The 72,089-nt window shown below is 36.8% G+C and overlaps 1 protein-coding gene and 1 pseudogene across 4 annotated transcripts; one reads left to right on the forward strand and one right to left on the reverse strand.

Moving 5' to 3' along the window:
- The first annotated feature begins 692 nt into the window (after window positions 1-692).
- On the forward strand, window positions 693-39,317 carry ITPRID2 (ITPR interacting domain containing 2). Of its 4 annotated transcripts, none has more exons than XM_009182555.3 (18): window positions 693-1,261; window positions 1,600-1,645; window positions 4,989-5,038; window positions 5,860-5,916; window positions 7,834-7,873; window positions 7,960-8,058; window positions 9,623-9,831; window positions 10,694-11,394; window positions 18,871-18,943; window positions 22,840-22,928; window positions 24,206-25,417; window positions 27,890-27,967; window positions 28,047-28,174; window positions 28,600-28,750; window positions 29,889-29,954; window positions 31,234-31,698; window positions 37,146-37,263; window positions 38,141-39,317. In XM_009182555.3, exons 1-17 carry the CDS (start codon window positions 1,051-1,053, stop codon window positions 37,248-37,250), a joined length of 3,780 nt encoding a protein of 1,259 aa, XP_009180819.2. In that variant the 5' UTR covers window positions 693-1,050; the 3' UTR covers window positions 37,251-37,263; window positions 38,141-39,317. The 4 variants fall into 4 exon arrangements, with proteins under 4 accessions (XP_009180819.2, XP_009180820.2, XP_009180823.2 ...); XM_009182556.4 differs by having other exon boundaries at window positions 29,889-29,942; window positions 38,141-38,540; XM_009182559.3 differs by lacking the exon at window positions 37,146-37,263.
- Window positions 39,318-69,622: 30,305 nt separating this feature from the next.
- The window catches only part of LOC110740819, an 18,277-nt pseudogene continuing 15,810 nt past the window's right edge, over window positions 69,623-72,089 (reverse strand).

Here is a 72,089-nt window from a genome sequence, read left to right on the forward strand (position 1 = left end):
TTTAGGGGAACAATGTTGCTTGATAGGTCTGTCACATTGTGTCTGGTTTTGGATAGAATTTGAGTCTTTTTGCTAATGAGAATTTAAACATAACAAAAGGGAATGCTGAAGCTGGCTTTAGAAACAGTGTTGAACCCTGACATCATTTGTTTCTTGTAGCATGCTGTCTCACCAAAATCCAAGCAACTATCTCCACATTGTCCCAATTATTGTTTGCTCTATTCTCCCTCCCCTAAGTCCAACTTCAATATGAAATTTCCAGATTAAATATCCTTTCACAATTCATTATCATTCATAACCACGATAAATAACTTTAAGTATGAAAGTAGCACTCCAGGAAGCTTGGTCTTTTGCAGTTTTAACATTTTTGGCTACACTAATCAAGCACCTCTCTTTCGGTCCTTACCCCAATTCCTTGGACACTAAATAGTCTACATTCAGGCGACTCTTTGAAGTGTACGTTTCAGGGTGCCTAAGCAGACACTCGTTTTCTCGCGGGGGCAATTTGTGAGACTTGGCTTCCCCACTTTCTTTCTATTTTTGGGAGAGGGAGGAGGAGGAGAAGAGAAGGAAAGATTATTAACAAGCAAACTAATCTCGCCCATTCCGCGGGCAGCAGAGGAGGGCTGGCCTGCTCCGCACCACGCCCCGCGCGCCCCCGGCCGGAAGGGGGCGTGGGCCGCCGCCGAGGGAAGGCGCGCAGACGCGCAGCGGCCGGCCTGCCCGGGGCGCGTCAGGCTGGGGGTGGGGAGCAGGGGCCGGGCGGGCGCTCGGCTCCCAGCCGCGCTCCCTCGGGCCACTAGCGCTCCCGCGCCGCGCCCGGCCGGCTTCATGTGAAGCGCCGGCCCTCCGCCCCTTCCCTCCCCTTCCTTCCCTCCCTCCCTCCCTCCCTCCCTGTCCCCTCCTCCTCCTCCTCCTCCTCCTGCGGCGCCCGCTTCAGCTCCCCGGGGCCCCCTGCCCGGCCGGGCGCTGACAGCAAGGGCGGGGGTCCCCGCCGCCGCCGTGTCTCGCACAGGGTCCGGCTGGGGTAACGGAGCCCCCAGTGCGGCCATGGACCGACCCTTGGCGTCGTCGGCGGAGGCGGAGGAGGAACTGGAGTGGCAAGTGGCGAGTCGCAGGAGGAAGGCCTGGGCCAAGTGCCGCAGCTCCTGGCAAGCTTCAGAGACGGAGGATCTGTCCACAGAAGCGACGACGCAGGACGAGGAGGAGGACGAGGAGGAGGACCTCCCCGGCGCGCAGCTGCCGGCAGCGGGGGGAAGAGGTCGGTGCGCCCGGCTGGGCTGCGGGGGGAGGCTGGCGGGCTGGGGAGAGTCTCGTGCGCCCTGGGCGCCTGCCACGAGTTCTGGTAGAGTCTTGGGAACCGTAGGCCGAAGGGAGAGGGGACACTTCCGACCTTCAAACGCGCGCGCTGGACGAGGCGTCCCCAGCGTCAACACAGACTACTGGGTGCCATCCGATTTCCCTGCCAAGGGACACTGAGACGTGTCGCTGAGGCTGCATTTGCCGTGGTGGATTTTCCTGCTTGGGAGGGTCCTGGGTGACCCTGCTGTCGGAGTGCTTCTGTGTGGTAACGCGCTGTCCCCTTGCTCTACCCCCCAGGAAACGTGCCCAACGAGAAGATCGCGATATGGCTCAAGGACTGCCGGTGAGTGCTCCCTGGGCCGCCCGCGTCCTGGAGGAGATCCATGCGGACGGGACGCTGGAGCAGAGCCACTCGGGCCGCGTCCCTGTGGGTCCCGCGACCGTTGTAAGCTACAAACCGGAAAGTGAGCCGGCGGATAGCTTCCTCCTCTAAGCGATTAGAAATGGAAGTGCTGTGACCGCTGATTATTTGGTGACCGTGTTGACTTTACAGTTAGGACTTCAGCTGCTCGCGCGTGGTGTTAGCATCAGAGATCAGAAATCCAAAACAGATGATCGTGCCGTATTATGTTTGTTCTGTTTTTATTTGAAAGAATTCTCACATTTCATAGGATATTTTATTTTGCTTTAGTTTTGGCATCTGTACAACTGGCACGGAATCATTTTCCTTTCCAATGTGTTTTAAGATGAGTTTAATTTACCTAACTACACTAAATGGGCTTTAATTTTATTTCTGTTTGGGGAGCTATTAAAACTAGCTAACTTTGTACTTATAGTTTACTTCTTGAACATGGAATTGTCAGATGACACTGGAATTCTCAGGGAATAGAACTTTTAAAAGCATTCAGACTGCATAAATCTGTTTAATTATATGCTTTGGCAAGTGTTACAAAAATGTTTGATAAAATACAGAGGAGATGAATCATACTGCAAGTAAATCTGACTACAGCGAAATGTGCTTGTTTCCTATTTTTTCCACTTTAATTGCTAGTTGTAAAATCAAGAATGTAGCATTTAAACTTTTGTTGGTGTTTGCTTTTGAGCATATTTTTGCCTTCTCAATTTAGGCTTTCTTAATATTTCGTTCAAATATTAGAGATGGGGTAGTTTGTTTTGTTTTGTTGTGGCAAGTGATTCATATGCCAGTTTGCCTCCTCTAAAGACAGAATATTGGCTACCATGATATTAATGCCCTGTTTTGATGAATCGACTAGAACCTTATTGAGCACTCTTTATGACAGAACTCGTATCCTTTATTGGAAGTGTCATAGACCCTTCTGAAATATGATGAAATATATGGAATAACTTCTCTTTAAAGTTGCACAGAGGCAACTACACTGCTTGAAGTCCTTGGACCCCAGATTTACAATCTAGCTGTAAATCAATCTCCTGGTTTTCAGATAAGCCTTAGATATTAGATACTTCACTCAAAGTATGGATCAAGAAATTGTATTACTGTGCTACTGGTTCATTTAATTGTTAAATACCAAAACAGTCTATAATTTAAAAGCTTGAAATTTTGAATATACATGTTCAGGCCTTTTGGGTGAGATCTGATGAAACTAGTATCTTTCGTTTCCTCTTAGAAATGTATCTGAGCAGTTGTTTTGTTACTTTTACTTAGGTCTTTTAAAGCCTCCAATCTGACTATTTACCTACAGTCCTCAGTACAGTAGTGGCTTACTTTAGGTTTCTTAAAATAGGCTTAGCATTACAAATACGTTTATAATGTTTTATTGTTTAAGTTCAAGTGCATATTAAAAAGAATTTAAAAAATTAAGAACAAGAGAAGAATCACACTATGTTTTAATGACCTATAGGATTTAAGATTGTATGAGAGATCATATCAATTAGATAGTAATAAGTGCATCTTTTTTGAGACAAGTGCAGTAGGCACATTCACCAGGACACAGTCAATCCCTGACAATTTCAGAAGTTTTGTTGCCAATACTGATTTATGTGGGAAGATTCTGTAGTTTGCTGCTCCTTCCCTCATGGATTTCCTTTTTGTTCCTACAGTTGGCACCTATTCTACGCAAGAATGGCATTCATTTGTATCCAGGAAAGCTAGAACAAGTAGTCTTTTAATCTTGGCTATATTATCACAGGTTCGACTTAGGATATGTTGCATCTGTATTTTTGTTTTAAATAACAACTCAAGTTCCTTCCCAGAGTTGGACATTCTGTATGTTGTTTATTATGTACAAATGACCTTAAGACAGCATTTTACCCACTTGATAAGTTCTCAAATAGTCTGTTTTTTAGTGCCGTCCATATCCTGAATAAATATACCGTGTTTTCTTTCCTTAAAGGGAGTCTTTATTTTGATAACCATTTGTGGGGGGACTAAGTAAAAACTGCTTGAATTAACATTGAAGAAGTGATAGAGATTTTGATAGAATTTGGAAGGGAGCAACTATAAAAGGAAGATATTTGTTTTCGAAGGAGGATTCCTGTTATTCTGCTTATCTACCATTTTCTGTTAGTGCGTAGACCAGTAGAGACATCTGTGGACAGAGTAATGCAGTGTTTACATCCAAGGAAGTAGCCATCAGGAAAGGATGGCTTTTTAAAGACATACATTAGAATTTTATTAAAATATATGCAAAAAATGGATTAAAGCTTTTATGAGTATATTTATAGTAATTGCTTGTGATTCTTTTACATTTCAAAAGTACTAGTTTTTTAAAGAGCTGCCATTGTTAGTATACTTGTAGAAAGTTTTAACCTTTAATTGGCATTTCCTTGAAACTGGTATTTTCATAATTGATCCCATGTCTCATGTGAATTTTTAACAGGTATAAATTGTTACTGAAGAAAGGTTTGTATCACAAAACAGACTCTCCAATATAAAACAATGTGTTTCTTACTATAACTTGATTTGAGAGAATTAAAAGTGTTTGTTTCTGTATTTGAAAAATAATATTTCTCTCATCTGTATTTGAACTACAAGAATGAAAAAATTTTAGCAATGGCTAATCTTAATGGTGATTCTCAAGTCAACTTTTTAGTAATTTTCCAAGTTAAATGAAAAATGTATGTATTTTTTAGCTAAAAACAGAAAGCAAATCTCAAGCTTCTACATTTAAATAAAGAAAAAGTTGGGGCAAGGGGGAGGCACTATGTGATGCTTTGAAATGCTAATGATAGATTAACAGATGAGGTTTAAGGAAACTGTTGGGCCTCATTTCCAACTACTCTTCACTTTTTAATTTTATTAAGGTTAAGTTACCTATGACTGAAGATTTGTTTTCTTCTAATTTTCTTTTTTGATGGAAGGGGTTGAGAGGAACAGACATTTTCTTAATGCTTATTGTCAGTCATTCTCTCTTTTTTGCAAAGAAAAATGCCAATTCATATGATTTGTCATTGCCATTTTTGCCCCTAATTGTTGGCACATCAGATGTGATTAAATCATTCCTGCTGAACTGACTTGATGATAGGTATTTACTTAGTTACTGAATATTACTTATGTAATCTACTTGCATTCCTTGTGTGTTTTTGGAGGAGAGTTTAACTGTGATTAGAAGCTTATTGAGCTATAACTCTTTAAGTAAGGCCATGTAATGACAACTTTCCAAACAGCCTTTCACAAGACTAAGGCTAATATGTTTATATGGTTTCAGTACACCTTTGGGAGCCTCACTGGATGAACAAAGCAGTAGTACACTCAAGGGTAAGAGAAGGTTGCCTTTCTAAATCTGTTCTTTATGACAGCTCTACTTCTTTGTCCTCTGGGTAAACGTATATATGTGACTGATAAAAGTGATATTCATGTTTATAATGCTGTTCTGAGCTAGAAGCAAAATGGAAAAACTTTGTTGTAAACTGTAAAACACTAGGGAGTTTAAGCAAATTGCCTAGCCTTTTCACAGCGTGAAACTTACATCTTTATTGTCCAGTTAGATATTATAAAGACTAATTAAATATAAATATATGCAAATATAAGGAAAATACTTGAGTGAACAAAAGTTGAGTCAACTTTAGTGCAGCATTTCTTTGCTTACATTAACTGAAATTGCCACACCTAAAATTTTACCACCTGTTCAAGACAGAATTCTAAAGTTCAAAGTACAACAAGCATGTGCAGGTAGTTGCAAGGCATATAAAAATATATTTACAGTGTCAGGAAAATCCAGCTCCTGACTTAATATGAGATGGATAAGAAGAATATTTGCTCCAGAATCTGGTTTTCCATGAAACTATTGGTATGTAATCTAATTGAACATCTTCAAAAATATAAGTTTAAAACAGCCTGTAGGTTGGCTTCTGATAACTTTATGTTGCTGGAAAAGTGGTTTCTTTACGTTAAAGTAAAAGCGTATACCTGCTTCTTGAAGTTACATAATCAAAATAATGTCTGAGTACGTTCAAGTCTGAAACATTTTACTGTATAAGATATTTTGCTGGGTGAATTTGTTTTAACTAAAATAGTGATTTTATATGAGGGTAGGGAGGAACAAAACACCAGGATGAGTTTTCAGATGTTTTTTTCAGGTGTGCTTGTGAGAAATGGAGGAAGTTTTGAAGATGATTTGTCATTGGGAGCTGAAGGTATGTTTGTTTGGAAGAACTGTATTTTTGTTTAGTTTTCAAATTTAAAAATGAGAAAGCTCAGGTTTATGATCCTCAACCTAAATTTAAGGGTCTTGAAAATGTCTCAGGTACATTTCACATTACCTTTCTATGTTAATAATCTAGTCATAGTCTGTAGGATATATGTAGGCATGACTCTGAAGAACCATTTGAAGTGTCCATCTGTCTTTCTTGTACTAAATGCTTAAAGGAACAGTTTGTAACAAACCGTGGTAATATAACTGAGGGAAGAAATGTCCTGAAAAAGGAAGGACGCTTAAATATTTATACATGGGAAAATGAAATTGAAGCTTATTTTTAGCGCAAAATAGACTTATGTCATACTTACAGCTGCAGCTTGTCTTTCTCTTTGTATTTAAGTGTCTCCTGTCTTTTCCCCGTTTTCCTGATTTTTAGAAGATTAAAGGGGAAAGACAAAATAGCAGAGCTAATAGAATTTTATTAGAAATCATGCTGGTGTTTATTCCAGAAAGCATTAGATTTTAAAAAATGTGTTGTGCTATTTAAAAATTTTTACAGGTTATGTAATGTTTTCCAGTAGATTTATAATAAAGGTTTCTCACACAAAAAATTAAGAATTTTAAATTATTTTACTGGTATTTTAAAAGCTATTTTATAGCTCATTGATCATATTGAACAGATTATTCATAGCTGTATAGCTCAGTTATTAATATATACTTTTTTAAAAAAACAAGAATTAAAAAAATCTTTAAAGCTTACAATTGATGAATAGTGAATTTATATACTTAATTTAATATCCTTGATTTTTTGCTGTTTTAAATGCATCTGTAAGGTAAATTACTATTTAGAACCTTCTAACATTTAAAACTCTGGAATATGTGAATATATTCATTCTTATTATATCTGTTCATATGTTTTCAGGCTCTATAAAAAGCTTAAACTTACTGCTTCCCAGTCAGTACAATTGAACATGTTGTGAATCCCTTATTAAAATGCACTTTGCACTTTTGATATTTGCCTTGGTAGTTTGATAATATTGAATGATTTTATTGGAAACCAAAACCTAAAAAGGAATCTCATGAAAGAGTAAAGCTATTACGTTGTTTTACTGAAAATTACTTCAAGGCTATTTCCAGTCATTAAGTAAATAATTACTGAGTGCTGTGAGTTAGGCACCTTTCTGGTGGATGTACAAAGAAACGCAAAATTGTCATGACTTTGCAGATCAGAAATGAAAAGCAATTCATGTGTGCTGAAATAGATATGTTTATAATTAATTTTATTCTTTATATTTGTCTATAAAAGTTAAATGAACTAAAGTTAACTCTAAACATTGACAACACGTATCTGTTTAGAACTTTAAGCTAAAGTTGTATTATAAAGTTGAAAGGCAATTTTTAAAAGAAAATTTATGTTGAAATAAGTAGAAGTTTTCAAGTTATATGTGTGAAAAGTCAGTTATAACCTTAAAAAAATCTACATTAGAAATTGACGTATACTATTGCCACACTTCATGTTAAATCATATTTTCCTCTTAAGATATTATTCATTAATAGCTTTTAAATTTAATAATTAGTACCACATATATGGTACATATCTTCCTCATTACTTATTTCTAACTTGCTAAAGAAATTTAATTGGTTCCCTATACTTTTTTTTATTTTAAGCACTCAAATGACAGTAGTTAGTTTTATGTTGCCAGAACACAAAAACACCCTTTAAAAGCTCCTGGCCCTGTTCTTATCTATCTGTATATTACTTTTAATGATGCAGATTTAATGGACCAAGATAAGTGTTTAATATATTAGGCATTTAATTCTAATATTGTAGGTAATTTGATTTCTTGATAATTGTATCATAGTAGTTATAGTCCTACTAACAATTGTGCTCTACATTTATTGTTTTTACCTATAGCCAACCACCTCCATGAAAGTGATGCTCAAATTGAAAACTGGTATGTAGCTGTTTTGCTCTATTTCTTTTAAAAAATGAAGACCATTAATGAAAATAAAGTTTTATAGAATCTGATTTTGTTTATAGCAATAATATCTTGGCCAAAGAGAGACGATTACAGTTTCATCAGAAAGGGAGAAGTATGAATTCCACTGGATCTGGGAAAAGTAGTGGGACAGTCTCAAGGTAACATATTCTGAAATTGTGTTGGAATTACACTGTGTTGTAGATGACCTACTCTTATCATTTTTTCAATCTTGAATTTTACCTTGATAGTATGAAATCAGAAAGAACACAAAAAGAGTGTTTCCTGAACCAGCACAACTGATAGGAGCTTTTGTTTTGTTTTGCTTTATTTTGAGATTAAATAAAAAGCAACAAGTAGGTTTATAATGCTGCCGGAATCCATAAATGAGTATTTGGAGCCCCCTCAACAACCTGAAAGAGGAACTCCATAATGGAGTAACTTGTAATTGTGGAGAACCAAAATTCATTCTGTTAAGGACTTGAGTTAATTCTGACACAAAAATCAGAATAAATTTTTCTAAGTTACAGCTTGATATGTAAGCATAATTTTTTTTCAACATATTAAACCAAAGATCTTTCAAATATATAGTATAGTCAGGCACAGTGGCTCACACCTGTAATCCCAGTGCTTTGGAATGTCAAGGTGGGTGGATTACTTGAGCTCGGGAATTCAAGACCAGCCTGAGCAATATGGTGAAACGGCAAAACGCTGTTTTTACAAAAAATGCAAAAATTAGCTGGGTATGGTGGGGGCCACCTGTAGTCACAGCCACTTGGAAGGCTGAAATGGGACCCAGGAGGTTGAGGCTGCATGAGCTATAATTGTGCCACTCCATTTCAACTTGGGTGACAGAGTGAGATGCTCTCAAAAAACACAAAAAACAGCAACAACCCCCCCTCCACAGAGTATATTAAAATACATCAGTATATGTGCCTATGGAATCCAGTTTAAACTATTATCCAAATTATAATATTAGAATCTGAGCATTTTCTCTGAAACAAATTGAAATGTCTCTCTGTTGAAGTTCCATCTCTAACTTTCCTGTTTTCTTCAGTGACTCTTAGAAAGCTTAGATTATCACTGGTATGAGAGAGAAGGGATACTAAATATTTAATTCCCAATAGAATTAGAGTAGTTACCTTTGTGTAATCCACACTCTGTGAACCTTACTCCTCCTACTTCCTAAGTGGAAGTGGTTGGAGAGAAGTTGAAAGTAAGCTCCTCCCTCAATTCTCTGAAATCAGCTTGTTATCTTTATTGTCTCTCCGAGGACAGTTGCCACTCCTAGGACAAGGATAGCAGAAAAGCTCAAGTTTCACAAAATGTCCCTCAGTTCCCTCAGTTCCTTTTCATTTCCTCTTTAATCTGTTTATTCCTTATTCTTGGTCATCTGTCCTCTACTTGTTTTAGCTGCTTTACAGGGAATCTCTTAAAATGACAAAAAAAATAAGGTGAGGAATCACATAGGGAATCTCTGAATGTGTTCTTTGGGGTTAGCTCTTTTCTGCAACTCTAGCAACTTGAGACAATGAACCCTTTATAAGGGCATTTATTCCTTAGTACACATGTGTAAACATGGTAAAATAATGGTTTACAGAGCAGAAGCTGAGAAAAAAGATTTTATTACAGGAAATCAATAATATGTATTCATTTATAATGTGATATGGACTATCAGTTTATTTTATATTTTCATGTTTCCTTTTTTACCCCCTTTTTTTGTAGTGTTTCAGAATTGTTGGAACTTTATGAGGAAGATCCTGAAGAAATTCTTTATAATCTTGGATTTGGACGTGATGAACCAGATATTGCTTCTAAAATTCCTTCCAGATTTTTTAATTCATCATCCTTTGCCAAAGGGATAGATATTAAAGTATTTTTGAGTGCTCAGATGCAACGGATGGAAGTAGAAAACCCAAATTATGCTTTAACAAGTAAGGTTTTTAAGTGTTAGGCATACTATTTTCTTAAATTATAGCATCTACAGCAAGATGGTCTTATTTTAAAGCCTTAATAATTTTCAGGAATAGCACTGGAAAGTAAAGAGATTGATCAACACAAAAGCCATTTTTACATGTTAAAATTAAGCTATTTTATTACTCTTTATAGTGGTTAATTTGCCTATTTTTTCCCTCCTCCCCAATTCTTGACTCAAGTGTTACCATAACTTACTTGCAGAACCTTATTCTTATCTACAGATCGCTTTTGTTCAAGAAGAAAAGAAGTAGGGAAGGAGTCTTGTTAATCTTAAATGAAGTCAGTTAATTTCAGGAACTAGTCTGGCTGATTTGATCAGTTTCACTCATATCTTTGATTATTTTCTTTCTGTTAGCCAAAGATTCCAAAAATAGGATTCCCTGCATTGTTCATGGATCAGTTTTAAGAGATTAATAAATCCCCCCCCCTGCAAATTAGGTATAAAATATATATTTACATGCATTTGCTTAGAAGAATTTTGAAAGAGTCTTAATAGAGTTCAAGACTTAAGAATAGAATCACAGCTGTAGATCCAATAGCTAGTTCTTTCTGTTTTATTCAGTGTTGCCATTATGCTTTGTGTTTATTTCTGGTTTTTTAAAAATACAAATTCTAGTGCTTAGAGTAAAAATCTTGCTCCTTCTTCCCACCCAGTGAATGTAGAGAAGGTTTAAGTGTTAGATAAGGAAAAAAGAGAGTTTTATAATCTTTGTGATCTAAGGGTAGTTTTTGGAATTCTAAACAATAATATACATTTAATATATGTGTATGTGTATATATTAAATATAAACATATAATTAATATTTTTTCTTTTGGTAGGCCGTTTTCGTCAAATTGAAGTGCTTACTACTGTGGCGAATGCATTTTCTTCTTTATATTCCCAAGTCTCCGGGACTCCCCTGCAGAGAATTGGAAGTATGTCCTCAGTGACCTCTAACAAGGAGACAGACTCACCTCCACCTTTAACTCGAAGTAACACTGCAAATCGTTTAATGAAAACACTCTCAAAACTGAATTTATGCGTCGATAAAACAGAGAAAGGAGAATGTAGTAGTCCTTCTCCATCAGTTGAAAAAGGAAAGATTCTAAATGTTTCAGTGATGGAAGAAAGTGGCAATAAAAACGATCAAAAGTCTCAAAAAATTATAAAGAAGAAAGAGTCATCTTCTATGTTGGCTACAGTTAAAGAAGAAGTGTCTGGTAGTTCAGTAACTGTTACAGAGAAAACTGATAGTGATAGAATTTCTGATGAAGCAAATAGTAATTTTAACCAAGAAACTGAAAATGAACAAAGTAAAGAAACTCAAAGTCATGAGCGTCAACTGGGTGAGGAATCTGGTATTATAGAATCCAAATTAGATAGTGATTTCAACATATCCAGCCACAGTGAGCTAGAAAATAGCAGTGAGCTGAAAAGTGTCCATATATCCACACCTGAAAAAGAGCCATGTGCACCACTGACAATACCATCCATAAGAAATATAATGACACAGCAGAAAGACTCCTTCGAAATGGAAGAGGTAAGTAAAAAAATTACTGAGACTGGTTTCAAGTTGCAAACTCGGAAAAAAAGTACCAAAAATGTTTATAAAATAAGAGGTAGCTAATAGATTTATACTAGAAAAATTTATCCTAATTTTGACTTTCCAGGTTTATGTTTCACAAACCAAGAATTGGTCTCAGGATTATGTGATTTCGAGGTAATGGGACAGTTCAGTAGCTCCTCCAGATGTTCATCCACTTGTTGATATTCGAACCTTAAGCCTCTTTTCTCTCTCAAGGGTAAGATTTTGATGCTCAAGAAAGCCCTGAGAGAGTATATTTAAATTCAAAGCAATATTGCGTAATAGTTGGAAACACAGGCTTTGAAATCAAACAGGGGTTTGAGTTCTGTCTGCCACTGAATGGCTATGCCTTTGGCCAAGCTTTTCTTGACACATCTCAGCAGTAAGGATATGTGAAGAAGGCTTTGGGGATAGGTCTTGGTATATGACTAGAAAGAACATGAAGATGTTATGTACCTGCATGGGAAGGATAGGGACCCTCGAAGAAGAAGGTTTGAAAGGCCACTGAATAGGGGTTCTGCAAGCCTAGAAGACCAATGTTTGGTTACTTTTTATTTGTGTCCAGTAATATACCTGCTAGTTAACATAAATTTTTAGTTGGAAAAGTTAAAGATACTTATTTTGAATGAGATTTAGCTAAAACTGCTTCTGAATAGTAGGAGCTGAATACTTTTGTGTTGGAATTATATAGCTTGAGGCAGGAAAACTGATGTTTACCAAGCATCTACCCTGTGCTGGGCATTGTTCTTGGCTCCGTTCATTGCAGTCTATGAGGCACATAGTAGTGGTCTCATTTTATACATGAGGAAACTGAGGCATGTGTGTGCTGATGAAGAGTTGTGGCTATAAATTATATAATGCACAATTTGTCTTTTGTAATTTATTACATTAGATTCGTTTTAGTAATAGTTCACAGTGGTTTTAACATCACACATCATTATTTTAGGGAATTAGAAAATGAGATAGTTGATTCAGCTCATAAATGTCCTCTTAGGTGAGTCTCTCTTTCTCTCTCTCCCCCTCCCTTCTTCCCTCCTTCCCTCACTTTAGTGAAGATTTTTCATTTATTGTAAAATTTCAGTTGCTGATACAGATTTTTGCCTTTTTTGTGGTCTGTTAATACTTTAATTACAACTGAATAGTGAAATAAAAAGGGAGTAGGAGCAGCACCTTGGAATATTTTACATTTTCTTTTGAGCTGTTTTTCCTTTATTTCTTTGTATATATTTATATTTCTTCTATCTCTTTACCTCCTAGTATAATTTATTATCATAATGAGTGTGGAAAATGACTATGATGACACATTAAAATCTGTTTGTTCTATTTCACTCTGATTCCTTTTTGACTTTGTTTTGGTCTAAACTTAAACTTGTTCTAGCACTCATAATTAAAGTGTAAATTTTTGCCTACCATTAGAGCCCTTCTTCTATGACAATTAGATATGACAGTTAATTTCCTTGTTTAATACAATAGCAGAGCATAAAGATCTAAACAAATTATGTTAGGTAATTGCAAATCTGATGCTGGTGATTCCGAATGAACAACACTCATATTTTCAAGTAAGTCACTCTTCAAAGAAGTCAAGGAAGTTTATTTTTAATTTATAAAATTCCTGAATTCTAAGCTATAGTTTGTTTTTAAAATTTTTTATGATACCATACACAAAAGGTTTTTAAAACACTTAGAAAGTGCTAGATGTACTTTTGTGACAAGTTAACCTTTAATGATAGTCTGGGGTTTTTTGCCCCCTCTACTGGCAAAAAAGGTTAATGAAGAAAGTATTGTGGCATTGACTTGAACATTTTTTTGAAGTACAAGATTACATGCATTGGTGGAAGAATATGGAAGATTATTTTTTTTTTTTCAAAAAAAGTATTTATGGTCGACCACAGCTACATTGTAAATATGGGGAATTTTAAAGAAAATAATGTATCTTCAGATATATTTAAAATGTGGATAAAAACCTCCTGGAATTATGTTTTCATCCCTTAGGGGACATTAAAGAGAGCTGGTAGAACAATGGATAAAGAAAGGAAATAATGTGTTACTTTAATTTCCTCTTCTCCCAAGCATTTGAATCATATTGACAGATGAAGAGAACAATCTTAGTGAAGCTGACTTTCAGATCCCATTCAGTGTAGTTTGTTACTATTTTTCTTTTGGACCTCTTTCCATGAGGTTTGATTCTTGACGGAAATTTTATTCTTGTGAAAACAATGAGTAAATATAGGTTAGAGCTTTCTCTCTCTCTCAGTAAATCAGTTCTCAGAAAGATATCTGAGCATGAGCTGCTTTGGGAAGCTAGGAAGGAGAAAATGTTGCTGACATGTTGACTGCATGAAGCTGTCTAATCCATCTTGAGACAGGAGGTAAGATCCCACAGTCACCAGAAGCAAAGAGACAAAATACTTAAATGTAAAGAGAGCTAAATAGATGATGAGACTGATCCTGGCCTGGTACAATGAAAGTGTCTATTTCTTATGTTAGAAAAAGTAAAGGCCAGAGACTACTTTCTGACTACAAAAGTCACCTTGCCTTATAAGGGGTCTTGTAGACTATTTAAAGTAGTTGTGAATGTTTAGAATGATATTTCTTTTTTTTTTTTTAGATGGAGTCTCGCTCTGTCGCCCAGGCTGGAGTGCAGTGGCGCGATCTTGGCTCACTGCAACCTCTGCCTCCTGGGTTCACGCGATTCTCCTGCCTCAGCCTCCTGAGTAACTGGGATTACAGGCACATACCACCATACCCAGCTAATTTTTTGTGTTTTTAGTAGAGACGGAGTTTCACTATGTTGGCCAGGCTGGTCTCGAACTCCTGACCTCGTGATCTGAGCACCTTGGCCTCCCAAAGTGCTGGGATTACAGGTGTGAGCCACCGCACCCAGCCTGTAACTATTTATAAAAAGTTATTAAACCCTATTATTGAATTTTTAATTCTTCCAAATGACTTGCTTCATTAATTCTTGTGTTCTTTTTGAATGGCTTATTTTGAATATGTCGTCGTAACTCTCTGAAGCCATAGATTAGTAGTGTGAATGATTCACATGTTAAACCAAAATGATCCTTCTCAAGCAGATGTTCATCTTTTAAGTGTAAGGGAAAAACTTAAGAAGGAGAACTTTTAACTCAGCGTTTCTGTAAGCAGTTGATTGTGTGGTCTTCTTGGCCTATAAATGAATTTTTATTTAAATATAGCCATTATTGGATATACACATAATCTTTTTTAAGCTACTGATGTGTTAGTAACTGTTTCTAATCCTGTCTTCATACTAATTATTGATTTAACTAATGTACCTCACTACTCATTTTTAGCTGTTCTAGGATTTTTCTTTGTTTATTGGACTGAGTTAAAATAATCCCACTTCAATCAGATATTTGACAGATAATTAAATTGTTCCTTTGGCCTTTTAAATTTAACTGTATATGTTTTGAAGATAAATCCGCCCTAGAATATGAATTCTAACACATGACACGCACAGATGTCTGCTACTCTAAAGCCCAATTAACCACTGTTTTATTATTTGGTATTTACCTAGAGGACCTAAGTTAATTTTTATTAAAAAATGATTTACCTGACAGTAAAAATAAATGATATTTTTGTGTGTATGTGTAAAACTCGAGAGTATTTGTTTAAGATAAATATTTGCAAGTAATTTATAGAATCATAAACTAGTACGGAAAGAGACATTTTAATTCATTTTCTAGTTTCTTCCCTTTACAAATGAGGAAGCATCCCCTCCCTCATTTGATATTGTTTTATAGCAGTGATTCTTCACCATCTTTCTGAGGGCTATAATATTCCCTTTGATATCAGTGCTTCACAGGGGGAAGGAACACAGCAGGTGTCAGTGGAGGATGGTAGAGGAGGATCTCATGTTGTACATTCTTACTACTTTACTGTTTCAAAGTACTTTGACTTACAGTTACATTTGATCACCCCAAGGACCTGTGAGGTAGAAATTTTAATTTTAATTTTAATTTTGCACTTTAAGTTAATTTTGAGGCTGGGCATGGTGATTCACACCTGTAATCCCAGCAGGTGTGGAGGCTGAGGCAGGAGGATCACTTGAGCCCATAAGTTAGAGACCAGCCTGGGCAACATAGCGTGACTTGTTTCTACAAATAGTTTTAAAATTGGCTGCACAGGGTGGTGCATGTCTGTGGTCCCACTTCTCCCAAGGCTGAGGTGGGAGAATCACTTGAGCCCAGGCAGTCGAGGCTGCAGCGAGCCATGATTCCACCACTGCACTCCAGCCTGGGCAATAGAACGAGACCCTGTTTCAAAAAAATAAAAGAAAAAGAAAAAAAATGGATAATTATTGCAGATAATTGTCAGAGGCCATTAGCCAGTAAGTGGCATGAATAAGACTTGAATTTGAGTTATTTTTGACTATATATACAACTTGCTAAAGGTCGGATATGTTGGTATGGTCAGGCGTTGTACAAGAACTCATCATCTGCTACACAGCACCATGCTACTACTTTGGAAAAAGAACGATTTCCTCTGACATTTTTTGAGCTGTCATTAAAAATTAGAATTGTAATTTCTAAAGCTCTAGTTTTGATTTTCTTTGAAAACCATTTTGATATACAATGTTTATACAATGACAACAGCTATACAGTCTCTTTTTAAACTTTAGAGGAAGGGTTATTTGATTTAGAACATCCACGTATTGCTATTCTGTGGAATACAATACAGTAGTATTGTGCTTAGAAGATCCCTCTTAGTCAAGGTAAACATGACAGCTATAAAGAAGCCAAAGTGGTTCACTGAAACAAAAAGTACATTTTTTAAAAAAGAGAAAGAAACCAAAGTGAGTGCCTGTCATTTTAGCAGAACATTGATTAAGAAAGATACAGTCGTTATTTCATGAAAACTTTTTTAAATGAAGTAACCCAAATGTGTGGGTTATTCTGAAGCTGTTTTTCATACATCTTTAAATCGCAAAACATTGAGACCAAGCAATTTTATCACTTTGGTTTAGTGTTTTTTTTTTTTTAATTATGAAACTTTTATTATGAAAAGTTTCAAACTTACCTGAAGATTAGAGAAAATAGTATCATGAACACCCATTATCCATCATTCTAATTCAGTTTTATTTGGCTATTCTTGTTAATTATGAAAGGCTGCTTATAGCAAATGACCAGAATTCTACGGATCATTTGAAACCATTGAATAGGGAAAATCTTGTCACGTAAATCTAAAGTCTATGTTCTATATTTGCTTCATAATTCTCTGTGGTATACCCCATCTCAAATTTGACTGCCTTCTTTTGCACAATTGTGACCGATAATAAAATAAGAAATTTACCGGTTATCACTAACATGTCTATTTCTCTCTTCAGCAAGTGAGTACTCTGATTTTGCTGAGTAAACAGAAGAATCCCAACTTTAGTAGTTTTATTAGTAAAATATGACCCTCTCAGCTTTTTTAAGTGCTCCTTTCTTGCAATTAATTATGGAGTTTGTAGTAAAAGGAGAGAGTAGATTTGTTTTTGCCATAGAGTAGCATCTTGAAGAATAGTACACTGATGATATGTGTTTATTAAAGTCATGTTATTTTGTGATTAATTTCATAAGTCTAAGGAAATAGAATGCATGATAATTCTGTGTTTATAGGTGAGCAGCCGGGTGCCATGGCTCACACCTGTAATCCCAGCACTTGGCAGTCTGTGCAGGTGGATCGCTTGAGCCCAGGAGTTGAGACCCCAGCCTGGGCAACATGGTGAAACCCCAGCTCTACCAAAAATACACAGATTATCCAGTCTCATAACCTGGTCTCAAAATAAATAAATAGGTTAAATTTTTCAAAAAATAACAGTGAGAGATTTGGTATATTAATGCCGTGCCTAAGCCAGTATTCCTACAACATAAATGAAGAGGCATTGGAATTCTATTATAATTTTTTGATCTGGTTGATATTTACTTTACAGAAAGTTACTTGAAGTAGATCGAGCCTGAATAGAAGCTAATAATAGACCTTTTGTTGAATATAAAAAGAAAATGCAATTGTTCCCTTGCATATAAGACAATGGTTTTCCTGTTGAACATGTGTCTGCTGCTTTGAAGAATTATTCTAATTTTAACATAATAATAAAGAATAGTAGAATCTATTTTATGTATCTGATTTACAGGTGATGGTTTTGCATGAGCAGTGTGCTTTCAGTTTTCAAAAGGTTTATAAACTTGCGTTCATGAAGCTATATAGAGCAAAGATAGCACAAATTAGAGCAAATTTTAAATTGGGTAATACTATCTTTAACCTTTGGGCTTTAAAAAAATGTTGGTTATTTCACTCTTATTCCTTTGGAATATTTCTTATTCTTGAATAGCTTCATGACTAAAAACTACCAGAGTTTTCCCTAAAATGTGTTAACTGTTAGTGCTCTAATTTTTGTTTTCAAGGTTGAAAACCCCCATGTTCAGCTAGTTACCACGCTTTACTAGGATGTTCTTTATGGTTTAAGAACAAATCATTACAGAGTAAAGTGACAGAAATGATTGTGCATCTTCCCCATTCCCCATGTATTTAGTGTTGACATAGAGTTAATTATGTCAGAATAGACAGTGTTTGTGGGTTGGAGGTGGTGATTTAGGAATCTGAAAATTTCTAAAGTATGTACTAGTGCAGATAGAAAAATAAAGCACAAAATGACAACTGGGTTTGATACGTTCTTTTGAACAGTGTTTTCAAGGAAGATTTATTGTTAATATCTTTCATTATTTTAGTTCTGTAATGAAACCTGCTTTTCCACGTACAGATCCCAAGTTATATCTTGAAAGAATTTCAGGACAAAGCAGTCTTACACATGAGCAATTTTTGATACCTGAAAGTTTGGAGAAATTTAGAAATTCTGCAGTGGTAGCACTGTGTTCCGTTCTCAAAGATACAAGACTTATAATTACCTCAACTGTGTGTTGGTCATGATGTGCTGTAGTGAGTGTATTAGTATTTCTCCTGGGATTTACCCTACTTTGAAGTTGAACTTTTAGAGAATTTTTCCTTATGGATCTGTTTTTCATGTAATAGCAACATTTTTTTTTTGAATGAAGTAGTTATTAAAATTTATTCAAGGTTGAAAACCCATATGTTGGGCTAGTTTGCACACTTGACTAGGATGTTCTTTACTATTTAAGAACTAACTATTACAGGGTAAAATGATGGAAGCTAGTGCACGTCTGATGCACTGATGTCCATCAGTTATTTTTCTTTGCTACAAACTTGAGTGCTATTGTTAATTGGAAAATAGATCAGAAAATTTAGTTGTGGAGCATTCTAATAATTTTGAGGTCAGACTTCTTAAAGTTTGAATATACATAATGTTTTAGTGCACTTGAGTTAGGTTGATTTGTTTAATGGATGATTATTCAAGAAGCTATACTTGTTTGCCTTAGATTCATGTGGTTTTAACTGCTTAAAACTCTTCTTTAGGTTCAAAGTACGGAGGGAGAAGCTCCTCATGTTCCAGCCACTTACCAGCTAGGTCTTACGAAGTCGAAAAGGGGTAAGTGGACCAGTACCCACTAGTTCTGAGCACATTATCAAATATTAGTTGATTTGGAAAAAGGGGTTTTATGTATCAGTATCCGTAGTATTTATGAGTGTAAAAAGGTAAAGAACACAGGTAGGCATGATGCATTACTGTTTGGTTGTAGAACTTTTTCTGTGTTTTTTTAAGACTTTTAAAAAATTAGTTTGCTAATTTGTTTGCTTATTCTGGAATGACCTCATTTCACAATTTTGTGTGCTCTAAGTATTTTCCACTTTTGCATAAGAGCTAGTTGGGAAGTGATAGAGCAATGGATTAGGAATACCTTTTACATTGTTATGACTGAAAAATATACTGGTATTATCTGTCTTTGGTGTTTCACTATATAAATATAGTAATATATTTATAAATATAAATAAATATATTCCTAGGTATAACACATGAATATTCCTCTAGCAAAAACCACCAATTTTTTAGCAATAGTTAAAGCTAGTTAAATTCAAACTATGGGTTGAAGGTGAGTGGTTGTAGATACTGTTCCTCTCTTAAATTATTAATTATTGACCAAAGAACCTTTGAATCCATTCCTTTCACTTCTGACTTGCAACAACAGTAAAAAAAAAATGTCTGATCTTTGGATTTACAAAGCTTTTGAGCTTTAGAGAAAGGGAAAGAGGAAGAGGTGAAAATGACTACTGAAGGTAGGACTGTTTATTTTTGAAACTTTACACATGCTGAACCACCCTGTTTTTTTTTAAACAAAGGTTCGTATGTATGTTCCTAGAATAGGAAATTACATGTTTGTTGTCTCCTGATCTCTGAAATTACTTCACAGGAGACAATTTGCATAATTTTTTTTTCTTTTATTGCAATATGGTATTAAGAAACAAGAACTTCACTCTCACTAGGTCACTGCAGATCTGGTCAGACTCAAAATGAACTTTACTATTTAATTTTCTTCCCCTTGTAAGTTCGTAAATTTATGTATGTGTTTCTGAACTGAGTTCATGGTCATCAAGAAGTCTTTGCTTTAGATGGGTACACCGGGGATACATTGGAAAAAGCAGCTTGCCATGCATTAAAAGGAGGATAAGAAAACAATAAAATTACTTTAAGATGTTTTAAGAGCAAGATCCCTGTGGTAGGAATGATTGGATGTGGGTTATATTCGTATCTGGGTTTTTTCCTTTTCTCAGTCAGATTTTTATAAATTAACAGTAAAATGGTTCTGTGTGTTTGTGTGCGTGAGAAAGAAGAGAGAACAACATAGTGTTTTCATCATTTTGAAAAGTAGCCTATATCCCATGTAAGTATCTTAGATCATAACTGCAGAGTTAGAAACAGTGGTAATATATTTGCTTCAAAAGTTTAGTACAAATGCATATAGCAGTTTGGTAATAGGACTTTTGAAATTAAAATTATCTTAATCTCAAATCCAGTCCAAGATTTATATACTGAAGCCAAGAGAGGTTTAATGACTTAATGTATGTTACAAGTTAGCATTCGGTAGATATGTTGGGAAAAGTTCAACCATTTTTCTTATTAAAGAGGACATACAATATTTTCTTTAGTCTAGCAGATAGTAGATAGACAGTTGTTCTGTGTGTTTATGATGATACTAGACAAAGTTTCCAGATTTTTTTCTCACTTTAATGTTTCCTTTAACTTCCTAGTTTTTTATTAGAAATCATATATTGTATCCTCAGGACAGAGATCTAATCCTTTTTTTTTTTAGTTCCACCTTTTTCTGTTAAGAACTGTGTTTTTGGAAACAGAAATGCCTGACTGAAGAACCTAGATTGTGATTTATGGTTTACAAAATAGTTTCCCCTACATTCTACTTAGTTTCTGAAGTAGCCCTGTGAGATAGATAGAAGAATTATAATTATCTCATTTTACAGAGGAGAGAAGCTATTGCTTATGATGAGGAACACAGCAAGAACTTGAACCCAGGCCTCCTTGTTTTACCCATTGCCCCAAAACTGCTCTGAAGTCTAAGCAGTCTACATACTTTATGACCTTAAACTGTGTATACTTAGGGCTTAACAACTGTGAGGTGAACTTGGCACAGACTGTACTCTCTTGCAGATAAAACAGACCTTAGCCGAGAGAACCAGTCAGAGCTGCTCACTCTGGCTGCTTTCTCTCTGAATATTTCCCTGTGCTCTCAGACACCTGACCCTGCCCAGCCAGATAGACAGTTTCACTTCTAAATCATTTAAATGACTGCATTATTCTTTTGTTGCTTTAAGAAAATAGGTATCATTGATTGACTCAGCAAACATTTATTGTCAGCTTATTCTAGGTACTGGGATACAAAGAAGAATAGTTTCTGCCTTCAGAAGGCCCACAATCTAAAGACATGAAAATACATAATTATAGTGATAACTGCTATAGCATAAGATGTTAATCATTTTACCAAGTAATATATTGCCTTATCAGTACTGGCAGTAACAGCTTATTGCAGTTTAGTTTCACAAGTATTCCAATTACCTAGGCTTATCAAGGATATGGAATAATTCCTTGTATTTCATTTTGCAGTCTTGTTACTATCAAAATGATATTACAGAATTATTCTAAATTTTTAATGAGAAAATATTATTCCATGGAAACTGAGTCTACAGTGGGATGTTTTTCAAACCAAGTTGACTTTAATAGATTTTAAATTTTATTTAATGATATTATCTGGCTCTTTTTCTATGTGATTCATATCTTAAATTAATATGGTTTTGGCAAATACACTTTAGCCCTTTGCTTTTGAAGTTCTGCAGAACTTTGCTGTCTCTTGAAGCTTCTGCCTTGATGAATGAAGAACTGTACAGTCTCTCTCATTGTGGTAGTTGTAGTGTGGGTGGAATGTGAACATACTTACTATGCTTAGTTGGCCTTTTTACGTGTGTAAAACATTATTTATAGGTCACACCAACCAGGAATTAGAATTTCCAGGCAGAAAAATAAGCAGAAAGATTTTATAAGGTTAACAATATTGTGTTGTAGTTGAACCTATTTGGTTGAGTTTTATGTAATTGTTATGAAATAATTGTTTCATACCTTACACATTTGCATCATTTAAAACATCATAAAACACCAGAGACATTTAAGTGTGCTTGCATTTCAGATTATTTAATGTACTAGCCTTTATTGTATTTTTTTTTTTTTTTTTTTTTTTTTTGTGAGACGGAGTCTCGCTCTGTCGTACAGGCCGGAGTACAGTGGCGCAATCTTGGCTTACTGCAAGCTCCGCCTCCCAGGTTCATACCCTTCTCCTGCCTCAGCCTCCCGAGTAGCTGAGACTACAGGCGCCCGCCACCATGCCCGGCTAATTTTTTGTGTTTTTAGTAGAGATGGGGTTTCACTATGTTAGCCAGGATGGTCTCGATCTCCTGAGCGTGATCCATCCGCCTCAGCCTGGCAAAGTGCTGGGCTTACAGGCGTGAGCCACCATGCCCAGCCCTAATTGTATTTTTTAAATAGAGAAGATAATAGAAGTCTTTACACACTATACTCTCTATTTGAACTTCTAAATTTACCTCCTAAATATCTTTACATATTTACATAATGGAAATAGTTTACTTTGGGACTTCTGTTTTTATTAGAGCCATCTTTTACTTCATCCAGTTTTCCTCCAAGGAGAAGACATTGATTGGATTTACCAAAATAGATTATAATTAGAGCTTAAATAATGAGCGAATACTGAGAGATTCTGATAGAAGATCTGATACAGTTTTTGTTTGAATTTGAGTTACCTCCTGTACTTTGAAGCCATAATTTTGCATAAGTAATGCATACTTTTCTAAGAAGCATTCAAATATTGTGTGTCTTATATCTGCTGGGAATCATATCTGTAGTAATATTGCTCTCTGTAAAGTCTTATTTGGCAGTTTTTTTATAGCCACTTTTTTTATTCATAGATCATCTATTACGTACTGCAAGTCAGCATTCCGATAGCAGTGGTTTTGCTGAAGATTCTACAGACTGCCTATCCCTTAATCATCTTCAGGTAAAATTTTCTGTTCTAATAGGCACTATGATTAATTTCCTCATTTTAAGGTAATTTTTCTATTACTATATATTTTAATATTGAGTCTGTGTCATCTTTATTTTTCAAGTGACAGAACAAAACTCCTGGCATGGAGATGTTATCTAAGCATTTGACTATAAATTTTAGATTTCATTAATTCTTCTCTCTGAATATTTTTTTAAAATATCTATCTTACCCTTAATTTTTGGACCACCAGTAAACAGAGATTATTGTGATCATTAATCTGTTTTGTCTGTTGTTTTTCTTATTTTTTTAACCATCATTGTATTTCAGTATTTTACAGTAATTGTTTTGCCTATTTAATAACTGACATTAATTGTGAACCTATAGCTTACTGAGTGTTATACTGATTGTTACACTAGGCTGTATGAGATAACCCAGAGAACAGGCGCATCTTTATCCTCAAGAAACGTAGAGTCTATGTGTAGAGTACACAGAATGCACACAAGAAGCATTTGAAACATTTTGAAGCAAATGCTAAAGAAAATCGGGATGAGAAAACTCCCAAAGAGCTTTTAGGAACATAGCATTTAAGGGGTAAACAGACAAGAGGCATATCTAAGGTCACTGAGAAAGAATAAGTGAACAGAAACACTGGGAGATGGAGGAGAAACTTTCAGAAGGTATGGAAGAAAAGATAGGAATGTTGACTGTTTTTCAAATATGAATGATAGCTTAAGAGTGAGGGGTCTTTTTGTCTTTTTATAATAACAGGGAATGACTTGGGGAAGGTATTCAACTTAGGGAAAGAACTGTAAGAGAAGAATTGATTCAGAAAAATCCGAGATGAAAGTGGAGAGATACCCTGCTCTTGGAGAGGATATTGATCAGGAACCCAGATTGGAGGGATTCGCTTTGAGTTTCCTTTCAGAAAGGAGAGAAGGAGGGAATGATGGGGAAAGATACAAGGAAGTTTATAGATGTTGGGGAAGAACATTAGGAAATGTTTGTCCATTTTCTCTATGAGTCAGTGTGTGGTATTGAAAGGAAAGGGGGAGGTTGTTGGAAAGGGAATTTTAGGAAAACAGTGAAGTTCTGAAATAGTCTTTGTGAGAAAGTGAAAGGAAGGAGGGATGTGGTTGCTGCTCAGGGGCAATAAAACAATTTTGAGCCACAGCAGGGCCATAACTGCAGTGGAGACAGTGAAATTATAGAAGCACCGTGTTGGTTTGGTATTTTGTTAATGACTCTTCTTACATATATTCTTCATCTTTCCACCTGTTTTCTTTTCACAGGTTCAGGAGTCCTTGCAGGCTATGGGGAGTAGTGCTGATAGTTGTGACAGTGAGACAACAGTTACGTCACTTGGTGAAGACCTTGCCACACCAACAGCACAAGACCAGCCTTATTTTAATGAATCAGAGGAGGAGTCTCTCATCCCTCTTCAGAAGGGACTAGAGAAAGCAGCAGCAGTTGCAGACAAAAGAAAATCAGGTAGCCAGGATTTCCCTCAGTGCAAGACCATTGAGAATCCAGGAACTAAACAGTCCACCTGTAGTTCAGGGGATCATGTTACTGAAGTTACTGAAGTGGAAGAGGATTTGTTTCCAGCAGAGACGGTAGAGCTACTGAGGGAAGCAAGTGCTGATAGTGATGTGGATAAAAGCAGTGAATGTGAATTTACTCAGTATACCACACACCATATTCTGAAATCATTGGCTTCTATTGAAGCTAAATGCAGTGATATGAGCTCTGAAAATACAGCTGGGCCTCCCTCTTCCGTGGACAGAGTTAATACAGCTTTGCAAAGAGCTCAAATGAAGGTTTGCACTCTGTCTAATCAAAGGATAGGGCGTAGCCTGCTAAAATCAAAAGATTTGTTAAAACAAAGGTACTTATTTGCAAAAGCTGGCTATCCTCTAAGAAGGTCTCAGTCTTTACCAACCACCTTACTGAGCCCAGTAAGGGTTGTGTCCTCTGTCAATGTTCGACTATCTCCAGGAAAAGAGACCAGATGCAGCCCACCTTCCTTCACCTATAAGTACACACCCGAAGAGGAGCAGGAATTGGAAAAGGGGGTGATGGAACATGATGGTCAGTCTTTAGTGAAATCGACCATTTTCATTTCTCCATCATCTGTGAAGAAAGAAGAAGCCCCCCCGAGTGAGGCGCCGCGGGTGGAGGAGTGCCACCATGGAAGGACTCCTACCTGTTCCCAGCTTGCTCCACCACCAATGTCTCAGTCTACCTGCTCCCTTCACTCCGTCCACTCTGAGTGGCAAGAAAGGCCCCTGTGTGAGCACACAAGAACTCTGAGCACTCACAGTGTTCCCAACATATCAGGGGCTACCTGTAGCGCTTTCGCTTCCCCTTTCGGGTGTCCTTACTCACATAGACATGCCACCTACCCTTACCGAGCGTGCTCTGTGAATCCTCCTTCAGCCATAGAAATGCAGTTGCGAAGAGTATTACACGATATTAGAAACTCACTGCAGAATCTTTCACAGGTATGAGAAAAAGTTATCTTTATTAGCTTTTTTCTTTTACTGCTCTGAGCACTTTTTAATTCACAGAGAAGCTAAGACACATCAAATATGAACTACCTTTGCTTTATTTTCTGACATGTCTAAACTTATCTGCATCTGCCTTCCTTTTCTATCTTCCCTCCTGTTTCAAGGGAGAAGCTGTAACTAATCCTGATCAAAGTCGATTTCTCTGCTCATAAGTCTGTCTCCTTTCTGAGAGGAGAGATTTTGCTCATTAAGTATCCTCCCATTTTTAGTCTACCATCCATTGTCTTTGTTTTAGGCTAGAATCTTTGTCAAGCCATTTCTATTATTAAAAAATCTTCCCTCTCAAAGTTCTTTCTCTCCTTTTCTCTGCCGTTTGAACATGTTGACTACCTTTTCCTTTTCCCGGTGCTCTGTTTATTTCCTAGGCACATCGCTCCTGGTTCTGTTCAGCTCTCTCTGATCTGCTTTTCCTTCAATTCCTCTGACCTCTATGCACAGAGTTAGCTCATTTCCATCTCTGACTCCCAGAGACTGGAACCACCCAGACCCTGCACAACAAAATCAGGTAGGCGGTGGAATGGATTTAAAATGCTCTGTGGTGGTTCGTCACTTTTTTTTTTTTTTTTTTTTTTTGAGACGGATCTCGGGCTTGTCGCCCAGGTTGGAGTGCAGTGGCACGATCTCCACTTCACCGTAAGCTCCTCGGCCCCTTGGTTTATAACTCACCTCCCGCAAGCCTCAGCCTCCCACTGTAGCTGGGGACCAGCCAACCACCTCTACACTTTGTATTTTAGAGACTGGGCTCTCACCTGTGTTAGCAGGGTGGTCTCGATCTCCTGACCTCTTGATCCTCACGAGACCCCGGCCTCCCAAAGTGCTGGGATGATGGAGGTGAGCCCAGCCCGCCTGCCTTGTTACTTTGAAGCCATTCTCAGATTTGTTAGTGAATCCAAAATAATTTTCCTAAAAAGCTTGAAATATGCTTGTCTTCTAGCTTTTATTCTTTTTGAGGCTGAACATTCTGAACAAATCATGTTTAGACAATTGAAGAATTGAAGAAAATGACAATGTAATATAGTCATGAGAGCATTCAACAAGGAGTCAGGAGGCCTACAATGAATCTAATAAATCTCTTATCGTGACATAATAGACAGGGAGCCACTTGGAAAGTAAAAATGTTTTATCCTCATGACAATTGTCCCCTGTTTTCTGAATGGAGACAGTTTCAGAATGGGTGTTTCTTGTTCTTCCTTACAAAATATAGTTCTGTCTGTGACGGAGATGTTTAACTTTGCAGCTGTAATTTTGTCAAGCTGGGGATTTCCAGGGGCCTGTCCACCAGTACCGTGGCGCATCTTTCTTTCTAGGCCACCTTGTTCTTCTGCTCCAGCTGTGGTCTCTCTCTCCTGTATGTCCCAGCAATAACTCAGCTAATAAATCTCCCCATGCCAACCCCACCCCACACTAGTGGACAGATGCTTTCTATGATGTGGTCTCTGACTATCTCTCCAGCCTCATTCCTTAGCTGTGTGTTTCAGCCATCCTGGAGGACTATGCACAGGGCTCTAAACAGTTGTGTGTTCTTAGATATCTGCACATGCTGTTTTTTTTGTTTTATTTTGTTTTGTTTTGTTTTTTAATAAAAAGATGAAGTTTCTGTTTGTCGCCTACATGGAGTTCTGGAGACAGTGGTGTGATCACGGCTCCCTGCAGCCTTGAACTCCTGGGCTTAAGTAATCTTCCTGCCGTGGCCTCCCAAAGTGCTGAGACTGCAAGCCACTTTTTTTTTTAACCTAGATCACCCAGCCTTTGCCTTTCTTTGCATAATCAAGCCCTACTTACTGTTAAGGCTCAGTTCAAGTAGTGTCACCACTTTTGGGAAAGTTCATGTAATATGAATTTTTGTGTGTCCATCATAGCACTCCTTCCACAGTATTATAATTTTTACAACATTTCGTTTATTTTTCCTTACACTGTGAGAACACCTGAAGGCTGGGAATACCTTTTATGTTTTTATCTCACTGCCTAAAATAGTGGCATATGGGAAATGCTCAGATGTCTAAGAAAGACGACGACGATTGCTTGCTACTCTCTCCAGAGAGTGTAATAATCGCTGTACTCTCATGATGATATTTGCAATGACTTCTACATTTTTGCATTTTGATTTTTTTTTTTTTTCCACTTTTGCAAGGCCAGAGGGAAGTCCTGAAAGAAATAGATGTGAACTATGTATGTTCCTTCGCCTCCTCCTCCTACATAGATTGACTTATACCCGGAACAGCTAGCAGTAATAGATGTCATTGGGAACTGATTTCTTTTTTCCTGCTTACAAGATGAAGGTTTTTTAGATCCTTTTGTCTTAACGAGAAAAATATGTAGGCCCCACATTCTGCCTTTTAACCCTTTAAGTGATTTGGAAGTATTCACTTTAACATTGATTTTAATCCTACTTTTACTTTTTTGAAGTACCCTATGATGAGAGGACCTGATCTTGCTGCTGCTCCATATAGTACTCAGAAATCATCTGTTCTACCTCTTTATGAAGTAAGTTCTTACTTACATCTTTGTGTTTCAAAATAATTTGTAGAATTTAGAAGTGTAATTTTGTTTTATTGCATTCTAGAATACTTTTCAGGAGCTCCAGGTAATGAGGCGGAGCCTGAATTTGTTTAGAACACAAATGATGGATTTAGAATTGGCAATGCTGCGTCAGCAAACCATGGTTTATCATCATATGACTGAGGAGGAAAGGTAAAAGTTCATTTTGTCTTAGCACTCCTGAAAAAGCTTTTCATTCAAAGTCTTTTCAACTTATATTTTTAAAAATTTAGGTTTTGATTTTACTGCTGTGTACCTTATATCCGTTTTGTGAACCAGTGTAGATAAAATTAGTCATAGATAGTGTTTTACTAAGTAAACTTGTGTGCCTTCACTATCCTTAGGATACTTAGGGTGGTTGTAACCAGTTTTCCAGTGTTTGAGATATTTGTGAGAGGATGGGGGAATAAAGACCAATATCCTTGTGGATATACCTATTGTAGTTGATATTGTACTAATTATTATAGAACCTGAGATTTCTGTACCTTCTGTTAGCATATAGTAGTTGTTGAAAGATTTGTGATTAGGAATCTCCAAACTGCATTTTTCAAACTTTGTGCCCTTCACCATACCAATAGGTTTGAAGTTGATCAGCTCCAGAGTTTGAGAAATTCAGTCCGAATGGAACTTCAGGACCTGGAACTGCAGCTGGAGGAGCGCCTCCTGGGCCTGGAGGAGCAGCTTCGTGCTGTGCGCATGCCTTCACCCTTCCGCTCCTCTGCACTCATGGTATGCTACCTGGAGGGTGGTCGAAGTTTTCACCAAAGATTTATTTATAATGTTCTAATAATTTAGGACTTGTGCCTTCATTTCAAGTCATTTATTTTAATGGTATTAAAAGCATGCATATTTTTTAAGGAGCTTTCCCACAAACCAGTTGAATGTACATTTTGTAATAATTGTCATAAGTAGTATATTTAGAAATATGTTGAAACATTTTAATGATAAATTTTAATAATAGGAAAGAATAAGGGTTAATACGAAAGTTGAGTGTTTTTAAAGGAAAAATGATAGTGAATTAACATATGACTAATGTAAATTTTAATTGTTGCATGTAACTGTGGAGAACACAGATATGTATTTTGCTCAGTTTTTTTTTCTCTTGCCTTTAAATAAAAAGCGTTTCCTTTAAACTTTTTCTTTATTTTGGATTCTTTTCCATTTGTTTTTAAAGGAATCAAATGGTACCTGTATATTTTATTTTATATATATATATTTTTCCTAAATATATAGATGTATATCCAAGAGAATAAAAAGAAGTATCTTTTTGTACCACTTTTCATACTTCTAATGTTTCTTTCCATGACATTTGAACTTCAACAGTTGTATTCTTATTTTTGCAAATCTCTTTGAAGTTGTAGAATATGTTGCTTTGAAATGTTGAAGTAGTGAATTATTATTCTTTATCTTAACAATGTATTTGATTTTGTTAAAAAGAAATGGCCTGAATATACACACATATACTTATGTGTGTATATACTACAAATGAAGTAGAGTAAATATTTGTGTATAAGCTCACATATATGTATAGTATAGACTAAGAATGTTCTATATTGCTAATGAATGTACTTTTCAACATGATTTTGATTTATCATTCTGAGAAGTGTGTGTTGGTGACAGGGGAGAACTAGAACATCCTCTTTGCATATTGCATCAGTTTTAACTCACAATAATGCATTTTATGGGATCTGTGACACTTGAGGGTAACCTTTGTGACATAAAGGGATGCTTCCAGGCACTAATTAGCCAATTAATTTTATTTTGAAAGTCTTGCAATTTGAAAATATATATATGTACATTATAATTATATATGCATGTATATATATACACACATACACATATATATATATTGTTCTTACCTTTTCAGGGAATGTGTGGCAGTAGAAGCGCTGATAACTTGTCATGCCCTTCTCCATTGAATGTAATGGAACCAGTAAGCTTCTTTCCTCTTAAATCACTGGGGAAGGGAATGATATAACATTTCACAGACACATAGTTTCCCTAGTTTAGATGAAATATATGTTTGTTTTAAATACATAATTTGATAAATTATAGTTGATTGGAAGTGACTTTCACCTTTGAAAGTCCATTGCTGTCTGAAGCCACTACAAAGCCACCTTAATTGCAATAGTGATTTATCTTTCTGACTAAAGGAGGTAATGCACCATAAAAAGCATGTACAGTGGCTCATGCCTGTAATCCCAGTACTTTATTTAAGTGGCTGAGTTGGGAGGATTGCTTCAAGCCAGGAGTTTGAGACCAGCCTAGTCAACAAAATAAGACCCTTTCTCTACAGAAAATTTAAAAATTAGCCAGGCATGGTGATATGTGCCTGTAGTCCCAGGTACTCAGGAGGCTGAGGTGGGAGGATCGCTTGAGGCCAGGAGCTCAAGGCTACAGTGAGCTATGATTGTGCCACTGCACTCCAGCCTGAGTGACACAGCAAGACCCTGTCGTTAAAAAATAATAGGCCAGGTATGGTGGCTCATGCCTGTAATCCCAGCACTTTGGGAGGCTGAGGCAGGTGGATCAACTGAGTTCAGGAGTTTAAGACCAGCCTGACCAACATGGTGGTCATCTCTACTAAAAATGCAACAATTAGCTGGGCATGGTGGCAGGTATCTGTAATCCCAGCTACTTGGGAGGCTGAGGCAGGAGACTCGCTTGAACCTAGGAGGTGGAGGTTGCAGTGAGCTGAGATCAAGCCATTGCACTGCAACCTGGGTGACAGTGAGACTTCATCTCAAAAAAAAAAAATTGATTTTTAATTTACACTTCAGGAGAAATGTGCTTTCACAGTATCATCCTGGGTTCTTTAGGTAGTTAGAGCTGTAACATGACCACGTTTTTAACAGAAATCTGACTTTATTGTGTTAGACAGATTGGTTCATTTGGGGGCAAAAGCACTATGAGTAACTATTTTTCACTAGTTACTCTTCCTTACAAGTGATTTGGACACCTTGGTGGTAACAAGTAAAATTTCATCACAATATGTATTCTGTTTCCCTGTTTTGTTGCTTCATCTCAATAGGAATTTACATTTTACTTACCATTTTTGCAAATAAAGTTAAGTAGTTACTAAATTAATGGAATAGATTTATGTCTTTACAAATTACATGATTTTAGGCAATAACAACAACCAGGACTTTAACCTTTTAAGCTACCAATCTTAATTCCAAGAGAGAAGAATAACATTTTTTTATGATCTCCAGGTCACTGAACTGATGCAGGAGCAGTCATACCTGAAGTCTGAATTGGGCCTGGGACTTGGAGAAATGGGATTTGAAATTCCTCCTGGAGAAAGCTCAGAATCTGTTTTTTCCCAAGCAACATCAGAATCATCTTCTGTATGTTCTGGTCCCTCTCATGCTAATAGAAGAACTGGAGTACCTTCTGCTGCCTCAGTGGGCAAACCCAAAACCCCATTAGTGGCAAGGAAGAAAGTATTCCGAGCATCGGTGGCCCTAACGCCAACAGCTCCTTCTAGAACAGGCTCTGTGCAGACACCTCCAGATTTGGAAAGTTCTGAGGAAGTTGATGCAGCTGAAGAAGCCCCAGAAGTTGTAGGACCTAAATCTGAAGTGGAAGAAAGGCATGGAAAACTCCCGTTAATGCCAGCTGCTGAGGAAATGCATAAAAATGTGGAGCAAGATGAGCTGCAGCAAGTCATACGGGAGGTGGGTAAAATCTGTGTTTAATTCATTTATTTGGAGGTATGTGTTAGAGGAGATTTTGTTTGAATATTAATTATTTACAGGATGTTCTTTTGATTCACTGTATTCAATAATTTTCACAGAGCTTTTAAATTAGCTTTCCTATTGATCAAGTTTGTGTCAATTAAGATATATTTGTAATGGCATTTCTGCAAATTTCGTACTCTAATGTGAAATAATGACAGTTCTCTGTGTTCACTTTGGTGAAAAAGATGTGTGAAGGACTCAAACATACAACATACTCTTTGGACCTCTTGTTTCCACATCTACAAAATGAGGATTTACAGTTTAGATCTCTTCGAAGATTAAAAGCTGCATTTTATAGCCGGGCATGGTAGCATGTGCCTGTAGTCCCAGCTACTTGGGAGGCTAGGGCAGGAGAATCTCTTGAACCTGGGAGGTGGAGGTTGCAGTGAGCCAAGATCATGCCATTGCACTCCAGCCTGGGCAACAGAGCGAGACTCCATGTTTTAAAAAGAAAAAAAAAAAGAAACTGTATTTTATAATTTCAATTGATAGGAGAAAATGATTTTGTGATTTTAGTAAGTGTAAATAGATTGATTTGGTTTGGTGTTTTTTGTTCAAAAATCAAAATATATTAAGAGGGTTTGCCCTAAGTGATAGCAGCTTAAGAACTTGAAGAATTACCATAGTTATGGATGACCAAAAGAACTGCAAAAGAAAATTACATATGATTAGTAGTCAAAGTTCAAAGGTTGAGAAAATTAGTAAAATAAATGTTTTTTGCACTGAGATCAGGTAATAGGAAGGAATAGAATAGATCGTTTAAACAGCTCAATGCCGTTATCTCTGTTTACCTGTAGTATTCTGTGGATTAAATTGTACATAAGCAAATGTGAAATTTGCCATATATGCAGTTTTCTAATATTTCATTTATGTTGAAACAAATCACATTTCAAAACAAGCATTATAGCAGAAGACTTCATGTCTGTAATTTATTTTCATGATATGACTCTACCAACTAAATGTTTAAAAGGTCTTAATTCTATAAATTTATTTTTCCTACAAATGTAATTATTTTTGTAAGTTAGTTGTGGCTGCCTAATGTTTAGCAAACTCAGCATTCACCCTACTCAGTCAGGTGTGTCTGTGATTGATAATCCATTCCTGTTTACACGTTTTATATCAAATATCAGTTTTTGAGTGAAATTATGTAATTATTCCTCTCCACACTACATTTGCTAACTGAGGAAGCGGGTTTTAAGGTAACTTTTTTTTTTCTAGAAATGTGTTGTCTTTGTTCCCCTTAGCTTGCTTTGGTATGAAAGTTTTCTTTGAAAACTTTATATTGCTCTTTTAGCACAAATACTCCATTCAATGCACACTTGAATCCTCATTTTTAGAATTTTGATGGTGTGATACGTCCTGTAGGTGATTTCCTAAGAATAAAGTATTCATTGCAGACTAGAACATTGATTCTTTGGCTTATAAGACATAGCATAGAGAAAATTTAGTTATTCCCATTAGGCTGCCTTGGTCCTAGAGAATTAATCATTTAAAAGAACCTCTCATTAAATATGGAAGATTTTATAAATTGCAGACACTTAAACTGACATGCAAGGCAAATGTTCAAAGAATTTTTCAGAATTTATTTAAACCATTAATTAGAAACTACTTAGTTCTGAATTTGGCATTGTCTTGAGGAAGTTGGTTTTAACATTTATTCTTTTACTCCCTGCAAAGGACCTACCCAGCAAAATATGTATAGATCAAACAAGGCGTAAGAGGAGTATTGTTGTACTTAAGAAAACAAATTATTTTGAAGTACTTTAAAAGCACATTTAATAGATAAATTAGTTTAATGCCAGTTATAATTTAAAAAATAATTTATGTTAATAGTCTCTTAGTTATAATAGTTTTCTGTTTGTTTATAAAGTATTTAAAATTTAGGTTGGTTTTTATTCCAGTCATTCAAATTGGTAAACTTTTTACCTAAAAACATATTCTACTAAATTCCAATTTTTTTTGAATCTTGGTGTATAGCTACCAAGAAAATTAAATTAGATTCTGTCTTCCTAGCAGATCTGAGCCCCTAATCCCGTTAACAAAGCCACCATTCAGGAAGGCAAGATTTAATCTTGGGTTGAACAGTTTTGCAGGTGAGGATTAAGCATGTTTGGCAGGCACTTTCAGGAAAGTTTTCTTACTGCATTCATGGATGCATGAAAACAATGGTATCTGTCAGGCCTTTGTTTCTTTCATTGTACCATTAAGTGAGTTTTTAAAAAGAGCATTTTCATCATTTATAATGTGTTAATACAGTAGAATTCTTTTTTTGAAGGACAGCATTGAAAGTCTTTGCAGACAAATATTTAATACACTCATTACATAGCTAAACTTTTGTCATGTTAAAGATACCTCTTTTCTGCATGTGCGTTATAGTAGGAAAAAAGTACACACTGTATTAAAATTTGCCCAAGTCAACTGTGATGTATGTGATCAGTGGCCTGAAACTGTTTGCAGTTACTTTAAAAATGCATAAATGTGTGGAAATAAAAAGATTACTTAATAGGATGAATGAATACATGCCCACAGAAGCCAATTCAGCAAAATTAAATGTCAAAGAGTAAACATAGATTGCTTTGTGTTTAGAGAGTTGTTAATTACAGTTCATAGACTTGGTTCATGCCTTTTGGGATTTTTATTAGAGCACATCTGACATGTTTTACCCATGTATTTTGATAAATACACAGCTTGCTCATGTGTTCTTATGGAAATTTCTTTTAGTGATCACTTGTTGTAATAGCTGCCACTTAGTAGGCACTCAATAGATGCATCATAAGTGAATGCGTTCCCCCTTACTTAAGACTCTTAAGTCAGTCTTTTTGTATTGTCAATAAGCATACCTTTCTCAATCTCAGGTAGTCTGTATTTAGCCTGCATTGTTTTGGAAATTGTGCTCATAAAGGTAATTTTACGATCCATCCCAGGGGATTTTCCTCAATTCTAATCCTTCTAACCTCTCCATAGCATGGGAGACTTTAGAACTAAATTATTTGTCCATACATTTATTCCTTCAATAAATTATTAAAGACATTGTATCATTTTCAGGGCCATTTTATTTATAGTTTGCTTGTTTTTCTGCTTTGTCTTCCTTTCTGTATCTGATACTGTCTCTTGCCCTTGAGCTTTCTCACTCTCTCCTTGATTCATTCATTCAGACACTTAACTGAGTTCTTACTGTATGTTGAGATACACTGATAAATGAGACCTGACCTGCTGGCTGAAGGAGCTCACAGTACACCTTCCATCTGACCTCACCCTTCCTATTCTGATTCCCTTCTGCTCTCTAGAGGGAACTGTCTTGGCAGTCAGACTCCATTATAATCCCCTCTCATTTGAGACCATCTTGCTACAGAGTTTTCTATCTCCACTGTCATCTGAAATTGTTCTTTCTTTGTTGTGGCATACCACGTAAAAGCTGCCATTCTCTGAGAATTCTAGCCCACACTAGTCTCTCATTTACTAGATTTTTTTCTGTTATTATGTCATTAATGAATTAATAAATTATTTTTCCTTTAGTATTTTATGAAACCGAACAGGTGTGGTGGCTCACGCCTGTAATCCCAGCACTTTGGGAGGCCAAGGTGAGCGGATCACCTGAGGTCATGAGTTCAAGACCAGCCTGGCCAACATGACAAAACTCCATCTTTACTAAAAATACAAAAATTAGCCAGGTGTGGTGGTAATCCCAGCTACTTGGGAGGCTGAGGCAGGAGAATTACTTGAACCTGGGAGGCAGAGGTTGCAGTAAGCCGAGATTGCACCACTACACTCCGGTCTGGATGACACAGCAAGACTCTATCTCAAAAATAAGAAAGATATTTTATGAAACAGTGTTCATTTTGTGTCCATTGAGATTATATCATGCTTGATGGTAGAGATTCTTTTATACTTTACTCCAGTCATGCCGGTACTCCCAAAAAAGTTTGACACACATTTCTGGTTTGTCAAAAATGTAGTTTGGCTAGTTTGTTTTTTGAGTGATGAAGAATAATGAGATATAATAAAATGGCCATATTGCATTGATAGCAGGACTGGAAAGACTATATTCATTGTTTTGTGAATTCAGTATACTGTATGTGGTTGTAATTCAGTATATTGTATTTCTGTTTATATACTGTGACTAAGAGATTCTGGTTTTTGTAATATTTGTATCCAACACATACTTGTTTGAAAAGTAAATCTGAAGTGCTATGTGCTTCAAAATCCTTTGATGATGTTTGAAGTTTAGAAATACTGATAAAAGGTAAAGTGAAAAGCTTACAGTATTTAAATATATTCTAGTACAGATGGTTGGTAGCTAAGGAGTGTTTTGTTTCTTTAAATAGCTATGTATAAATCTATGTATTGTGTACCAGTTTTGCATGATAGACTAATACAGGGCCATTTTTGGAAAGATAACAGTTAAGATGTGTTTGAGATGTACTTAGGAACATTTTAGGAAATAAATCAATTTGGCTGACAGGAAACTGGAAACGTAGAATTTTTAAAAGCTTGTCGAGAGTATCTCGAGTGCTTATTTGGGAACACATTATCACTTTATTTCAGGAAATACACATTTATAGCTTTCACAAAGGGCTATTTAAAAGTGATGCTGTATCATTAGAGAGAAAAGGTGGAGATAGGCAAATGGAAGTGTTTGGACATCTGGAGAAGAAAGTCCTGATGGAATTGTCATTGCCTCAGGTCTAGTTGCCTTTTCCAACAATAAAATGAAATGTATATCCTCATACCCTATATGTATATGGGAAACAAAAGCTTAGACGGGTGGCAATGATACCATGAAACTAAAGAAAAAGGGTTTTTTTAGAGTTTATGGTTGTTTTGAGGATGTTCTTTATGTTTTAAAATAAATTGTACTAAGTGATAATTTCTTCTTCCCATTTAAAATGTGTGTGTTATGTTAGAACAATATGTCTTTAGATACCTTACTGTCAGTTGGCATAAACAGGCAATATAATTGTATATTATTTTGCCTCTAAAGGATTTTTTCAGCAATGAGAGCACTTATGTCTCTGCTGATTACCTTACAAAGTTAGATAATACTAAAAACATTTAAGAAGTCCTTCCAGATTATTTTTTTGACCTGAGGTGAAGTATTTACTAGAAGTTTTTTAATTTATGAAATAACATTTTCTAATGTCCTCACTTTATGAATTGTGATATTTGTAATCTAGTTAGCTGAATGATTCTAGACCAGTCCTCGGAGTCTGATCTGGGTTGGATGATAGATGGACTCGATTCCCCACTCCCTCTCTATTGCAGGAAGATTCACATGAAGGTGAAATTAAGAAATTGAATCTCTATTTGTTTTTTTTTCCCAAAACAGGAAAAAATAGATTACATTCATATTGGTAAATTTTTGTTTTACTGTTTTTCCAATGTAGATTAAAGAGTCTATTGTTGGGGAAATCAGACGGGAAATTGTAAGTGGACTTTTGGCAGCAGTATCTTCAAGTAAAGCATCTAATTCTAAGCAAGATAATCATTAAACGGAAATTATAGGTAAATTTTTCTGAATTTCTTTGTTGAGCTAAATGTAAATAGTAATTGGCATTTTATTCTTTGTTTTGTTAGTATACAGGTTGGTACACAGTTGGTCCTCTAGTTAAATTTTGAGTTTTAGAATGTATGTATGTATGTAATATGTTATTTTACAGTGTGAAAATTTCACACAAGCCTATTTGAAGCGTAAGTCAAATCCCATAATACGAATCTCCAAGGAATTACTTCTATTGGGTCATTTTACTGAAATTTCATTATAGTAATAAATCCTGGAATTGGACCTTCAAACCTGAATCTTACTTTGATTATAATGGTATTTCAGATGTATATTATTTTTAAAAACTGTTGTATGTGTCTGTCTCAGTAAAATGAATTACTTTCACTTTATCTCATAGCTCTAATTACATTAAAAAATTTTTTTGTAGTGATGGGGTCTTGCTATGTTGCCCATGCTAGTCTTAAACTCCTCGTCTCAAGCGATCCTCCTGCTTTAGCCCTAATTTCATTTTATATAATATATATTAATAATACTTTTTGGTGAATGCAAAAGGAAATTATACAGTTGAATAGAATAGAACTAAAAATATTCATTGAATAAAACATGAGAAACAAATGTAATTTCAAAAGTATAATATACAATTTCAGATGTAGGAAATTGGAAAATATTTTAATAAATTATGTCACAAAGCAATTAATAGGAATTATCTTTTTAAAGCCACGGATAAAAGAATTAACTCTCAGGAAGATGTATAGAGATTACAGGATAATCATGTTTCTAGGTATATATATTTGCATAAAATTCTCATCCCCCTTTAAAGAAGCTTTTAATAATAGTATTTGAAAGAGGTTTAAAACTGACTTCTCTTTCTTTTTTAAGGTTGGCATGGATCCTATTAGCTGTGTAATACTGGAATTATCAATGATATGCACTGGTGGAGGTGTTACTTGTGCTTTAGAAGATACTTGCTGCTGAGCTGGGCTACTGTATACAGTGTACAATGTGTATTTCTTCAGCCGTATATTTTTTAAAAAACGTACATAGAATCTTAGGCACTTTGCTATTTCTTTTCTGAACTATCAAAAACTCTAGCAGTTTGAAAAGCCTAATATTTATTTGTATGTCAATATTTTTCATTTGATTCCCTATTAGAATTAATTATAAAACTTGAAAACTTCCAGACTTATCCAACTTATAAATAACATATTTCTTCAGACTAGCTTCTTAAAACACTGACCTCTATGAGGTATTTACTGTGCAATAATAACTGATTCATTTTTTGAGAGCTTGAAGCAACCAATGATTTTTTCCCTCCACTGCTGTTAATTAATGTCACTTCCAAGAAGAAAAACTGTTCTGTTGTAAAAAATATAGTTGCTCTTAATTCTTGAGAGGTTACTAATAGCAGTAGGATAGAATTATATGAGGTTACCTACAACTACTTAATGTTCTTACACTGTAAGCCTTGTTGCTTTACCCAAGACAAATGTAATTTTATCATTGCTTATGTAGTATTTTTCTTTTGGAAATGTGCCTTATGTTAAACACTATGTACTTTTACTTTCTGCATTGTCCAGACTTCTTTATTAGATGAAGATGTTTCTTTTTCTGTCTTTTAAACTAAATAGAGTATCATCCAAATAATGGGGCCTATGACTTGAATGAATAGAAATGAATAAGCTGGTGTTTTTTCAAAATGGAAGTAATTTAGATTTGTTCTCCTCATACATAAAATGATTTTAGTTCAGTTTTAACCAGTGAAAACTTTGTTTTTATGAAAAAAAGGAAAACGGTTTCCTATTTGGTTTTATATGTGTTAAATAAATGTGTAAAGTAACCACCAAATGTTACTAGAATTATTCTTCTATCATTTATACTTTTTTCAACTCCTATTGTGTTTCTTTGTGTGTGATATTTTAATCAAAAGTGGTTGAGTTGTTAACAGTGTTCTTTGAAAGAATTTCTAAAAGGCTTATAAATGTTTGAAATATCACACAAAGGCTGATTTCTAAAAAATATGTATATTAAAACAATAAAGTATTTATTTTGCCTAAAATGTTTTTAGTGATTTCTTAAACTGCAACATGAAGATTTTGAATTAGATTTGATAGGTAACAAATGAGGTCCAAAAGAATTGCAGCATGTAACCCAATAGGGTGATACTCTCTTTTCCTAGGGAAGTGTCTATGATGCTCTAAGAAAACAATGCTTTAAAAAATGCTGTTTAACACTAGACCACGATTGAGAGAGGGCATGATTGAGGCCTCATGGAGAGAGGGCATGATTGAGGCCTCTTTGGCTCATCTAGTTCTGTGGTCATAGTAATTACCATCCGAGGACAAATAAAACTTTTTAAAACTATGCTATTAAACTACAAAGAATAGATATTAAAATACTATTTAACTCTTTGTTCAATAACAGCAGTAATAACACCTATCAACCAAATGCCCCATATTAATAGAAGTATAGTAATCAATTTTAACTATTTAGTTTTGAAGTCCCTTTTAGTTAATTTTTGACAATACCCAGATTTTGATAATCAAAATTAGAAATATAACAGTTGCAATAATAGGCTGAGACAATGAGCAAATTACCTACATAGTATGAATGAAATAAGAGGAGTCTCAACAACTATCAGAGTTTTACGTTCCTTCTCTCCATTTTATTGTGTACTAAACATTTGAAAGCTATCATGTTCAAGCCACCGTGCTAGCTGTTATGTGGAAACGAAAAATGAAAGGGTCTGAAAAAAAGACAAAGTCAAGGCATCTTTTAATTTATGGATACATTTAGAAGTGTCAACAAATAACTAAAATAATTTGAGAGACTACAGCCTGGGGTGGTCAGAGAAGCCTACCAAGGAGATGCGATTTGAGTAAAGTCTTAAAGTAATCAAGAACATTAGCAAAAATTACCAAGAATACATAGATTGAGTTTGAAATACCATGTACATGATGATGAAAGCAATTTTTTTTTAAATGCCAAGTTCATAGTTTGTGCGTATTGTGCTAAGAACTTGCACAAAGCATAGAAGAGGAAGAATCTTGAAATGGTGATTTTGATGTTTGGAGTTGCTGTGAATGATACACCATGAGAAAAACAGGCAGATTTTGAAGTACATTTCAGATTTGAAGTACATTTGAAAAATTCTCAGATTTGAAGTATACTTCTTTCCTCTAAATATATTCAGTTGAATTTCATACATTTAAAAGTAGAATATTTGCTCAGCTGGCCATCTTCAACCTTTTCAGAGGAAAATGAGAATGCAGTAAAGTGTATATAAAAGAATGTAAAGACAAAGTAAGTCTGGGCAGTTTCTGGAGAAATGCTCTGTTGCCCATGTTCTTCACCTGTACAAATGGGAGTGTGGTCTTAGGGAAGGAATTAAGCAAAATGAAGTGTATGTTCTTCTAGAATTTTTCCTCTCTTGGAAAGAAGGAAATTATAGCACTTCTAGGAAGTGGGAAGAGGAAACATCCTATCACCTTTTAACTGAAGCTGAGGTTCTACGCTTTTAAGCATGACTTAGAGTTACTTATGAATATTGAAAACATTTAATTAGCACTTATTCTAATTGCATTCTAAATGTATAAAGTTAAAATGTCGTATCTAATTAATAGTTCCTATCCTATACAGTTTCAGTTTCTTCTACTTATTGCTATTGCATGAGGCCTTTTAGTTTTTGTTCTCATTTCCACAACTGATGTTCTATTACTCATATTGAGTAAATAACAGTTTACATACAGTGTCAGTATAATAAATAATACTGTCACAAATCATAACTAATAACTTGCATACAGAATGTCAGTGCTCAGCAGGGAGTTACAAATACATTAAAAGATAATGCATATCAGACAAATATCAGAGTCCATTTTTCTCACAAGGATCTTTTTGCACACCCAAAGGAGAAAGACTTAAATTTTTGTGAGTAACGAGCTTATTTGCTCACTCCATGATGGTAGTATTAGTGCCTATTTCACAGTTGTTAGAGAAGAATGTAAAGGAACAGCACAGCATTTGGCACAGCTCAGTAAGTTAACTGTTATGGTGATAGTAAAGATGGATAAAGATAGTTGACAGGTAAAAGAGTTTTAGCAAGTCGAAGCATTAAATGGGAAGGACAGAATATGAACTTACAGATCTAGGACTGACCTTTTCAACTTTGTTGTGTTATTTCAAGCAATTGAACTAGGAACTGGTAACAGACTGCTGATGCTTCTGTGATATAAAGGGTGAACATTAATTACTGATTTTAAATTTTCAAGAAATTTTGTTCTTTGAAACCAAAAAACTGGTCATGGAATACCATTTAGGACAGTGCTTCCCAAACTTTATTCATACAAATCAAATTACCTGAGAATTTGTTAAAATGAAAATTCTGATTAAGGTCTGGGTCCTACCTTCTGGGATTGAATTTCTGCATTTCAAAAAGCTCCCAGGTGAGGTTGATGGTGCTGCCGTGAACTGCACTTTAGTAGCAAGGACTTAGGATAGTAGGTCTTCACTACCTGTCTGCTAGATGCTTCAAAGGAAGGAATTTGTTAAGTAGGAAAAGGATTTTAATCTCCAAGGGGACGTCATCTTAGATGCTCCTTCAAGAAACTTTTCATTATAGCCAAAGTTCAAAATGAAAAACAAATGTAAGCAAAACACATAGAAAGGAGACCACAGGAGGGCCCACCCAAGGCATTGTGGAATTGTACAATGGCCAAGGAAGGCTGTGTGACAGCAATGATCACAGTTAAAAAAAAAAAAAAAAAAAAAAAAAATTGCCAATTGCTGTTGATGGCAATGAGTAGTAAGGTAGTAAGTCCTTATATTGTGTAGACTGGATGTTGAGAAAATGCAGAGACCATCTGAGTGCTTCTAGAGTCAACCAGTCAAGAACCAGAATGAGACCCAATAAAGACTTAGTCTAGAGATGCTGCAGAAAGAGATCGAATCTGGGATATGGAATTTATTTATAGCCATTTATTATACCCATTGGAGTTTGAAGGAGCTTATCATTCCTTTCAGAGAGATTCATGATATTTCACCTCTGCAGAGCACACTAATTTGTTATTCGTGTTCCTGAGTTGTTTAGTAAATCCATGTACTGATGATTCATGGTTTTGTTTCAGTACATCTCAAATAATTTTATTATTTCAGCAGTCCAAGATAAAAAAGAAAAAAAAGCCCCTGAAGTATTATAAAGCAGATATCTGAGGAGTAGATTCACAAATATCTATTAGAACTCTGCCTGGGCAGAGACTGCTCTTGATAGAATCACCAGGGTCATCAGTTAAATCTCAGTTGTGAATGTCTTGATTTATGTTTAGTCAAAAAGGACTTGCATTGTTATTATTTTATTATTATTATTATTATACTTTAAGTTATAGGGTACATGTGCACACCGTGCAGGTTTGTTACATATGTATACATATGCCATGTTGCTGTGCTGCACCCATTAACTCACCATTTACATTAGGTATATCTCCTAATGCGATCCCTCCCCCCTCCTCCCACCCCACGACAGGCCCCAGTGTGTGACGTTCCCCTAACCTATGCATATCTGTACAATATAGACATTTCAATAAAATGATGTGTTTACCCAGTCTTCTTTAGTCTGTGATGACAAATGGAAATGCATTAATGATGACAGATATACTTTTCTCTTTTTCCATCATGTATTGAAAGATATGTTCCTCTCCTAAATCTCATCCATTAATATTGGGGCTCCCTGAGAGTTATTCATACATCTTTATGACAGTCCTAAGAGGTCAATTCTAAGTGCTTTCCTCTTCTCTTGCTCTCTCTGTTGAGGGATCCAGTGCTCCCCTGCCCTTCTGCTGGGGACCTCAATTGGCAAAGGTTATGATGATAACATACTGTATGGAAGTGGAGGGAGTGCTTCTCTTGCTGAATTATCTCTTACTACCTTGGCAGCATAGCAGCATTGCTTATAACCCAGCTTTCTCACGTGAATCCCTTGTGAAAGAATCTTTGATCATTTCTGCTTTCAGACACATCTCCATGGGACTTGGCCATGGGTAAAAGAACTTGAGGCAGACATTTTGCTATCCTTCCTATCCTCTTTTCTCCTCTAACACTGGCAAGTTCTCTTGCTGTCTGCTAAAATGCCCCCATTTAAATCAACTCATTCAAATTTACCTTGGCTGAATCATAGTAGGAATAAAGTGTGGGACCAAACTGTCCCCTCCTACTTTCAGAACCAGACATGCATTTTAATGAAAAAGATTGAGCATTCATATTCTAATTTTTCTATTCTGAAATCTTACCACAATTAGTTTCATTCGACCAACATTAATAAACAACTATTGAATATAAGGAGCTAACAACAATTTTTAATGACCTGATTATACCATTTACTAATTTTACTAGCATTTGAGTCAAGTCTTTCAAAATTCACAAAAGTGAATTTTTATTTTGATACAACTTATTCATTTTTTAATTGTTGCATGAAAAAGCTGAAAGCAGAATACAAATAACATGATTTCATCAGGTATATTCCTAAACCATTTTTTAGAGTAGATTATTAATTCTCTAGAAGTCTTTGGTTGGTCCATTCTGCTCTATAATGGGAAAGAGAAATGAATGAAATGGCCCATGATTCTCTGGATTCTGGATACATATTATGGCAGAAATTATTTTTAGAGGGGCATAGAAACATTGAAGGAAACTTAACTCATCATCAGAAGTGTACATGGATTATAGCGTACAGTTGTAATCATTACTCAGGATTTTAGGACCATTTTTCCCAAACAGGGTTAACCTCCCACAGGTTTTGAATTTGTGTCTAACAGTCCATTTATATTATTTCTTGGTTAATGGATTAGCTGCATTATGGCAAAGCTGGCTGCAAAACAATTTTTTCTAAAATACTTTATACTTTCCAGTTAATAACAAAAGGAAAGGGAAAAGAGGAAGAGGCAGTTGGGAGAATTAGTAATAGGCTAAATTTAGACCTTTTCATGAGAAAAATTCTTCTACAATGAAAAAATTCTAACCACTGGTACTCTCAGAGCAATATGTATTTTTAAAATAGCGTGTTCTCAATTTCAGCATTACCGTTCTGCTCTTTTCTTCTTGCCCTTCAAAAAATTCCCTTGAGATTTCAGGTTGTGTAAAACAAGTTAGTTCTTAATGGGATCAGACCTGTAGGTTTGAGTCTGTGTACGGAGCCTGCTAAACACCAAAGACATCTGTATTCACTTCTTTTTCAAAGCAAATAGTGCTGAAAATATACATAACTGAAGGGAGTAGAAAAATGTAAACACCGAGGAGTCCAATTTAGAGACAGATAGACCTCAATCCCAGACCTAGCATTGCCACTTTCATACCTAAGTCTCACCTTCCTGTAAAATGAGAAGTAACAATTGTGCCTACCTCTTTGGTTTACTGGGGAGATTAACAAGTGTAATAGCACAAGGATATTTAGTTAGCTGCCTAGTATGTGGTAAGAGCTCCATAAATATTAGCTATTAGCAAGAGGTAATAATAGTAGAAGAAAAATATAAAATATATAGCAGTATATTAAAATATCAAGATGATACACTGCATTGGTTATCTGAGTCAAACATGAAAGAAAATACAATTGATTTTATTCCAACTTTATGTTAAACCGTTAAATGTAAAAATTATGTAATTTGTCCTGCCTAATCTTTATTTAATTCAGGGAAAGTTCAATGTGGGGTACATTTTTCAGAAGTCTCTCCAACTATTTTGAAGAATCCACGTAATTAGCACCATTAATTGGGATCACTAATTAGATAGTTGCCAATGATAAAATGCATCACCCTGTATCATTTACTTAGATTTGGGGCTCCAGAAAACTGGCATTTTTAGTTTGGTTATTTGTAGCCCTTTAGTATTTTTTTTTTTTATAAGAATGCCTTGATACTAATATTCTCTTAGGATTATCCTGTTTCTCTTTTCTCTTTTTTATTTTTTTAATTGATGAACAACTGAACGGAGCTTTTAAAAGCCTTCCAGCATAGTGATTCTCAGCGGGGCAACGACAGTTATCAGAGTATGTGTTGTGTGTGTATATTTGCATGTGTGAATGTACACACATATGTACAGGCATGTCATTTTTATTCAGTTTTGTGATTTTTTTGTTTGGAAAATATTCTTTTGAAATACAAACTATAGAAAAGAGCCTTTTAAAATTTCCTGAGCTGGTGAATATGGGTTTTTTTAAAGTTGAGAACAAACTTTCTAACAAATTAAGCCATTTATACTTGCTAGCACTCAGAATTAAATGGTTTGATTTGTTATCAACATAGAAACATTACAAATAAAATATACTCTATCCAGAGTTCATTGTAATATTTACTTTTGAAAGGTTCTGCTCTTCAGAATATTAGAATTCTAATGGATGTTCGATAGCCAAGTGATTTTCAACTTGATTTAATTCTGAAAGACACACAATCTAAAGTTGAATAAATATTCAATGGCTAGATATTGCAGAAGAATTGGACAACAATTTTTAAAACACTACTGTGGAACAGGCAGCATCTTCCTGCTAGAGGGAAGAATGTACAGCTCTGGGTCAGCTGGTTGCTGAGAGAGGAACACTTACTTCACTATGACTTGTGTATCTTAAGAGACCGAGAATCAGGAAGTGTGGACATCAGTATTTTGTGACCTTGTCGTTTCATTACAAGCAAGAAAAAGAAGAGGCACTTAGGGGAAGTGACGGCTGCTGCCAACTTTTTGTTTCTTATTCAAACAAGGAACATTAAGGCATCTCCAAAATATTCTGGTACAATGCTAGAAAAACATTCTGTATGCAGCAAGTGCTTCTTCTCAGCCCATCTATTTTTATGGTTGCTGGTGAGAAACTTCATAGCTATCTCCCTAAAAGTTAAGAGACTTTTAATTGATGGTGCTGATCTATAAACACAACTATAAAGAGAGCTTCACAACATCTGTAAAAAGCCCCTGGTTTCGTGGTTATTTTGTTACTAAACTGTATATTTGGCTTTATAAAATTACATTTATAGATTATACTGCACATAATGTCTTTCCCTTCAAGGGGATATTATATACAAAGATCATGCCATCTGAAGCATTAGCCATTTTAGATTACTTTTTACATTTTCCCCTTGTTGAAATAGCTAAGTAAAAGTTCCACTAAGGTCCAATTACACTTAGCAAATATATTTTATCTATTGTACGCCAGGTACTTGGCTTCTTTTCACCAAGCTCCGAGATTCTATAATAACTCCTTCATATCCAATTGTCCTGACTGTTAATGTCTTACTTTCCACCCTCTTACTTCTTGAATTATGGCACTATTTCCCACCTGGGCCTTTCTGCCTACCAGAGTTTGCCTGTAGTCCATGTTTTTCAATTTTGTTAGAGTGATCGTTCTAAATGCAAATATGATCCTGTCACCTCCTCACTCCTATTGCTAAGAGTCATCCATGGATGTCTCATTGTTTTGAGTTGAAGTCCAAATGCATCCCTTTCTTTTTCTTTTTGAGATGGGGCCTCACTGTTTCCAGGATGGAGTGCAGTGGTGCAATCACAGCTCACTGAAGCCTCAAGCTCCCAGATTCAGATGATCCATCCATCTCAGCCTCCCAGGTAGCTAAGACTACAGGCACATGTCAACACACCCAGCTAATTTTTGTAACTTTGTTGAGATAGGGTCTTACTATGTTGCCCAGGCTGATCTCAAGCTCCTGGGCTCAAGCAATCTGCCCGTCTCGGCCTCCCAAAGCGCTGGGATTACAGGTGTGAGCCACCGTGCCCAACCAAATGCATCCTGTCCTTTCTCCAATCCTCATTTCTCAAAGCCCTCAATATGCAACTGTGCTTCAGTCATACTTGAAGCATGGTTGAGTAACCATGCTGCTCCATGCTTCCCTGTATTTGCAAGTTTTGCCCTCTCTGCTTGGAAGTCGTTTCCTTTTTCTCCAATGCCACCCATGCGTCAAACATCTATTTCTCCATGAAGCCCTTTGTGACCCACCAAACAGAAATCACCACTTTTTATGTGTTTCCAATGTACCTAGAACATACATTTAAATGTGTGTGTGAACATACGTGTGTGTGAAGATGCATATTAGCTTTATTGAAATATTCACAAAATTCACTCATTTAATAATACATACAAATCAATGGTCTTTAGTATGTTTACAGAGTTCTGCAACCATCATCACAATTAATTTTAAACCATTTTCATTACCCCCTAAAACTCTCAGTACCCACTAGCAATCACTCCTGATTTCTCCTCAACCTATACCCACCATAGCTCTAGATAGCTACTAATCTGCTTTGTGTCTCTATAGACTTGCCTATTCTGGACACTTCATAGAAACGAAATCATACCATGTGTGACTTTTTCTGGCTGGCTTCCTCACTTAGAATAATGTTTGCAAGGTTTATCATGTTGTAGCATACTCAGTACTTTGTTCTTTTTTGTTGCCAAATAAGATTCCCTTATATGGATATGCCCACATTATATGGATATGCCCTCGGTTTGTTTACCTATTTATCAGCTGATAAACATTTGGGTCCTTTCCATTCTTCGTTTATTATAAATAATGATGCTTTGAACATTTATGTGCAAGTTTTTCTAAGGACATGTGTTTTCATTCCTTTTGTGTAGACAGCTAGGAGTGGATTCGCTGAGTCATATGGTGACGCTATGTTTAACATTTTGAGGATTGTCTTTTTTTTTTTTTTTTGAAATGGAGTCTTGCTCTGTCACCCAGGCTGGAGTACAGTGGCACAATATTGGCTCACTGCAATCTCCATCTCCCGGGTTCAAGTGATTCTTCTGCCTCAGCCTCCCAAGTAGCTAGGACTATAGGCACATGCCACCAAGCCCAGCTAATTTTTGTATTTTCAGTAGAGATGGGATTTCACCATGTTGGCCAGGATGGTCTTGATCTCCTGACCTCATGATCCACCCGCCTTGGCCTCCCAAAATGCTGGGATTACAGGTATGAGCCACCGCACCCGGCTGAGGATTGTCTTCTAAAGTGACTGAACAACTCTACATCCACCAGTAGTGTATGGGGGTTGCAATTTTTCCCACATCCTTACTAAACTTGTAATGATCAGTCTTTTTTTATTCTAGCCATCCTAGTAGGTGTGAAGTGGTAGCTCGCTGTGATTTTCATGTGCATTTCCCTGAATGATGTTGAGCATCTTTTTGTGTACTTATTGGGCATTTATATATCTTCTTTGGAGAAATGTCTGCTTACATCCTTTAACTTTTGTTTATAAAGTGAGTTATTTGTCTTCCTATTATTGAGTTATGTGAAGTCTTTAAGTTTCCTAGGTGCAAGTTCCTTAGATATAGGATTTGCAACATTTTTCTCCTATTTTGTGGGTTGTCTTTTCACCTTCTTGATGGTGTGCTTTGACACTTGAAAGTTTTTAGTTTGGATAAAATTTAATTGATCTATTTCTGTCTTTTGTTGCATCTGCATTTTGGTGTCATATCTGAGAAACCATTGATTAGCCCAGGTCATAAAGATTTACTCTTAGTTATTGTCTAAGAATTTTGTAATTTTAGCTCTTAAATATATGTATTTTATTCCTTTTGAGTTACTTTTTGTACATGGTGTCAGTTAGTGGTCCAATTCTATTTATTGTCATGTGAAATAATTTCAATAGAATGTTTTCAATATTTTCAATAGAAATAAAATTCTATTTTATTTCATGTACATGTCTTTTATTTTTTTTCATTTATTATACTATATGCAATTCATCATTTAGTTTTCCCAATTATAATAAGAGAGAAACATGTCTTACTTACTATCATATACCCAGCCCAGAGTTTGGCATGTAGTAAGTGTTCTATAAATATTTGTTAAATGGAGTTGAACTAGATGGAAAATATTGACTTTTCCCCCATTATTAAAAACAACAGATTATTTTGATTGAGATATATAATTATTTAAATTTTAGTATGATAATGGTTTACAAGAATATGTTCACTTTATGAACATAAGGATTTCCAAACTCAGTCAGACCTATAATCCATTTAGATATATTTTGTTTACTGTCAGAGAAGAAGAAGAGCTATATTATGGAGTGTTTAATTCTTTTCCATAATTTTGACATCAGTGATAAAAAATATATCCTCTGAATTATTAATGTCTCTATGCAAGTCTTTGTTTACTCAATGTGGCAGATTATATTTTTTAAAGATAGGTCCAAAAATATCTCCTATCCCAAATACTCTTCTAAACTTTGCAATTTCCTCATTAAGAACTGTAATCTATATGTTTTCCTCCTCTTGCAACTGGTTGGTCTCTGTGACTGCTTTTGAACAATATGAAAAATAGAGTGTGGTGAAGGTAATGACTTCTGACTTTCAAGGTTAGAACATGAAAAATGCCATGCACTTTTATCTGATTCTCTGAATTCTTGCTCTTGTAACCCAGCAACCATACTGTCAGGAAGACCAAGAAGCTTGGGAAGAGGCCTAAATGGAGGAAGACAGAAGCTTCTGGCCTTTGGCCCTGGGGGAACTCCCAGCCAACAGACAGCACCAAATCGCCAATCACTTGAGAAAGTTATCATGAACGTGGATTCTCCAGCCCTAATCAAGCCACCCCAGGTGATATCATGTTGAGTTGAAACAAGTTTTCACTGTTAAGCCCTGCCTGAATTGTGGATTCATGAACAAAATGAATGATTGCTGTTGCTTCAAGACACTAAACTTTCAGGATACTTTATGTCCCCAGAGATATCTGTTATGAATTTTAGTATCTAGAAGTAGGATGCTGCCATAACAAAACCCTATATTTGGCATTGGCTTTGGGCCTGGACTGTGGGAAGCAGCTGGAAGGGCTTTGAAGAGATGCCTAGTGAAAACCAAAGGCTTTCAAGTAGAGTGTTAGTGGAAACCTGAAAGACCTTGAGGAGGTTCTCAGTGAAGGTTTAAAGGAAAGTGAGGACAATGGTACTGGAAGGTAAAGGAATGGGAATCCTTGTTGGGTGATGGCACAGAGTTTGCCAACATAATCATCTGTGGTAATGTGTCAAAGAGGAAATAAACCTGCTAAACTCAATTATCTAGTTAAGATTTCCAGGCAGAATATTCAAAATGCCACCTGATTTTTTTTTAATCACCTATGATAAAATGTGAGACAAGAGAGATGAGCTAAAAATAGCTTTTAAACATAAAAGAGTCAGAATTTGCCAGGTTTGAAATAAAATTGTGTTTTATACCCAGATCCTCTAAAAACAATTACCAAATTAAAAATGGCTCTGGAAAAGATAAAATCAAGTGTGGATCCATAAGATTCTTTGTCAATACTTAAGAAAGATTTAAGAGAGTGGCTCACAAAACATTTCAAACAGAAAAAGGCATTTTTATGGATCTTAAGGCCTGTCTGGCCACCTCTTCTTTGTTAAATAACTGGGTGCTCAAGAGCACCAGACTCCTAAGGATATATTCCCATAACAGTCTCAAGAAAACCACAAATAGATAAGGGCTTATCTTGAAGAGCTTTGCAAATTTGGTTTTTGTCTAATGGAGTTGATTATCAATTAATACACAGAAATCTACAAGGATTTTTAAAGAATTTATTAACTTGAGCTAAAGGTAGAGGAAACAATATAAAACAAAGAAGGCTTTGGATCTTCAAATGTTTAGAGTTTGGAAGCAGGCCATCTCACACTACTGTTTTGTAGCATCAGATTATGCATTGCCATGCTGAGGTAAATCATTCTCCTCTATGTGTCTTAAATCTTCATGTTTCTGTCTTCAAAGGGCATTTCTTATTTCTAATATGACTGGGATTTGAAGAACAAGATGTTGTTTCCAATCCATCACTTTAGTAGGTTTTAAGGGCTTCAAATAAACTGTCACTCTGACTCAGATTGAAAAACACTAGACTTTGTTTTTCTTTCAGAATGAGGTCTCTTCCAACGCCTTTACAGTTTATGATTCCCTTGTATCTATTTTCTGGCTTTATTTTGTATTTCTTAAAATGCATCAGCCAGGACTACATCCAATGCCTCAGAACAGATGTATGCTGCTTTTGCCAGAAAAGAACAATATTATGTTTCTTTACCACAGTAGTACTCTTTTTGATGATCATGAAAACTATATTGTTTATATATAGATTATATTGTTTTGCTAAATATTGTATAGTTGGAAGATTACATAAGTATCTTTGGCCATAAATCTCAGAACAAGGAGGTAACCGTTTTAACTGCTTAGATTAGGAACAGTTCAAAGATTATGGCAAATAAAGTAGGAAGCACATATCTTACCAAATGTGGTTGGTAGAAACAGTAAATATTGGCAGAATCCTGTTTGAATAGTGATGAAGGATTATTCTGTGTTTTCTATTATTCACTTCAATGATGTTGAGTTTGAGGAGGTGAAGTGGAGCCTAAATACATCTGGAACATTTCCTTTTGCATTTGACATTTGGGGACTGGAAGATGGTGTTGCAGCAGGTACATATTTGGAATTGTTTCAGACCTTGTGTGAAGTATATTTCTCCCTGTTCAGTATGCATTTGCAGTGTCAAGAGTAACTAAGTACCAGTTGAACTACATTCCTCATGAAACAATCTTATTATGGCAAACCCAAAGACCTTAGCCCTGCTGATAATTTCCAGAGTGAAGTGTTCACAAGATGAAATGGAAAAACATCAGCAGCCCATCTTTTTCTTTGTCATCTTTGTTTATGAAAACCTAAAAATGTGAATGAGCTTTCCTTGTTTGTGTTTCCCAAGCTTCATAGGGACATACATGGAATTTGTCACTGTGAGTTAACAATTCTATGGATGTTCTATACAAGTGGCTTTCTACTGTTTGAACAACCAGTCCGTTTTGCTGGATTCAAAGTTATTTACTTACAAAGAAACAAACCCAATTTGCTCCAATTATTAACTAAAGACCTAATGTTGATTGATGGTGGAATCTAACTTTTTAGTTCCTTATCATTTAATTAGTCAATTTTTGTACCGAATAACAGAGTGAACATCAGGTCTTCATTTCTGATTTACTATAGCAGGATAACTTTTTTCATATTAATTTATGTTTGTTTTCCTAGTATTTTGCTCACTCTATTTAGAAGACAAAGGCCAAGCCTTAAAATCGCTTGCCTCAGGGTTGTGATGCAGGACTGACTTCCTAATACCAAAGGAAAATAGGCTGCTGTTCTAAACTAGGCGCTCCACAGTACTCCACTCTGACCTTTGTCTTTTGACTGTTAGTTGAGAAAAACCACCGCCACCAGCACCACCAGACAGCAACAACAACCTTTATATGGCAGGGTCCCTGGAGAACCAAGTATGGTACAGGCTGGGTATTCTCAGATGAGACACTCGCTGTTCAACTCAGATTACTCTTAGAGAAAAAGAACTTCCTGTAGAGAGAAGACCACACACCCTTTGTATAAGATAGTTCTCAGGGAGATGAAGGGACGAACTTTTGTGAACCTCAAAGTTCATTTAAAAGTAAACAATCTAATAGAACTTCCTGTCACTGGATTAGAAGGAAGTTAGGGACTTTAGACAAAAGACAAGGGCCAAAAGAATTTAGGGGATTTCTTAAATTTGTAGTTTTTCCATGATTGTTTGGTTTTTAATGTCCATCTGCTTTCCTAAAATGATCATTAGTGATAAACATTCATTGAAAAAGATCTGTGCACAGCATCCTCCCCTTTATGCATGGGACATATGATCCAAGAGGTTTTGAAGATGCCTGAAATCCCAGATAGTACTGAACCCCCTATGTGCTATGCTTTTTCCTGTACTTAGATACCTATGTTAAAGTTTAGTTTACAAATTAGGTAAGGAAGAGGTTAACAATGATAACCAATAATAAAATAGAACAATTGTACCAATACACTGCAGTAAAAATTATGTGAATAGGATCTCTCTCCAAAATATCTTACTGTACTCACCATTCTTGTGATGATGTGAGATGACAAATGCCTACATGATGAGATGAAATGAGATGAATGATGTAGGCACTCTGACGTAGAGGTAGGCTACATTTGGATTATCTGCTTTTGGGTGATCTTGCATCATGGAGCCATGACAATATTGATGGTTGGATGTCAGGAGCAGATAATGTCAATGACTAACGGGCAGGCAGCATGTACAGCGTGGATACTCTGTGCAAAGGGGTGGTTCACATGGCGGGCAGGACAGAGAGAGACATCTTGAGATTTCCCCATGCTCCTCAGAATGGCACACAATTTAAAACTTGTTAATTATTTCTGGAATTTTCCATTTAATAGTTGTGAATCACCATTTACCACAGGTAACTCAAATTGCAAAAAACAAAATCATGGATGAGAGGTCAGGGGTGGGCTACAGTACTTTTCTCGGGGATCAGGTAGTGAAACTGTGCCCAGTGTTTAGACACTCTTTGGGGAAAAGCCCAAGGAATAGTACACAAAGAGGGACTCTCATCTGGTGAAAATCTGTTGATCCTATGCTGTTTGACTGATCCTACAACACAAATGAGATGAGTATTTAATTCATTCAGTGTGAATTGAATATGCAGAAATGGAATTTTTTTATTTCCCTTAAACTCAACTTGCTTATCATGTCCATTTGTATTTGGTGCTTATCAAAGTATAAAATTCAAAAAATTAAAAACATGACTCAAATATAAAATCAACAAATGTAGAAGACTGAATTAATAACCAAGGAAACTAGAGGGATAATAAAGCTAATTGCAAAATGCACAGGTCAAGCAGAAATATTATAGTACTCGGAAAAAATACTGAAATAAGATCATTACCTTAAAATTTAAAATTTTGGGTTTTACTCTTTTCTATCAGAAAGAACTTACTTATATCTCTACAGAGCAAAATTAATTTGAAATGTTATTGAACAAAAATTATTTGAATTTCTGTCAGCTTTCTACAAATTAACATTTCCTTTTTTAGAATTGTAATATATTTTAATTAACAGAAAACAGTAAGTTGAAACAAAGCTATATGCTCTTGAAGAATCAACCTGTTGTCTGTTTTCAACTTTGGGATTTTCCCTTTTAATGTGCTGATGTAATTAATTATATTTTCTCTCAAACTGGGAAGTACAGGGTAGTTTCTTCTGATTTATGATTCCAGTAAGGCGGTACATTGTAATATCAATTATTTTGGCATTTATTTCGTGCAAAACTGTGAACCAGTATTGATTTAAAAAAATTTTAAGTGCATTCAGAAGTTTTAAAATAAAATGGTTAATGAAACTAAAGGCTTAATGAATTTTAAATACCAAGTGTATTAATATATTACAAAATATAATTTAAATCATAATTTATAAATATGTAAATGCCAAACACTATCATTTTATTATAAACCAACAAAAAATTTAGAAAAACAAAATATTAAATCAAATACTCTAAAAGTACTAAAAGTTTAATCATAAGAAATAACATTATTCAATTTTAAATTACAAAAGAAAACAAAATCTGTGAATGATGATGTGGTGAAGTGACAAGGTTACTTTTGTGTAAATTGTTCCGATGCTGAAAAACGCTTTTTGACTTTAGTCAGAATAGTGTGACCTCTAACTCCAATTTGAATATTGTAGAGGTGTAAAAGAGATGCTTTCTAAATGAGGACACCATTGTTTCATGTAAGGTTTTGAAGTGGTGTAACTACTCTCTAGGAACGTCTCAAGATGTAGTGACATAAGACATAAATAATGCCAGTTCCACTGCCTACCCTTCAACTCTGGCTACGTTAAAGATTTTCTTCCTAATATAGTAGTTCCCACTTATCCTCAGGGGATATATTCCAAGACTCCTAGTAGATGCCTAAAATTGTGAATAGATAGGAACCTGATTGCTGTCAGTCAGAACACATTTCTGTTCATGTCTTCTGCACACACATTTCATGTCTTTTAGCTAAACACTTATCACACACTGTGGTAACAACTTTCACAATTTGAAGTGAGACGGCAAAATGAGCGCAAAATTTCTTTTTCCTTCCCACTTACATGGACAGAAAATTCATTTTTAATGTAGATCTTAGCAACTTCAGCATATAATTTGTGCCTTTTTTTAAAGTCAAGAACTTTCACCTTTTCACTTAAAGGATGCACTTTATGGCTCCTCTTTGGCATATCCAATAGCCAGCATCACTACTCTTGCACTTTGGAGCCATTATTAAGTAAAATAAGGGTTACTGGAACACAAGCACTGTGATAGGTCTTCTGTATTTAAATAAGCCCTATGCTATCTCCATTATATGCTGCACACCCTAGTCTAGTATACTTTGAGGCTGCTTCCAATTAGAATTCCAGGCCCAGAGTGAAGAAAAGTTGTTTCTGCCCACAGTTCAGAGCTATTCGGGCATTTTTGTCATGCAGCTTACTGTCCAACCTACCCTTCTTCCTACCTGAGTTGGAAGCAGGGCAGGGGCCTCTCTGTAAACTCACCTATGACTCACTTACCTGCTCTGCTCACTTTCAAGATTCTTTTCATACCTAAGAAGGTTTGTTAGTTTTTGTTTTCTTTCTTTGGGCTGGAAGACTGTTCTCATGTCATTTCCTGTGTCATTTATATTTAAAGATTTTTAGTAAAATAATTTTCTCAGCCTTCCAGGCTTTTGTTTCTTGATATTGAGGAAAATTATAGAGATTTTTAAGACAAAAATAAAAACAAAACAAACTGTGTATCTCTATCTCTTGCCTGCCTCTTGAAATTAAAAATAAATTTCAGACTGTTCTTTATAACAAACTAATTTCAAGGATCTATTTTTGAAAACAAAAGCCAAACTCTAAAACTTGCACATCTATTCTATATAATAATCCTTATTCTTCCAAGTAATGAATATCTGTAACTGAATAGGCATAAGATTTTAAAAGATACAGTACCAAAAGAAACGCATAGTAATGTATTCAAAGGAAGTATTACCTCACTACACAAATAGAATACAAGATTTTCTACCCACATAAAAAGAAATTAGGTAACCACAAACAATTGTTTTGAAATAGCAGTATTGAGTTCTAAATACTTCTCTCTCTTTTCCTTGTCCATGGAACTGCCAGAACTCGAAAAAGATGTTGAAGTCGTTTTCTTCCCTTGCTTGGGAGTTTCTGGCATGGATTCCTTATAGCTAGTGTGCATTGCTCCCCACCTCCCACTCCACTGGTCTCTGGATTGCTGCCTGTCTGCCGTCTTCTGTATCGCTTACCTTGGAGTGTCATTTGGAGTTTGCTGGGATCCCTCCATCTCTCTCTTAGTCCCAAGAAATTGTGCTTGGGCTCTTCTAGCAAATAATACTTCCCAGCAGTATTTTGTGTGTGTGTGTATTGGTTTCTGTGTAGAGAGCAGTCTTTTTCATTTCTCAGATTCTATTAATAATCCCATGTGTCATAAGTATTTTGTATCCTTTTTAATTTCTTGAGAAATTAGAATAATATTCCTCACAGGCAAAGTCAGAGGACAAGTCATATGGCATTTAGTTGGAGTCACCTCAAAGTATCACCTTGTACTGCAAAATCCAAACAGTTTCCTATGTTTCCAAAGGTGACATCTTGATGTTCCTTTCCCGGAGTTTTATTTCCTTCCTTCCTTCCTTCCTTCCTTCCATCCTTCCTTCCTTCCATCCATCCTTCCTTATTCCTTCCTTCTTTCCTTCCTTCCTTCCTTCCTCTCTCTCTCTTTCTTTCTTTCTTTCTTTTTCTTTCTTTCTTTCTTTCTTTCTTTCTTGCTCTTTCTCCTTCCTTTCTTTCTTTTCTTTTTCTTTTTGACATGTTCTGGCTCATTGCAGCCAGACTCCTGGGTTCGGGATCATCCAGCCTCAGCCTCTGGAAGTGGCTGGGACTGGTGCACCACTGTGCTTGTCTACTTTTATTTGTTTCTTTTTTTTTTTTTTTTTTTTTTTTGAGACGAGATCTCCTGCCACGCCAGGCTGGGTCTGATGGCGGGATCTCAGCTCACTGCAAAGCTCCGCCTCCGGGTTTCGCCGTCTCCTGCACCTCCAGCCTCCAGATGGCTGGACTACCAGGCATCGCCACCTCCCACCCGGCCTGATTTTTGTATTTTAGTGAGGGGCGGGGTTTCACCCTGTCAGCCAGGATGGTCTCGATCTCCTGACCTCGTGATCCGCCCGTCTCGGCCTCCCAAAGTGCTGGGATTACAGGCTTGAGCCACCGCGCCCGGCCTGTTTTGTTTTTTAATAGAGATGGAGTCTCACCATTTTGAGCAGGCTGATTTTGAACTGCTGGACTCAAGTGACCCTCCCTCCTTGGCCTCCCAAAGTGTTGGGATTATAGGTGTAAGCGACCGAACCTGGCTACTGGAGTTTTGTAGATACCTGGTATATTCTCTGAGAGGCATTGGTATTGCCTTTACCAATACCTTTTTGGAGTTTTAATTTTTGATTCTTTTTTTCCTCTGGAGTCCATTTACAACTTCTTCTTGGGGACCATCAGAATCTTTTTCAAATATACCCACTGACATTTTGTCCTGACATGTTAGAATTCTGGGTGAATATGTAAATTAGGAATTTCTGGAATCCAACTCAAGCTGGTTAAATGACAGAGGGATTTATTGGCCCATAATTGGAAGCTGACATGTAAGTTGGCTCCAGGGTTGGCTTGAGTCAGCTACTCAACAGTTTCCTTTTATCTCCTCTCTGCCTCTGGCAGGGTCAGCTTCTTCTGAAGCTGGCTCTACTTTGTAGTCACAAAATAGTTGTGTCAACTCTCATAACAATGTGGAGAAACACATCTACGGAGGAAGAAGCTTACAGTCATGGCAGAAGGTGAATGGGGAGCAGGCATGTCTTACACGGCAGGAGCAGGAGCAAGAGAGCGAGTGGGGAGGTGCTACACATTTTTAAAGGATCAGATCTCAGGAGAACTCACTGTTTAGTGCAAGGACAGTATCACGGGGGATGGTGCTAAACCATTCATGAGAAATTGGCCCCCATGATCCAATCACCTCCCACCAGGCCCCACCTCCAACATTTGAGATAAAATTCAACATGAGATTTGGGTGGTGACACATATGCAAACCATATCATATGACCTTTGTGTCAGGGACGAGCATATGTGCTAAAGATTCTACATACGTGTTTCTGAAATGGTTCAGGGTGTCTGCCCAGCCTATTACTACCATTCTTTGAGAGTTTCCCTTACCAGAGAATGGACTTATTATAGCTTGTTTGTTTGATGAAGTTGATTGGATTAAGAATAGTTATTTGGTCCAGATTAAGCCAATTGTCTTCTCTATGATTTTTTTCACTGTATTTTAAAAATACCATCTCTAGAAATTTTGAGGTGGGATTCAAACTAGTCAGTTTCTGCTGGTCTGTGGGAGCAGATCAGATATATTCCAAAATAGAACACTAGAAGCTTGGGGTGGCCATTTTTCATATGTTCAAGAGAAAGAGGATGGATTGTGAGCAGAGTCAAGGTAGTATTTGGCCCCAAAGAGGGAAAGACAAAGAAAAGTATCCTTGGTTCCTGATGACTTTCACATTCATGGTTCAGCTGCACCTTGGCCCATTATCTGTGCAACAGGTTTTTCAAATGAGGCACAAAGATAAAGAACAATGTAATAGATCCAAGGAATAATTATCTCTCTCTACCCAATGCCTCAGAAGCTAAAGTGGGGTGCTAGACTGCCTGTGCATGATTTGCTAAGGTATAACAAGATGGTTCTCTCAGCAAGGTCATGTACCCCAGCTAGTATAAGAGGGAAAACTTGGAGAACAGCGGTTTGTGTGTGAACTTTGAATGGTCTCCTCTGCCCCTCCTCATGGAAATAGCAGGATGTTTTATTTCAGCTCAAGCCAATGAGTGGGGCTTCAAGAGGACTGTGAGGAGATTTTGATATCTGTATCCTGGAGATTAATGAACATAGTCAATAGTGTTTAACTTAAGTCTGAAAAGTCTAAAGTCAAGAGATATAAAAGGAATCCACTGGGGCACTGGGAGTAGGCTGCACTTCCACTCAAATTGGCTCCTGAAAAAAAAAAAGAGAGAGAGAGACACTCTCCTCCCCTAACCCTGCAAAAGAGAGTTGACCTGGGGTTATCTTAAAACAGAAACTCTTAAATGACTATTTCAGTCATGTGTTGTATACATGAAAAAATAGTATGTTACTGGTTACTCAAAATGGAGCTATCTAGAAGAAGGCATTGCCAAGGTCAAAGAAACTGCATTGCAGATCTTTAGTGAGAAGCTCTGAAGAAGCAACAAAAGTGTCCAACCAAGAAAGAGTCAGTAATGCATCTGCTGTCCAGAGAGCACCAAAGCCACATTTTATCAGCTGCATAACCCAGCTCCTTCCTCTGGTCCCTCTTTCCTTAGTCTGACTTTGGAGAAGCCAGAGCCGTGGCTTACACAGTGTGGGAGGAGATAGAGTTAGGAACTCCTTAAGAAACCAGCCACATCCCCACCCCACCTTAAACCTCCATTCTGGGAATGAGGAAAGCTTGACACTGAATAAGGGTTTAGATATTCTATTTCTTTACTGAACTGAACTCTAGCTTGGGTATTATTAGAGTAGCTGGTATGTTTAATGCCAAAACATTACCTAAGAATGCATACACCAACTATGGACTTTATCTATAGTTTTATCTTTAATAGTGAGAAATAATACATTCATTTTCTTTTCACATTTTATCACTGATGGAGGTATCATATAATCATATTAACATCTCTGCAGGGTAGATGTTATCTCAGTAGGAATTATTTTCTTCCTTCTGTAATTAAGGAAACTGAGGCTCACAGAGTTTAAGTAAGTTTCCTAAGGTCCCACAACCAACAGTCAGAAGAACAAGGCTATGAAACATGAATGTTTCAGCCAATCAGTTGTTCCCTTCCTGTATGCTGCACTGAACCTCGAGGACCAACAAAGAACTTGAGAATTCAAAGTGGGCAATATTTTATCTAATTTGGGGAAACAAGGATGTTCATGCAAGGGGAATGGTTCATGAAATGGACTTTCAGGATGAAGAAGTTTTTAGCAAACAGAGATGAGAGGAAAATAATTCTAGGACAGAAGTGACTAAACTAAGAAACTGAGGCTGGATAGGGTGTAGTCTACAAACTGTGATAGTCTAATTTGGATACGTATAAGATCTAGGAAGGGTTAGGGAAAGATAAGTCTGGAAACATTGTGGGGCAATAGAATAGTCATTCTTTACTTTTTACCTTACTCCCTCTTCTGCAACGGCCTCTTTCTTATTCTTTGAGAAAAAAATGAAGATACCCTTTTCATATGATTTGGAACGTAGAGATTATGTGCTAACATCTCACTTGGTACAGGGGAAAACTGCAAGAATTTTTTAGAGAGGTGGACCTAATTTTGAATCCATTACTACTATAAGAACATACTGTTTCTGAAACTCAATTTCCTTGTCTGTAGAGTAGAAAAATTACCCCATAGTACCACAGTGGGGGATAAATAAAATAAGATGAATATGATACAGAATTATAAAGTAACTATGTGACCTTAAGCAAATTACAAATGTCATGTCTCTGTCCCTCAGTTTGCCCTCCCCATTGTGTTGTTAGTGACATGTTATATCACTGTTTGAAGTACTTCACTGGGAAGATTTTTTTTTTTTAAGCCAAGCAAGGTATTCTTATAAATGCTCAGTAGATGTCAAACTTAATTTTGTATGTGTCCAAAATTAAGCCTTTCATTTTAGTTACATAGAAAGGTCCTCTAAGTGAGGGTAAGAGAACATTTAAACTGAAAATTATATGTACTAGGCCTGAAAATTTTTAATGGCCTTATTTAAAATGAATATAAAGGTACTTAAGGAAGGCAGCAGTTGTAGGCTTTCTTAGGAAATCAATACTCAGAAAACTCAAGGTTGGAAATGAGAATTTAAAACCACAGTGAGTTTATTTTAAAACATGTAGTCTGTCATCTTTATTTTCCCTTTGGATTACATAGTGTTTATACCCTGAGGTCTATTTATGTTGCTGCAGCTCTTTCACTGACTTTGAAGTGAACTTTGTATGGTGCTAGAATCAGAGCATTAGGGCTTAGAGATCATGTATTCCAGACCTCTCATTTAAAAAGAGTAAATTAAGGTAAGAGAGTAAAGTGAATTTCCTTGATATCTTTGTTTCCTCTGAGATGTAAAAATCTCCTGTTGTTCTTAACCACTAGGCTAAGTTCAGTGACAGCAAGAGTCATCCTAGTTCATCCCCTACCACGGCCCCAATCTTCTCCTTAACCTAGACAGTGACTGGCACTTAGCAGACACTCCACTTACAGTTCGGAAAAAAGCTTTTATCTCTGAATAAAGTATTTTACTCTCATCAGAAACTCTCTGGCATTCCTGGTATGGCTTAGGAGACTAATCATTGATAATAAATAAATAAATAAATGACAAATTCCTGCTGTTCTTCTCCCAAATACATGCCTCATGGAGGTGCCTGCAGGAGAAACAGTTCCACAGCAAATCAAGACCTGCAATTTAAAGGATTCTACTCTTGCCGAGTGTGATGGCTCATGCTTGTAATCCCAGCACCGTGGGAGGCTGGGGTAGGAGGATTGCTTGGGGCCAGGAATTTGAAACCATCTTGGTCAATATTGCAAGACCCTGTCTTTACAAAAGAATTAAAAATTTATCCTGGCATGGTGTTGCCCACCTGTAGTCCCGGCTACTCAGGTGGCTGAAGCATGAGGATTGCTTGAGGGATTGCTTGAGCCTGGGAGGTCAGGGCTGAAGTGAGCAGTGATCACACCACTGCACTCCAGGATAGGTGACAGGGTGAAACCTTCTCTCAAATACAAACAAACACACAAAAACAGGGATTCTACTCTTCTAACTTCAAACCAACAAAAATAAGGATTCTACTCTTACAAATTCTCACCAGCAGATTCATTTAAAGTCACTATTTCTTCTGTCCAGGGCATCCTAATACATGCAGCTACTCTCATCCAACTGACTAGCACACAGATTTGTTATCAAAGTTTAATACCAGTTGGTCAGAAGGCTGCCTATTTCTTCTGGGTATCTCTTCAATGTTCCAGAAAACAAATTTCATTTATTCTTATAAGTCTGACTGTCCCAAAGTTACTTTATGTACAAAAATCTGTGTATTTCTTTTGGTGTGATTCAGATGCAAGCAGAAATTAATTTTATTCATATTGTTATCTTTAAGACTATGTGGATTGCAGAAGGATTTATAGACAACAAAACAGTAAAAGATTAAGTCAAACAAAACAACTTAGTGCTTTTGTAATTTTGGAGGCTTTTGTCTGAAGGGAGATAGCTAAAGCTTGGCAAAGGCTTCCCATGTGTGACAAGTAGAAGAGACAGCTCCTTTCCCTCTTCATTGGGGCAAGCACCATAGTAATTAGAGTTAAAGGACACCAATAGACCTTTTTATTAGAACCAGATAACTTTCTGGTGTTTCTCAAACAAGAGAAAGGCACCTCCATGGAATCTCTTTCATCTGTTTTCAAATTCTTTCTACCAAGACCAGTTCTTCCGCCAACTTCACCTAATTTATGTATGATCTACAGCTGTGGTTTACAAACTGAATTCAGGTGGCCAGGCAGGGACCCCTTCCCTCGCGCCCTCCCACCGACTAACCGCCCCCCGCCACACACACACACACACACACACACACACACACACACACACACTGCCCCACCACACACACACACACACACACACACACACACACGCACATACTGCCCCACCACCTCGACCTCCACATACATCCCCCCACCCCCTCCAGAAGAGAAGTCTAGGAGCACCGCCGAATAATTTAAATTTTCGAGGTGAAGCACAGCGCCATCTGTCGGACATCATGCCAATTACTCTTGTTAAGTTGGGATTTAACTGTTACTTTACACTTTGGACGGCTAGGTACTCCTTTTGGCCTAAGGACACAGTGAAAAATGTACCGAGACCTAAGAGAGCCACGAAACAAGAAACTTCAGAAACCTCTGATATCTGATCAAGAGTTAAGAGACGTCAGAATCATCACAACTGACAAAAGGTTAGGAAAAAATTCCAAACATTTCTATTTATTTCCTACAGACTTCCCCATTATATTTTTCGCTGCCTAAACAGAAGCAGACATCTGTGATCAGGAGCTGGGCTGTGGCAGTTATCATTTTATTGCCATTTACTGGTTATGAACCCTTTGTATGATATCTTCCAATCTATATGAATAGATAGATGATATGTAGCAGTATGTATGTGTTTAAAGAGAGATGTTTTTTTTTTCCCTAGGCATGTCTCCATACATGCATATTTTAAAAAGTTAAAGACGTGGGTTTCATGTTTCAAAATGGCTAGGACAGGAGCTGTGGAGTTCTCAAATCCTAATTGAGGGCTGTCACAGGGAAAGGTGCTGATAGAAAAATCAGTCTCATCCCAGGTGACCTCTGTCAACTTTATAAGCTCTTTGATGACTTATTAGTCCATTTATAAAACAAAGAGAATAATGCAGATGTTATTGAGGTTCGTGTTTATAAAATATTCTAAGATGCTCAGATAAAAGGTGTGACTCACAGGAAATGCCAAATCTGAAATAAATCATCCTTCTGAGTCACAACTAATACCTTTCAATGTGATGGAAACTTGATATTTGAAAACTCCCTTGAAAACAGATTCCTGTTTTCATCAGCTGTACCTTTCCTATGAAATTTGTTTCCATATTTCTTTCCTGTTTACCATGCTTTCAAATTGGTTGGCATTTATAACTTGAAAGGGGATCATTGAACAATTACTTAAGGGAGACAGACACAAATACAATTTTTTTCCACCAGGTAAAGGCCATGTGTGTGTGTTTAAATGTAATTATCCTTTCCCTTTTGATTTTTGTCAATCAAGGAAATAGATGTTACTGAAATGTCTGATTGTTTTTTCTCATCACTACCAACAAAAACTGTTCCATTAGAGTCCAGGAGGCTTTCTATTTCAGAATGTTTTCTAGACAATAGGTGGTAATTCAAAGAGATCAAAGTAAATGTCTACACCTCAATTCATACAAGCCTTGATAATAATACACTTTCAAAACTTGTCTATTCTAAAGTAACATTTGTCTACTAAGCCCTTTTTTGGAGAAAATTTAAACTAGTGGGAGGACCTTATACACTATCTTTTTCATAACTAACACTTTTCTTGATTATTAAGAAGTAAATAAAATGATCTTCAATTCTAGAACACAGAGATAAGCGCCATTGAAATGTTAGTGTGCTTTGGTCTAGTCTTTTGTCTATGTATGTTTTAATATTATATACTGTTTTAATTTTTATTCATCTCATTTTGTGTTACAGTTTCTTTTTTTATTAAGTTGTGCAGGTTTGTTACATAGGTATACACATGCCATGGTGGTTTGCTGCACCCATCAACCCGTCATTTACATTAGGTATTTCTCCTAATGCTATCCCTTCCCTATCTCCTCCCCACCTCCCCGCTACCACCCTTGCTGATAGGCTTGGTATGTGAAGTTCCCGTCCCTGTGCCCATATGTTCTCACTGTTCAACTCCCGCTTAAGAGTGAGAACATGCGGTGTTTGATTTTCTGTTCTTGTGTTATCTTGTGTTAGTTTGCTGAGAATGATGGTTTCCAGCTTCATCCATGTCCCTGCAAATGACATGAACTCATTCTTTTTATGGCTGCATAGTATTCCCTGGTGTATATGTGCCACATTTTCTTTATCCAGTCTATCATGATGGGCATTTGGGTTGGTTCCAAGTCTTTGCTATTGTGAACAGTGTTGCAATAAACATACATGTGCATATGTCTTTATAGTAGAATGATTTATAATCCTTTAGGTATATACCCAGTAATGGGATTGCTGGGTCAAATGGTATGTCTGGTTCTAGATCCTTGAGGAATTGCCACACTGTCTTCCAAAATGGTTGAACTAATTTACACTCCCACCAACAGTGTAAAACTATTTCTATTTCTTCACATCCTCTCCAGCATTTGTTTTTCCTGACTTTTTAATGATCACCATTCTAACTGGCGTGAGATGGTATCTCATTGTGGTTTTGATTTGCATTTCTCTGATGACCAGTGATGATGAGCATTTTTTCATATTTTTTTGGCCACATAAATGACTTCTTTTGAAAAGTATCTGTTCATATCCTTCATGTTACAGTTTCTTTTGTTAATTTTGATTACCATTCGCTCCAATTAAGTCAGTCATGTAATATTTAACATACTTTTGCATGTGTTTAAAAAATGGCAGTTTAAATTTATTTTAGATACTGTAAGTAAATTGAAATTGTGAAGTATAGATTTAAAATATATTATTTTGAAATTTCCATCTGAAATGTTACATAATTTTATGTTTGTTGAGTCACTCTGTAATTAATTCTAAAGCTCATACCATGAGCTGTTCATGCTGTTAAACCTTGAAATTGATTTGAGGAAGAAAAATTTCATCAGCTGTTTTAATTTAAATAAGTATGCATGTGCTTTGCCACTGGATAATTGTGCTAACTCAGGCTGGGCGCAGTGGCTCATGCCTGTAATCCCACCACTCTGGGAGGCTGAGGTGGGTGGATTATCTGAGGTCAGGAGTTCGAGAACAGCCTGGTCAAAATGATGAAGCCCTGTCTCTACCAAAAATACAAAATTAGCCAGGCATGGTGGTACACACCTGTAATCCCAGCTACTTGGGAGGCTGAGGCAGAATTGCTTGAACCCAGGAGGTGGAGGTTGCGGTGAGCCGAGGTAGTGCCACTGCACTTCAACCTGGGTGACAGAGTGAGACTCTGTCTCAAAAAAAGAAAAAAAAAATTGCTCTTATCAAACAAGCCCTTGAAATTCCATTCAATTCATGAAGCCATCTCAGTTTCTTCTGGGACAGGTAGTAATTTACCCATTCTCAACCATTTAGAAATATTGTAAGTCCCTTTAACTTACTGAATCATAACAGACATTCGTTCCATTGTTTATACATAAAATTACTAAATATTAGTTAATGGGTAGTCCTAGATAAAATTTGTGAAGTTAGGTTGTCCTCTGCTCAAAACTGTTTCTGTTGTGAGTATTCTTTTTTTTCTTCTTATGCCCAAGTAATCAAATTCTGATAATGCCCATTGCATGCCTTAGGAATCTGTCTCCCATGCCCCACTCAGCTCCTCTTTCCTGGCAAGGCTTGTACTTTGGACTTTTCTGAACACCACACCTTACCCCATACTCATCAGCCAATGTTGATTCTTCTGGTGGCTGAGGGTCTTGTTGGATGATTGCATTGCTAATCTTGCCATTGCATTTTGCTGAAGTGCAAATAACTGGTAAATGATTCATGAGTCATGCCTCCCAGATTGTGTACTCATTTAATTAATGGAAGGCTTTGAAGGCTTAATTCCTAAGAGGGACTGAGCAATAATGAAAGTAGATTGAAGTATTTTGAAGGGTAGTGAAGGAAAGAAAGCTACACCCATGTGATAATTAGGTTTCCAATATAGCTGTTTTCAGTCTGAGTCTCAGAGGCTGACTTTGATGCAAGAACATTTGAGCAGGAGATAAGCTAAGGAAGTGCTCTCAAGAAAAATCAGTAGGGGCTTAAGGGAAGCAGAACAGGGAAGTGGAAGTAGCTAAGCATGGACTAATTTCAGGTCAACTCCCTTTCTCAGCCTCATCCTGCAGGGAGTTGTGTAAAGGAAATTACATTTCTGAGTTTGTCCTGGCTTGAGGAAAGGGAATCATTTGCCATAGCTTGCCCTGTGGTGGCCATAAACTCCCTGGCACTTACTGCTGGTAAGTACGGCCAAAAAGGCTGTAGTAAACCAAGGACGGTCTCCTGAAGATCGAGACTGTGAGCTGTTAGAAGTACAAATACAAAAGCTGGGGATGGGCATAGGAATCATAGGGATGTGGATGAAGCACCATCTGTATGCACTGTAATGGTGTGAACTTGAGAGGGAACAGAGTGGATGAACAATATCCATGCAGCCGTGACTTGGGCAGTGGGTCCTTCTTCCTGAAGGTAATTAAAGCACCAGATCAAGATATAGAATAATATAAGTACCCCAGAAGCCTTTCTTGTACTCACCTCCCATCAATAGACCCCTTGAAAAGGTAATCAGTACTCTGATTATACTTAGTTTTGCTTGCTTTGTAGCCTTATGTAAATAAAGCATACGCTATGTACTCTTCTTTGTCTGTCTTTTATATTTGACTTATTGAGAGATGCATTCACATTGTAGCATCTAGAGGTTGTTCATTCTTTTTCATTGCTGTGGAGGATTCAGTTATATAACTGTTTCACTATTTATTCTACTGCCGATGGGAGTTTGGGCCATTTCCAATTTGGGGCTATTATGAGTAATGGTGTCATAAATTTCTTTAAAGTGTATTTTGAGGCATAAATGTTTGCATTTCTGCAAGAAATATGTAAATACCTAAGAGTAGATTTGATTACATAGACTACACATACGTTAAGCTTTAGTATAATAGATACTGCCATATAGTTTCCCAAAGTGATTATAGTATTTTAACTCCCTCTAGCAGTATATGTGAATTTCAGTTACTCTACATTCTCTGCAATATTTGGGAGCCTCAGACTGTAAATTTTAGTCATTCTAAATATGCAGCTTGTTTTTTAAACTGTCAGTAAATTGAAAACCCACGATTAGGAATTTTGTAGAAACTTCTCTTGATATTAGCAACCTCATTTTGAGAAATGCCAATATTAGTAAATAACTACTCTCCCCACGCATATGATAACTGCTAAATATTATTATTTATTTGCTCAACTGATAAACTTTTTTTATTTTTAAGCATTTGGATCTGAATCAACAAGATGTCTCTTATATTGTGTATTGCTAGAAATAAAGGGTTATGTCTATTTAAATTTGCTTTATATAGAACAAAGTTTAATGCTACATAACCCATCAACTAATTAATACATATCTTTAAAAAACATTTTAGGTTGGCTAGTCTTTAGCCTAGAACTTTCTAGCTCCAATTTAAAATTAAGGCACTCCAGCAAAATATGTGGGAATATTTTGACATCTATGTATATATACATAATAGGAAATGAGTCATTTTAGTGTCAGCTGAAAAAAAACCACATTTTAGGTGTATAAGACTATTTTTAAAAGTTGTAATTTTGTGTAGACTGAAACCTGATAGCAGGTGAGAGAGAGGTGGCTGTCTGTCCATGCATGGACTGTAATTAGAGAAAGATTTGAGCAGTATGCCTGTCCTCCAATATCATTATCACTATATATCATTTTACTAGTATGATTTTATCTTTTTAAGTGTTTTAGGACTCTGCAGTATCCAGTTAATAATGTTTAACTTAGGTAGTAGCCAGGCTGAAAAATATGAAGCCATTGTAGGAGGCTCCAATGATCTAAAAAAAAATTAGGCTTTTATTAGATGGCAAATTTGTTCTACCATGTGATTTTTGTGTTAATTTTTCTCCTTATAACTAAAAAAGTCTTACTAAATAAAAGGTAAATATTGCCTCAAAAATTGTGGATACCTGTATAAAGTATGTGCCCTCAATCCTTATCAGCTAACACCTGCTTTATAAATTAATGCCTTATCAGAGATTTGTAGAGTTAGCTACAGAGTAAGTCATTAAGATGTGGTGGTTGAAAGAAAGAAAAACCAAAAATTATAGTGGAGAACTGTCTGGAGGGAAAGAAGATCTGCTCATAAATTACAGAGAGCAACAAAAATTTTAAAAATAATAAGTTTTCACAATTTTTCCAAAGCCTGCCTCTGCTTATTTTAGGATGAGCACAAACCGTATGACTTCTATCTGGAGGCACTGTGAGATCAATGGTCTGGTAATGTCTGTTGATTTCCAGTATCAAATTCATAGAAGCATGCAGTGAGTAGAAGAGAAAGAATCTTGGCAATTTTGTAGCTTCTGTTCTTTCATCCAAATAGGAGAACTGGAGCTCAGCAAAGAGTGAAGAACAACCTCAATGTCACATAAAACGTTCTCCAGCCTCCATTTCCACCAATTTCTCCAAACACCTCTCTCTCCCCTTCTCTTCAACAGTTTCCATTAGTGTTTTCCATTAACACAAAACTCAGAATTCTCTCTGCCGTGGGCCCTTGTGTTTTTTGATGTTTGTGTCCTTGTTTATGCAATCTCTCCACTGCAACTGTGTCAAGCAGTGGGGACAGCTAAAATGTTGATGCTGCCATCTGGGAATCACTTTCTTATGGGGTTCACTCATGTAAACAAAGAACACTTGCTCTAAAGTACAGTGTAATCAACTCATGAAAATTATGAAACAAAACATGCTCTAGCTCCCCTTCTATGCCTTTTCAAATTACAGAAATTGCATTGAAATGCATTGAAATGATAGCAAACATTTTAGTAGACAATTCCATAATACACGCTGATTTTAAAAGATGGACTCAGACCATAAATTTTGAGTGATTGTTGGAAGCTAAAGGGCAGATAGAATCACCTTGCTGCAGAAATCAGAAGAGGGACAACTGCAAAATAAAGGCTGTAACAGGAGCATGTGTCACATCATCATAGCAGTTTTCTTGCCTGCCTTCCTTCCTTCCTTCCTTTCACCTCTGAACTTTTTATTGACTTCCTGTTCCCCAAAGGGTATCCTGCTTCTGCTGGCTTGATGTCTTAGAACTTTGGTGTCATTGGTCTCAGACACCCTTTTGCTATCCATTGTCTGGTGGCTGGTGGTCTTTGGATGGTTTGCATGGAGTTGCTGCTGTCCAGGGCATCACCAAGATTGAGTCCTCATCATCTTCAAGCAGGCAGTGGTAGGTGGCGCTCTCAGCCTCCAGCTTGACCTTGATGTTCAGCAGGGCCTCCTACTCCTTGACCTGGTGTTGTCCCTCTGCCCAGCTCTGTGCCATCTCTGACTCCAGGTGCAGCAGAATCCCATTGAGCTGCTCCATCTGCAGGGTGTAGTGGGCCTCCCCCTCCCTCAGGCTGTTCTCCAAGCTGGCCTTCAGATTTCTCATGGAGTTCAGGTCCATCTCTATGGACTGGACTGTACGTCTCAGCTCTGTGAGCATCAACTCAGCATCTCCAACCTCGGTGGACTGCATGGTGACCACTGTGGTGCTCTCCTCAATTTGCTGAGACCAGTACTTGTCCAGCTCCTCTCAGTTCTTTCGAGTCAGCTCATCATATTGGGTCCGGATGTCTGCCATGATCTTGGCAAGGTCCTGAGATTTGAGGCATCTACCTCCACGGTCAACTCAGAGCTGGCAATCTGGGCTTGTAGGCCTTTTACTTCCTCTTTGTGCTTCTTCTTCATGAAGAGCAACTCCTTCTTGAGAGCCTCCATCTCTGTCTCCAGCTGCAGCTAAGTGACACTGGTCATCAGTCACCTTGCAGAGCCCATGGATGTCACTCTCCACAGACTGGTGCATGGCCAGCTCTGTCTCATACTTGACTCTAAAGTCATCAGCAGCAAGACAGGCATTGTCGATCTGTAGAACGATACGGGCATTGCCCACAGTATTTGCGAAGATCTGAGCCCTCAGGTCCTTGATTGTCTTGAAGTAATGACTCCAGTCTCTGACCTGGAGTCCCTTCTTCTCAAGGTGCTCTCGGATTTTGCTCTCTAGCTACCAGTTCTTGGTCTCCAGGCTCCTCACTCTGTCCAGGTAGGAGGCCAGACGGTCATTCAGGCTTTATATTGTCTCCTTCTCATTCTGGATCTCCCATTCCTGCCAGACCCCTGGCCATCCCTGCGGCCACGCCCCCGGACCCCATGCCGCCCCGGAAGCTGGTGGAGTGGGACACAGAGATCCAGGAACCAGAGCCCCTGGCGCCTGCATAGACGCTGACCATGCTGCTGACCGGCCAGGTGCCATAGTTGGGCACCTGGACAGAGCCTGAGAACTGGTATTTGGTGGAGAAGATGGAGCAAGTGGTGAAGCTCATGCTGTCCGGGAGGAGAGTGAGAGGGCAGGTCTCAGGCTTTGCCGACGACCCATCATAGCAGTTTTCTAAGGAAGCTGCAGAGAAACATCAAGCTCAGATCGAACAAAGCAAAGAGTGGGAGGGGCCCCTGGGCCAGGCATCAGGGCAATAAATTAAAGACTTTATTTGAGTAATCTGGGTCTCACCCTCTATCCTCTATAAGCAGCTGTTGACACCAGCAGTGTTTACTTCAGAATGAAGCCTAGAGGGGTGTTTGTTTGATATGCAGTGAATTTTCCTAGAAGAGTCGCTTGTATGAGGCTGTGGCTGGAGATAAAGGAAAGCAGAGCCTGAGCTAACTAGGGACCTTCACATCCACATGAAGACAGGGGAAGGAAGGAGAATCACTGATTCCCTTTGTCTGTAGGACACATTTGAGAGGGGGGAACTCTGAAGTAGGAGTTTAGACACAAGATACTCCCAGGGTGGGCAGTATAGAAGGTAATATACAACACATAGCAAGGCTGGGGATCCTCCAAGACTCGAAATAAAAGTTATTTGTACACACTGGAGGTTTCTCAGTCTGGCCTCCTCTCAAACATTCAAGGCAAGTTTCTATATTCAGAGCTTATATTCAGCGACAATAAAAGAGGCTCTCATTTGATCTGATGAAATACAATACAGACATTATCTAACAATTCTGTTTGATAAAGATAATTATAAATAGCAACCCCAAACCATAAACTTGCTAAATAAATTTAGGATAAAAGCAAATCATTAAAAATATTTAAAAGATCCAAAATGTTTCTGAGTAGCATGAATAGAAAAAACACTATCCACATTTAAACATATCCTAATATAATTTCAGAATGCCAAGGATAAATATAAAATCCAAAAAGTTGGCTGGGTGCAATGGCTCATGCCTGTAATCCCAGCACTTTGGGAGACCGAGGTGGGCAGACCATGAGGTCAGGAGTTCAAGACCAGCCTGGCCAACATGGTGAAACCCTCTCTCTCCTAAAAATACAAAAATTAGCCTGGCATGGTGGCACGTTCC

Source organism: Papio anubis, chromosome 10 (genome assembly GCF_008728515.1).
Source record: "Papio anubis isolate 15944 chromosome 10, Panubis1.0, whole genome shotgun sequence".
Lineage (NCBI taxonomy): Eukaryota > Metazoa > Chordata > Mammalia > Primates > Cercopithecidae > Papio > Papio anubis.

Bases quoted from the DNA above. Each gene is read 5' to 3' on its own strand.
- ITPRID2 (XM_009182555.3), top strand. From the start codon at position 1,051: ATGGACCGACCCTTGGCGTCGTCGGCGGAGGCGGAGGAGGAACTGGAG. The intron at 1,646-4,988 runs GTGAGTGCTCCC...ATATGGTTTCAG, and splicing joins ATATGGCTCAAGGACTGCCG to TACACCTTTGGGAGCCTCAC. The intron at 7,874-7,959 runs GTATGTAGCTGT...TTTTGTTTATAG, and splicing joins GATGCTCAAATTGAAAACTG to CAATAATATCTTGGCCAAAG.